This window comes from Silene latifolia, chromosome 8 (genome assembly GCF_048544455.1).
Source record: "Silene latifolia isolate original U9 population chromosome 8, ASM4854445v1, whole genome shotgun sequence".
Lineage (NCBI taxonomy): Eukaryota > Viridiplantae > Streptophyta > Magnoliopsida > Caryophyllales > Caryophyllaceae > Silene > Silene latifolia.
In genome coordinates, this window is record NC_133533.1 from 60,973,814 (window position 1) to 61,045,902 (window position 72,089).

Below are 72,089 nucleotides of genomic sequence, written 5' to 3' on the forward strand. Positions count from 1 at the left end.
TCGCATGAAATCGATTGCTAATGTTTCTGCCATTAGAATGATCATGTATGCCAACAGACGCACATGCCATGGTGTGACGTATGCTGAGAGCATAATAAGTCAATAAAAGGGATAATTTCTAAGATATGGCTTGTGAAAGCCCTAAAGTGCATTCTTGAGATTCTTGAGAAGAATTAAGGATTCGTTCAAATGTTTGGATAATAAACTAAGTAATGTGTTGAAGGGTTGCACAGACTTTAGTTTCCAAACCGTAAGGGATTTGTTGAAATCCTAGGGTGTCTTGTTGACTAAGGAGTAAGAGATTAGAAAAGTATTTTAGTATCGCGCATTGCAAATTCTACAAAAGGAATCTAAGGAAATTGTGATAAAAAAATCAACGTAGGGATTAAGGGTGAATCCCTCTACAAATGACTATGTCACAAGTTATGCGATAACAATGGGAGCATCTTTCAAGTTAAAGAACCCAAGCCTAGTAAGAAGTCTAGAGATATATTTAGATAAATTCATGTCATTGGAGATGACATTGAATAGAAGGAACTAGCGATTGAAAAAGTTGGAATACATGAATATCGGGTATATCCACTTGCCAAGCTTTTAATTGCATCTAAACTAGTGTTAATAATACACTAGAGATTATGGGATATGAAGTAGTAATAGTGTATTAATTATTCATATGTGATAATCGCATTTATCGTTTGAGTTTCATGAAACTCACCCGCTACCTTGTCGTATCCGAATGGGTTGTAGAGACAAATTGAACCCCCATTAAAGTGAACTGGATTGACATGGTATTCGCCCCTAGTTACTTATATGAGGTGACATCTCGAAGTGACTAGAGTGTGATGCGATTGATGGCAAGTTCAAGTGCCATAGAGTCATTTGGGATGCCTAGTCGATCACATAGGCAGACTGTATGGGACACTCTGTCGGGCAGTGACCGCTTATAGAGTTCTGGTAATTTATAAAGTCTGGTCGTGGCAAGAGCTACTATAGTATTCTTATGAGTCAATTCTTTTGACTAGAGACTATTCGCCCAAGTTGGCACAACTTCTGATTAGCTTTGATTTATACTCTACGATTTCGTAAATGAGGTCAAACTGGGTATATTTTGGGTTATGATGGACTGTGGCTAAACGAAGGGAATAGGGCGATAGGAATTGTCCACCCCTTATCAGGGTTGTTTGAAATCTCAAGGCCACTCGAGGAGTAGTTAACTGGAAATGCATGGCCACACTCGGAAGGTATCTCTGATAGATAATTCCGGTCAGACAGTTAATCTCCAGATCGAGAAAACCACTCAAGATATGATCAAATGTAAGTACGACCTGCAAGACACCTTGCATTGAGTGGGAGATTGTAATAGGACAAGAGAAATGGTGACGCACACTTGTCTCGGACAAGTGAGAGATTGTTGGGAAATGTGTCCTCAACAATAGTGCGATCACATGATTTAATATCATAATTAAATCTCATATTACGAATACGTAAGGGATGATTCAATTTTATAGTCAACTGATCAACATTAATCGGTAACGATTGGCTTGCTATAGTTTGACGTTACTGTCGTGGGACGGTGGTGGTCAGTTGATCCCTTAAGGTCACACCTAAAGAATGATGCCCTAATCTGTAAAGTTAATTAATGGTATGTCGATATAAGTTGATTAATTCCTTAAATATGAACAATTTATATTTATGAGAGGAAATATGTATCTTATTGTAATGTGATTAAATAAGATTCAATTTAGTGAATTAATATGTTAATTTACTAAATTATGTTGAGGTTTTATAAATATTTCGAGGTAGAGGTAATTAGTTATTTACATTTACAAGAGGTTGTAAATTTAACTAACTAACTATTATGGGACCCATTATATGTTGATATAATGATAAAATATTACTCAATAAGTTGAGTGAACATATGTTTATTAATTTGTCTCATAATTTTTGTATGATCAAATTAATATTTAATTATGTAAGATAATTAATCATAAGATTTATAAGCATTTGTGGGACAAATATTATAAGACAAAAATGGACCCATATAGGTACATGAGTACCGTCTAATATGTGAAGATGGTGGATTTTTTGGTTTTATCATTTAGTTGTTGGAAAGATACTCCAACAACTTATGATAATACTTTTCTAAAAGCCTACTACCTACATATAATTAGAGTATTGCATGTGAGATAAGATAAGACCATAAAATGCTCTACAAGATGTATGTTTGACGTGTGATGCATTTTATAAGGACATTTATGTTCTTCTCATTTTCTCATATAAAATCTCACATGAAAAAAGGAAAACCTCTCTCTTATTCATATTCTTCTTCACCAAAAACTCAAGTAGTTTTGATTCAAATTATTCTAACGTATTACTAATATAATTAGTGTAATATATGAGTATTAGTAATCAATTTTAAGGTAAACTACTAAATAAATATCTAGCAAATATTATTTAGTGGGGATAAGGGATAATCTTGGGTGCAATCAAGAGGAGTGGCTTCTATACTTGAAGTCTTTGGAGGATCATCCTAATACTCATCATAGCTCAAGAACAAGTGAAGGTAGGAGACCTTACTTGTGCCCATAAATCCGAAATTTACAATGTAAGGGACATTGTTTTCTCATAAATCTTTTATTTTGTTATGCATGCACTAGATCTAAAGAACAAATAATTAACAAGTTAATTAGTTCATTATTAGAGGAGTCTAATAATAGGTATATGAACCTAACATGAAGGGTGTTGATTCATCAGTTATGGCATTCACAGCTTGGAATCCTCACATTTTATTATCATCTTCCTCAATGGTTTGGGAGGCTATTCCCTTTTTCATGACAGCTTTGATCGGGGAAGCAGGAATTGTGATTGTTTTCACGTTGAAGGAGACCCTGATCTTCTGGTGGAGAGTCAAGGTAACTGCTTTGACGGCGTGAATCTAGGGACGTCCCAGGAGCATATTGAAGGAGGCGTCGATGTTGACCACCTGAAAACTGGTTTGTCTTTCCAGCGGTCCGGTTGTGACGGTCAGAGTGATGAGCCCCCCGACCTTGCGACGAGTGCCGTCGTAGGCGCGTACTCCTTGGTTTGTTGTGTTGGGGTTGGTGTCCTTAACAGTTAGTGCAAGGACTTATAAACCTCTAAAAGGATCAAAGGGCATACTTTTGGTATTATTATCAGTTGATCCACGTTTATCAATAACGGTTGGCTTGCTAGATAAGTTTGACGTTATTGTCATACAGATGGCGGTGATCAACTGGTCCCTAAAAGTCACACCTATAGGATACGTTCGAGAGATGTGACGGTATGAAAATACAGTCATGTAGATGCCAAATTTGACTAACCAGTTAGTCCGAGTTATTTGACTAGTAATTAGTCAAAATATGATGTTGAGATATTATATTTAATACGGATTAAATATTATGGGCTAAAGCGAATTAACTTCGATTCGTAAAATTAAATATAAGCGTTTTATATTTAATTAATGTATATTGAATAAATTATACAATATCGTCTTTGTCGGACATGTATTAATAATTCAACTAATCCGTCTTATTAGTTGATGTTTTAATAGCCGATAACCGATGACGATTTATAAAAACCGCGTCATATACATTTAGCTATTTTCGAGCCAGTCCACGAGGTAAAATTAAGAGGAAGTGGAAGCCCACTTCCCCATGCTAACCCTCGGTCCGGCCGAACTGAACAAAAGGAGAGACTCCTATCCTTTTGACCTTAGACAATTCATTTTACAGAAAACTAGGGTTTTGGAGACATTTTCTCTCTGAAACCTAGATCTCACATCTTGAAAACCTCACAACAAGTTCTCCCAATATTGCAAGGCAATCGGAGAACACCATCTAGCACAAGGGCATATCTCGGACAAGTCTTGGGTGCAACAATTAGGAGGGAATCTCGTTTGATTTCTGTTCTTTACGACGCACTATAAAGGACCCGAGGTTAATTCTTGTTCCTTATCGTTTCTCTATTGTATTTATGTTTTATGACGATAATCGCATACTAAATTTACGTTATAGTCCTAAATTTAGAGGGTCTTATACGGATATTACCCCACAAGTGGTATCAGAGCGAGGCCACGTAAATTTTTCTATGTGTTTTTCATAAAACGTTTTTTTGAAACGGTTGTGTTTGTCTCGAAATCCGTGCCTTGTATACACGGATGTTGCGTTTTTGTTAAAACCGTGCGGCTGTTTTACACGGCTGTCTAGGGTTGTTTTTCGATTTGTTTTTATGCATATTGTTGTTTTATACAGAGATTATAACAATATGTCATGTTTTGTCAATCGTCAAATTTGTTTTGATGCGTTTTTGATCGAAATTGCAATTGATTTTGTTTCGTCAAAACTGTTTCACGAGGGTTTGAAATTTTCAGAAAGTTTTGTACTCGATCGAACAAGTTTTTAATCGATCGAGTGGTTTTTCTGTCTTGTTTTTGCTCGATCGAGTCCCCTGTTGTACTCGATCGACCCCTTCAAAACCCCACCGCTCGATCGAGTTGTCCTCGTACTCGATCGAACAGATTTGCTGATAAAGGTACTCGATCGACCACCAGTTTAGTCGATCGAGCACTTTCTGATTGGCCCTCCACTCGATCGACTTGCAGTTCAGTCGATCGAGTCCCTTTCGTTCCTCGATCGAGCACCTGTGTCCCTGGATCGAGGGATTTTTGTTTTGACAGCTTTGAAAATTTATTCTTTTTGCTTTAAATTTTCTTTTGGCTACAAAATGTACATTATACGGATATTGTACACTCGCTATGATTGTGAAACGGTTCACACACGTACCATTAAGTTATTTTAAAGCGTATTTAAAGTAACGGACTGTATTAGATTAAAATTAAATGATGGAAGCGGTTTTATCACATGAATTTTAATCATTAAAAGGTGGTTTGGATAAATTTAACATAATTACGGAATTATGTCACGAATGAATTTGTTTTTAGTTGATGCATTTTATTTATCGTTTTTGTTGAATGCCTTGAATGCCTTTTATTACGTATTTATTTATTTTTGCAAACGGTTGTAACTTAGTGTGGCCTTAGTAGAACGTGTTACCGTAATGATGGAACACGGTCTTGGTTGTATTTTGAGATCTCGTATTTCCGTTTTGGATTTTTCACTTGTAATTACAGTTTTTAATTAGAATGTAATTAGGTTTATATTTTGTAATTTTAATTGTAATTTTTGAGAAGACCAAAGACGGAGACCAGATGCTCACTCCCGCTACCTGGATCAAGATGGAACAACAAAACAAGCTTCTTGGGTCCAACGGTGGATTCCAAAGTTGTATTTTGTTCTTTTTATTAGGATAGGCCACACTAGGAAATTTTATTTACGTATTGCATTCATTTATTTATTTTCATGTAACGATAGATTGCATCATATTCCGCCTAAAAACCAAACCACCTAATTATTGCATGAAAACTGACACATATAGAGGTCACGAGTTAGTTTTCATTGACATTCTCATGTCACACGTTTTTTTTAAGCCATCACCCAAATTGATTCATTCACGCAGACGCTAGTTATTCGTTCACTTAAAATGAATTATAATTAGGTTGATGGGATCTTCCTCGTATAAACAAAAATTGAGAACGGTCTTTATAGGTCAAACTCCAATGAGTCCCTTCTTCGTCGGTAGGCATAATATGACCCCTTCTACGTCGGGTAAGTTGGAACCGATTGACCTATTTTATCTCAACACTATGGTCACTCGTGCGATCCTGTGGACTGTGGTGGACTATAGATAGGATTTACCGAAATCTATCGACCAAGAGTTCTTACGGAAGAATTAGCTAAACAGTTGGCTTATCAGTTTACAGAAATTGAGTCTTGGGATCACTTGTATCATTCTTGAGGGAGATCAATTATGCAAGTGCGAGAGTCTACATGTTTAAAATGAATTTTAAAATAGACCTAAATCACCTCGATGAGTTGCTTATTTCGTTTTGTTTTTCTTCCTTTTTCAGTGTAGAACACGAACATTTAAACTGCTAATAACAAATGGCTGGTTCTACTGATAACCCAATGCCAAGTGTCACATTGGACCGTGAGTCCTGGCTTCGGATCTTCATGGATCAGATGAATCAGTCTACTCGACTGAAGAATGATGGATCAAACTTCACGGATGGGAGGCGGCATTACGGAATGCTTGCCATTGGCGATGGGAAGCTCAAATATCTCCGATTGAGCCCATCCCACCAAACCCGGCCCCACGGGCTGAAATTAACGAAATCGACAAGTATAACGATTTCGCCATGGAAGCAGGTGCGGTAAAGAACGTACTTATTTTTGCAATGGAATCCAATTTGCAGAAACGCTTCATAGCTCAAAGTGCAAACAAGATTTTCACTACACTCACTAGGGAATTCTCAAAAGCACCGAGAATCGTGACCTATGAGCTTACCACTCGCTTCTTTGATGCGAGACTCGAAGGGCCAACCAGTTAGCCCACACATTCTCGGATGATTGAGAATGTTGAGAAGTCAGAGACCTTTGATTGTAAGATCAGCGAGAACATTGTTATTGACCGCATACTTCACTCACTCCACGATGGTTATTCGCAATTTAGAGCGAATTACTATATGAATGATTTGAAGAAAACTCCCCATGAGCTGCACTCCCTCCTCGTACAGACCGAGAAGGACATGAAGTTCAGTGGGAGCATGAAACAGGATGTTCTCGTTGTGTCAAACAAGGGCAAGGGTAAGGGCAAAGTTCAGCCAGCCTAGCGAGGCAAACCGAAGTTTAAGAAGTCGGGATCAGGTAAGAGTGGGCCTGGTGAGGCAAGTAACTCATCAGGCACGACAAAGAGCAAGACCGAAAACATGGAATGCCATCATTGCCACAAGACTAGGCATTGGAGGCATACATGTCCTGTTTATCATGAGGACATAAAAGCAGGTCGCGTTAAACCTGTTGGTATGTCTTCTCCTTCTACTTTTATTCATATGATTGAGATTAACCACGCAAGTTACGGAACTTGGGTACTTGATACTGGTTGTGGTTCTCATCTGTGTAATCATGTGCAGGGCCTCCGAAATCTCAAGCCTCTCGTAAAGGGTGAGGTTGACCTGCGTGTTGGGAATGGAGCAAGAGTAGCTGCCATCTCCAAGGGGACATATGTGATCCAGCTTCCTAGCGGATTTGAGTTGTCATTATATGACTGTTATTATGTTCCTAGTCTTTCGAAAAACATTATTTCAGTTTCTGCACTTGATAAACTTGGTTTTTCATTTGTAATAGAAAATAATTCTTGCATTTCTCATTACACGATATGATTTACTGAAAAGCGCTCCATGAACGGAATTTATGTTTTAGATCAGACCACCGAAATATTACACGTAACGAATAAAAGGTTAAAGGTTGGTGACAAAGATCAAACGTATCTATGGCACTTCCGTATGGGACACATTAATGAGAAACGCGTAAAACAGCTCATTAAACATGGAGCTATCTCGGCCTTTGATTTTCAATCATTTGGCACGTGTGAATCATGTCTCATCGGAAAGATGACTCGGATTTCCTTCAAAGGTGTTGGAATGCGCGCTGCTGACCTATTAGGACTCATACACACGGATGTATGTGGACCTATGTCAATCACCGCACGAGAAGGCTATAGGTATTTCATCACTTTCACGGACGATTTAAGTAGATATGGATATGTCTACTTAATGAAGCACAAAAAGTGAATCCTTTGATAAATTCAAGGAATACCGTAATAGGTACAGAACCTATTGGGTAGAAAGATTAAAACACTGCGTTCGGATCGTGGTGGCGAGTATCTTTCTCACGAGTTTGATCAACACCTAAAGGACTGTGGGATTGCCCTACAGTTAACTCCACCTGGAACACCTCAATTGAATGGTGTGTCCGAACGGAGAAATCGAACACTACTTGATATGGTTCGATCCATGATGAGTCACACGGTTTTACCTGATTCATTATGGGGTTATGCTCTTTTGTCAGCCGCTCTAATACTTAACCGAAGTCCGTCTAAAGCTGTTGACAAGACTCCATATGAACTATGAAAGGGAACGGTCCCTAACTTGTCCTTTATACGGGTTTGGGGCTGCGAGGCTTATGTCAAGTGGAGACACGAGGATAAGCTCGGCCCGCGATCGGTCAAGACATACTTTATAGGTTATCCTAAAGGAACACTTGGTCATTACTTCTATTCGCCAACCGAACAACGCGTTTTTGTTGCGGCTAGTGCGACATTCTTAGAGAAGGAATTTCTCGAGAATACAAAGAGTGATAGAACCTTCGACCTGTCGGAGATTCCAAAACCAAACACCGAGCAACCATTGGAGGAACCTGTTCCTTCAATCCCTACTGCGTGAATATTCCCGAGGAACCTAGGAGGTCGGGAAGAGTCTCTATTCCTCCGCATGGATACATTGGTATGGTCGAGGAACATGACATAGATGACGTTCTACTCTTAACGAGTAGTGAACCCGCAACCTATAAAGGTGCCATGACTAGTTTCGACTCAAAGCTATGGCTTGAGGCCATGCAATCTGAGATGGACTCCATGTATGAGAACAACGTGTGGGATCTTGTTGACTTACCTGCTAAGGTTCGTCCCCTTCAATGCAAATGGCTTTACAAGATAAAGCATTCTGTGGAAGGTCAACAAGATATCTATAAAGCACGACTAGTTGCTAAAGGTTTCACCCAAGTGCCAGGTTTGCACTACGATGAAATTTTCGCACCCGTAGTCATGCTGCGTTCCATTCGGATTATCTTAGCGATCGCCGCTTTTCATGACTATGAAATTTGGCAAATGGATGTTAAAACCGCCTTCTTAAACGGTTTTTTGGAGGAAGAGTTGTACATGGTGCAACCCGAAGGTTTCATCGATCCACAATATCCTAAGAAAGTATGCAAACTTAAGCGTTCCATTTATGGACTTAAGCAAGCATCTCGGAGTTGGAATCATCGCTTCGACCAAGTGATTAAAGAAAATGGATTTACTCGATCTGTCGAGGAACCATGTCTATATATCAAGTCGAGTGGGAGCAAGATTGTCTTCCTAATATTGTATGTTGACGACATACTCCTGATTGGGAATGACATACCTCTCTTAACTTCGGTGAAAGTATGGTTGAAAAACCATTTCCAGATGAAAGATCCGGGAGAGGCACAAAGAATTCTAGGCATCCGTATCTATCGAGATAGATCACGACGGATGCTATCTCTCGATCAGAGTCTTACATAGACAAAGTCCTAGAGAGATTAAGCATGACTAACTCCAAGAAGGGGTTCCTTCCCATGGCTCCAGGGGTGCATTTGAGCAAGTCTCAGGCACCAGAGACACCGGAAGAGAAAGAGCGCATGACACGGATTCCTTATGCTTCGGCTATAGGATCAATCATGTATGCCATGATATGCACACGTCCGGACGTGGCATATGCATTGAGTATGACAAGTCGATTCCAACAAAGCATCCAGGTGAATCACACTTTGGTTAGTGTCAAGAACATTCTTAAGTACCTACGGAGGACTAAAGATTGGGCATTGACTTATGGAGGCGATCAAAAGCTATGCGCAACCTCTGCAGATGCTAGCTTCCAAACGGATCGAGATGACTCGAAATCTCGATCTGGATTCGTTTTTTACTCTTAATGGCGCTGTGATCAAAGGAAGAGTTCGAAACAAATCTGATTTTTCTACGACCGAGTCCGAGTACTATGCCGCGTCTGAAGCTACAAAGGAAGCAATATGGATGCGTCAATTCTTACATGGGCTCTCTGTAGTGCCTAGTTCGAATGACCCGATCACCATCTATTGCGACAATAGTGGTGCCATCTTCCAAGCTAAGGAGCCAAAGTCTAGCAACAAGTCTAGACATGTACAACGGAAAGCTCATCTAATCCGGGATTACGTGGAGCAAAAGGAAGTAGTGATAGAAAAGATTGCTACTAATGATAACATAGCAGATCCTCTCACTAAAGCATTACGACAAGATAAGCATGAAGGGCACGTAAATTCCATGGGAATCAAACGTGTTCCTGAGTTGTAGTACTTTTATGGATTAGATTCATTCTCTTTTGTACTCTATACGACATCATCGTTTTGATATTTATATATATTTTGTTTTTCATGTGGAATTGTACGACAATTTTGAACACCACAAAGTGAACTGAACAAACATCATATCTTTTTAGTCCTTAATTGCCCACATGAGCTGATAACTCTGGCAATTATTTTGTGACGTTGGTTGATGGTGGGTTCAACGAGCCATAAGTCAACCGGTTGACTGACCAATCACAGAGGCGATTTATACGGATATTTCGTAGGACACTTGTGACATCGACGTGGAGTCCTAAATGTTTTATAACATTCGGTGCCCGGTCGTGGATAGGACCTCCATGGTGATCCTAAGAGTCGATTCTTTTGACTATCGACTGTCTCTTGAGACTACGGCAGATTTTGGGTGACTTTGGTTTCTTTCTCACGGTCATCCGTAACAGGGGCCAAGTAGATTTTTTCTTGGTCATTTCATGTTGTGCTTAGATCGGAAGGAGTCGAGTTGAAGGAAATATTCAGCCTTTATCGGTACTCGATATTTCTCGGGGCCACTCGAGGAGTCAGAATCGAAATGCATGGCCATGCTCGGATACGGATTCGTTTTATCAGTTAAGTTACTCTCTAGTCGGGGAAACCACTCTAGATACAGATCGATTGTAAAATACGACCTTTGTGGATCCAGATCTGCAAATTGTTTTACATTGAGTGGGAGAAATTTTAAATGAATATGAGAATCGGTTATCGCACATACACTTGTACGGACAAGTGGGAGTTTGTTGGAGCTTGTGTCCTCCAGTTAGTGCGGATAACGTCATTGCACATACACTTGTACGGACAAGTGGGAGCTTGTTGGGGTTGGTGTCCTTAACAGTTAGTGCAAGGACTTATAAACCTCTAAAAGGATCAAAGGGCATACTTTTGGTATTATTATCAGTTGATCCACGTTTATCAATAACGGTTGGCTTGCTAGATAAGTTTGACGTTATTGTCATACAGATGGCGGTGATCAACTGGTCCCTAAAAGTCACACCTATAGGATACGTTCGAGAGATGTGACGGTATGAAAATACAGTCATGTAGATGCCAAATTTGACTAACCAGTTAGTCCGAGTTATTTGACTAGTAATTAGTCAAAATATGATGTTGAGATATTATATTTAATACGGATTAAATATTATGGGCTAAAGCGAATTAACCAATTAATTCGTAAAATTAAATATAAGCGTTTTATATTTAATTAATGTATATTGAATAAATTATACAATATCGTCTTTGTCGGACATGTATTAATAATTCAACTAATCCGTCTTATTAGTTGATGTTTTAATAGCCGATAACCGATGACGATTTATAAAAACCGCGTCATATACATTTAGCTATTTTCGAGCCAGTCCACGAGGTAAAATTAAGAGGAAGTGGAAGCCCACTTCCCCATGCTAACCCTCGGTCCGGCCGAACTGAACAAAAGGAGAGACTCCTATCCTTTTGACCTAGACAATTCATTTTACAGAAAAACTAGGGTTTTGGAGACATTTTCTCTCTGAAACCTAGATCTCACATCTTGAAAACCTCACAACAAGTTCTCCCAATATTGCAAGGCAATCGGAGAACACCATCTAGCACAAGGGCATATCTCGGACAAGTCTTGGGTGCAACAATTAGGAGGGAATCTCGTTTGATTTCTGTTCTTTACGCCGCACTATAAAGGACCCGAGGTTAATTCTTGTTCCTTATCGTTTCTCTATTGTATTTATGTTTTATGACGATAATCGCATACTAAATTTACGTTATAGTCCTAAATTTAGAGGGTCTTATACGGATATTACCCCACATGTTGGGACCAAATCAGTTTCCTTGATACCCAGTTTATGAGCAGTCTTGACGGGAATGACATTCACCGCGGATCCGTCATCTACAAGGACCATGGGCACATTCTTCTTGAGGCATTGTACGGTGATGTACAGGGCAAGGTTATGATTGGCTCTGAAGGGAGGGATATCTTCGTCAGAAAAGACGACTGGGTTGTTCAAATCAGGGGCGTCCCTTGTCATATGTGCCACTATTTCTTCAGGGGAAGAGGTGGAGGGCACGGTTAGTTTTTCCAAGGCCTGTAGCAAAGCATGTCGATGCTCAAAGGACGTTGCGATCAGTTGCTAGATCGAGATCTTGGCTTTTGCCTTCTGAAGCTGTTTGAGGATTGAATTCTCAGGAGCCCTCGGTTGAGTGTCTACTTCCGAGACGACTTGGTCATTCGTCGTTGGAACGACCGTTGGATTGTTCGGGTTCTGATAGGGGCGTCTGGACCGGGTAAGGTGGCCGATCTCTTTCACCCGTTTCTCTTTCTCTAGGACAAGGTAGACATCTTCAACGTCGTCTCTCCAGATGCCGTTGATTTCAGGATCTCGAAGGCACCTTGGAGGGGTATTTCTTGGTGGGTAGTTTTGGTGAGGGATATTTTTGTAAGGGTAATTTTTGTGGGGGTAGTTTTTGTGCGGTTGATTATTGTGAGGTGCATGCCAGAATGGTCGTGGGAGCAATCCGTCCTGGTGTGGGTAGTTTTGGGCGATCGGGGGACTTTCCCTCAGGCGTGGCGGCGGAGGATTGAAGATAAGTCGACGGTAGGCATCATCAAGTCGGGTGATCCTTTCGGAGAGACTGGCTATGGCTTCCTCGACCTGTTGGAACATGGTGAGCATAGTGGCAGCACTGAACACAAATACCCCGTCCGAGGGATTTTTCTCCAAGGCATTCACCTCGTCATCAACGGGCAGGATGAGGTGTGAGCAGTCCAGAGTTGGCTCATCGTTGGAGATAGCGTGGATTCCGAGAGGATTTGTTTTGTTGTTTGGCTTAGTCGATGAGGGTAAAGTCAAATCTCCTTTCTCAATCATGTCTTGGATAATGTGTTTGAGTTTGAAGCAGGTTTGAGTATCATGCCCCTTCCCTTGATGATACTGACAGTAGGCATTGGAGTTCCAGAACCAGGATTTCTTAGCATCGGTCGGATCCGGGGTGGGTCCGATTGGTTGTAACTTTCCCTGGTCCATGAGCCTCTTCAGAGCACTTGCGAAAGTTGACCCTATATTAGTGAACACTCTCTGGGGGCGCTCAGCTCTCTTAGTAGATGGTTCAACGAGGTTGCCTCATCGATCTTGTTTGTTTGGCCATAAGGGCGAGATCCGGTCGAGGTGGATCCTTGGTAGCCCCTGCCAGTAGTCTTGGCCAAGACACCCTTCCGGAGGTCATCTTCAATGCGTGTCCCCAGAATTTGCAGATCCTGGAAGGTCTTGATATTTTGATACCTTAGTAAGTGGGCATACACTGGGCGGAGATTGTTGACGAACTTTTTCACCAAAGTTGATTCACTCAGTTTACTGACCAATTGAGTACTCACCCTCCTCCAACGGGTTAAGAACTCGGTGAACCCTTCCTTATCGTTCTGGGTTAGAACCTCAAGAGTACGGGTATTGGCTGGGATTTCAACATTGTCGGCGTATCGTTTGGCGAATTCAACTGCGACCTCATCCCAAGTAGTAAGGTTTTTCGGATCAAGGGAGTACTACCACTGGCGAGGGATCGGTTCCAAAGAGGACGGAAAGATCCGGGTGAAAAGTTCCTGTTTGACCCCTTTAATGGTCATTTAGTCTTTGAAGGCACGGATATGATTTAGCGGGTCCTCCACTCCTTTAAACTTAGGCACATCAGTTAGGGTAAAGTTGTCAGGTAATTGATCCCCAACAGGTTCGAACCTTCGGTTGTTCTCAAGATGGATATTGTTACCCCGGGCTAGGAGCTGTTCTTCCAAGAGCTTTAGCCTCTTCTCAGTTTCAGTCAGAGGTGGAGCATTATGTTCTCCAATTTATTTGTTTTCCAGGGCGTCGATACGGGTCTCGACGCGATCCAGGGTGATCTTAAGAGCGGTGCGCAGGTTGGCTAGCTGATCGGTCGTGACATATCTGTTGTTATCATTGTTGTTGTTGTTGACAGACGAAGTTGAAGACAGGGTCATGGCTCTGAGGTAGAAAAACGGCTCACATTACAACTTAATCCGACACAGTTCAAAGATTGAACGCAGACAACACAAAGGACGAGACAAAGATTAGACTCAACAAGATGAGGGTGACCGTGTATGGTTCCTCGGTGCTGACTCGATTTATGACGTGACGGTGTTGACCGAACTTTTGACACGAGTCCAACATAACAGCGCTATGCCATTGGACGGGTCTCGTGGTGAGACGACTCATAAGTAAAGACCCATAAGTACGTTTGCTTCGACTCGATAGACACAAGGCGGAATTAGAGTGGTGGATTGAAGTTTTCGAAAAATAGAAATTTTCAAAAAGATTCATTCGTCGCTTTATGGACGGCTTCCAAAGATAGAGATCTCCGCAAGTCGGTCAGTTGAAAGGGTTGTCTTAAACTTATTTGCAAAAGACGGTTCGAGTTTGAATCGGCTCGGAAAACAGTGTATTGTTTCCCAAGACGGTTTTGAAATTCAAAATTGTATGTTTTGAAAATCGGGTTTGAAATGTTTGGAGAGGTCTCGGGGACGGTGCATGGTCCTCGGGATCTCGAAAGTGTCTCGAGAAAAGGGTGTGTGCTTTTCTCGGGTTTTGAAAGAGCCATTGTTGGCGCGAAACGGGTTAAAGTCCATGTCTAGACGCGGCGATTATAACGGTGTAAAAAGGTGATTTGAAATGGTTGTAAAAACCCAAGTTTGAAAATCGTCATTACGACGGCCTAGAAAGGCGTGTTGAAATGGTTATAAAAAACTGGGTTTGAAAATCGTCATTACGACGGCCTAGAAAGGCGTGCAACGATCGGCAAAAGACCGAGGTTTTAAACGGCCATTATAACGGCACAAAAGGGTGTTTTTTGAAAGTTTTGAAAATGACACGGAAGGACTTATGATCAAGTAGCACATAAGCACTCACAGTTCATTATATTATGCATTATGCTGACACGGGTTTTGGCTTAAGAGGGTGGGTTACACACCAAGCAATCAAACCCCAATTTGCGAGAGGGATACCAATCCAAACAAAATGTGTAAGGAGGGTGCCCTAGCCTCGTGCTCGAAAGTGATGAAAGCTTTTTGACGAAACAGAAATGTGTAACGTCAATGGTATGCTTGACTCAATCGGGATTCGAAACGCGGGGATGAGAAAACTCACGCCGACGAGACGAGCCAATTGGTCGAAAAGAGTTAGGTTGTGGGCCCGGACAAGGAACCCGACCGTGACCGTAATATCAATTAATGCATTCCAACCAAGACCTCGTTCGAGTCTCACCATCTAGGGATCACAAAGACGTAAGTGTCCTAGTTCTCCTCAGCGGAGTCGCCAAATCTGTGGACATGGGCCACACCCCGGTCTGTGAACTTCGGGCACCTACCGGTCCGTAGTCACGGGCCACCTGCACGCCAAGCCAATCTGTGGACATGCAGCGGTCTTTGGAAAGCCACGCTCGGCGGCGTAAAAATGTATTCGACCGGATCGTTTTTTATCGGTCGGTTTCATCTCGGTAAGGGTCTCGAAACGATTAGAGATGTTCGGAGTTGCCACCAAGCATTAGTGGGATGCTTGGAACCCGTTCGAATTCCACTTTATACCTCGGTCAAATCGAAGCACAAAGCAGCGTTTGACATAGGTACTAAAGATAAGGAAATTGTCCCTCTTTAGCATCCTATCTCTAGAATGACTCTCGTACGCCCTGGATAAGGTCGTCCACTATCCAAAGTTTCTGAGTAAGAGGTAAACGTACCTATTGGGAAGCCCTTTAATCAGACACCCAATCTCGCCCGCGGTAGCGGCCTCTACTGATCGATCTTGGTTGGTTGAATGCAAAAGTTGATAAAACGGTTTAAATGCATGAATGCGCATCCAATAATTTAAACCTAACATGTGAGAGCTTTCTAAGTCGGTTGATTTAATCCAAGTATCAAGTATAAGATGTCAAGTTGGATTAATGATTGATTTGCATGCAAGACGGAAATTAAACATCCATTTACCGTATTAGGTTTAGGGTGCATAACGTGATCCATTTGTCTTAGTAAAGCATTTTGCAAATATGATTTTGAATAAACAAATAGTCATCTAATCTGTCCTATATCCGGGCTAACCGGAGTCGGGATCGTCCGAGACTGATGCTGGAAAGGGAACAGGCCCTGTACCAGACGGCTAAATGAGGCGCGAGCCAACCGGCGGTGTAAAGGGGCCTCCCATGGTTCTGAAAATGAGAAAGAAAAGGCATGCTTGAGGCGCGGGTCAGCCTACGGTTATATGCCGTGTTCTGACCTTTTGAAAACGTTATAAAACATGTTGAGAAATGGGTATTTGAACACGATTTCGTTTGAAATGGTCGTTTAGACCGCATTGGTTGATTTGAAGAACTAGACTCGAATAATAATCATGATTTTGATAATATTCGGTGTCGGGTTCGACTTGACAAGCTTGACATGAATAGTTTTGAAAATTATTATGAACTAATTGTTTTAAGTTCATTTGAATATAATTAGTCGATACTCATCATCGTACCCGGGTTAAATCCGCCATGGTATGTAGAACCAAGGATGACTTTGTGTTGGTGACTAATATGTTTATTTTGAAAATGTAAAGAAATGATGAAAGGCTTTAAAATACCTCCCAAAAATGAAATAAAAGGCTTTAAAATACCTTTTAAATGTTATTAACCAAGTATTATCACCGAAACACGGATTTAACCGTCATGGTATGAGGAACCAAGGATGAAAAATGTTTTATGGTTAAAACACATGAAATGAAATAAAAAAGGGTTTGAAAATATTTAAAATGGTAAAAACCGATTACAAATATGAAAACGAATTAAAGGGGAAAGACGAGAACAAACACGGTTGATCTCTGACCTGGACACCCCATTTAGGCACGGGCAAGCCGGCGAACGAAGGGGCTTCTGTCTCAGGCCAAAAATCAGTTTTGGCTCGTTTATCCCATGTTTTGGTTCATGTTATGCACGTTTTAGCATGTTATAGTCATGAAACAAATGAAAACATGATAAAAAAAGGATTTTTACACCCTCATACTTACATGTTTGGTTATGGCGAGTGACCGACGTAAGTGTAACAACTCGTTTGGTCGGAAAAAACTCGGTTTAAAACCGTTTTGGTAAGTAAAAAGAGTGTTTTAAGATTAGTGACGGTGTAGTGGTCGAAGTGGTCGGTCAAGTGATTTAATGCACGATGACGGTAGCAAACAATGTGTAAGGCTTGTATTTACGATCGGTAGGTCATAAATACGCGTCGGATTGTGACTTAAGAAGTCGAGTCGAGAATTTTAAGGGAGAAAAGAGGGGGCGGACACTCGCGTAAATCTCAAATAGGGGGCATTTGAGGGGTATTTATAGGGAAATGAGTGGTTGTGTGAGTTTTGAGCGATGTGGCTACCTGGGCTGCTCAAAGAGGCGCGACCCACGTCACGGGTCTTCGAGGTGTGTTGTCGCTTTCACACAAACGCAATCATGATTTGTTCTATCCTAGATTTTGTAGTCATATGTTTGGTACTTGACCAAACATAAATCTGGGAAAACTTAAGGTAGAAGGTTTGAAATGTTTTGTTTTTGGTGGTTGACTCGGTTTGTCTCGTTGTTGGAGTCGGGATTTGAATTTTTGAGTCGGTTTTTTGGTTCGGTGTCTGTTTTGACTCTAGTTAGTGTCATTGCGACCCCGTCGTCGTGCATTAAACACTCCAAGTATTTTCGAAATGTTTTGAAATGTCTTATTTTCGAAATCGTTTTAAGTTTTCCGAAGTGAAGTTGTACACAAACTGTCGATCAAACGCCGCGATTCCAAAACATGTTATAGTCCGATAATCATCGGGTATTTGTTGGAGTCTCAGCAGATCTGGGTATCTACAATCTTACAGGACGGCGAGGTGTCTGGTAAGTTTCGAACTTGTCATTTCCTATTTACCTTTCCTATTCGTTTGTCGTTTCATTTCTCATTTTTTTTTATGCTAAAGATAGCTCTTGCTTTGAATTGATACAGGAGGTCGGGAACATGAGGTCCTTTTCCGGTTACACGACGATGATGGATGCCTTCGAGTGACTGTCGGAAAAGGAGAAGGCCATCATCGAGCTGGGAGCCTTCGGGGCTTTGGTGGGAGCTTGGAGGGCGATTAGGGAAAGGAAGATTCGAGCTAACCTTAGCCTGATTCGAGCTTTCCTTGATCGGTACTGGGACACGACCTCGACTTTCCATATGCCTTTTGGAGAGGTCGGGGTCACTTTGGAGGATTACGGCATGATCTCGGGCCTGCCGTGTGGAGAGGAGACTTTGGTTAGGCCGTTGACGGGCATAAGAGTAGACTCGACCGAGGCGAGGAGGCTGACCGGCTTGAACCTAGCGGCGGGGGCTGCCAGCGTTCCCGGGTTGGTGCCGAGTTCTTACGTCAGGGACTACTTTGCAGGTAGGACCCCGGCGACGGTGACGATGGATGGGAGGAAGGTGCCTCCTCCTCCTTGTACTGCTGAGCAGAGGGCTCGTCTTTGGCTGTGGTGGTTCTTGTCTTTGATTTACCTCGGAGACAAGGGCGAGAGGATGTCGATGAAGTTTCTTCCTTTTCTTGCTGACCTGAGTAGTCTAGGTCGTTGGGACTGGGTTACTCCTGGCTTTGTGGTCCTCACTCGTTACATGAGGGCCATGGTACATCCAGAGCTGATGGAAAAGGGGACTTCTCCTGCCACTGTTGGTCCTGGGCTATTGTTGGAGGTATGAACCTTGCTATTGAATTATAAAAGATCATTAATGTAGAAAATAATCAGTGTTCCGTCTGCAGCCGTGGGTTTACTCCTACTTTCCCAGCTTCGCGCCCAAGAGGACGGAGCCAGAGCCGAGGGCGTACCCTATCGTGAGGTACTGGGTGGTGTGCCGTAGGAAGAGCCAGCGCTCTTCTTACGATGTTTGTCGGAGGGGCGTGAATGCCCTGAATTTGGACAGCGTAAGTGCCTTTGATCCTTACTTGCTACTTTTCCTTTTCTGTCTTTTATTTAGAAGGGATCATAGGAATGACCCCCTCCCGCTTAGAGCCGATCATAGGAATGACCCCTCTTTCCTTATTTTAGTGGGTGCCTAGACATTGGGAGGACTACCCTGAGACACTAGCTTTCGTGGCCGACGTCCTTCGTCCTAGGAGCTCGAGTCGGTTGTTGCTGAGGACGCCCATGGGACCTGTGTGGTACTTGGGCGAGTGTTTGACTCGGTAGTGCTCTCGTGACACCTTCACGGTTCCCATAGATCTTCCACAGATGATCTTTAGGGAGCCTTATGACGCTGAGAGAGAGGCTGACGCGAGTGGTGACGCCCTCCTTCTTCCTGGCGAGAAGTACTCTGAGTTCGTTCACCGGAGGTTGGCGTACTGGCCGATCGTGGTAAGCATTTTACCTTTTTCTTGTTTTTGAATTAACTTGACAAATGACAAATGATCGTCAAATAAAGAGCCATTTGAACCTTGTAGGAGATCGAGATGGCAGGCGTCGAGCCCCCAGCTTACCCAAAGACACTCGAGTACACTAACGCGGCGGGCATGACGACGACCTCGGAAATTCGCGACTTCGGCGAGGATGTGACGGACGCTGGCTTGGAGGAGTGGCAGCACCTGATGAGGAGGGTAAGCCCCTAGCTCCGGCTGTCTTTATTATTTTATTGCATAGGAATGCATTTGTTCCTTTTGAACCTTCTTTGTATTTGAATGCAAGTGGCACCGTCTCGGCACGTGGCGCTATGGAGGATGGCCAACCGGCTGCGGGCTACGGCCATCGAGGCACTCGTAGGTGGCCGGGGACGACAGGTATGAACCTCTCATTCCCTTTCTTATTTTATTTCAAATTTCGTTGCAGCGAAATGTTATTTCACTTTATTGAAATGATTGAAATGAGGCATTTCTCCATTTGTATGCAGAGAGAGCGCGACTTGGAGTGCGAGCTGGCGCAGTCCCGGGAGGAGACAGCTCGTCTGTTGAGGGAGCTTGAGGTCAGGGACGCCGAGATCGCCGCACTCGAGGCGACCGTAGCTGAGTTGAGTGGCGACAAGGAATAGTTGCCCTTTTTTTTGTATTGTATATATCTTGTACATTTGGGACTTCTTGGACCTTGTTTCGGGCGTGAACCCTCGGTCTGATGTATATACTGTCTTTTGGTTGTGTATATAATGGCCTGAGTGCCTTTGCTGCTGGGTGTTTGCTGTTCCTGCAGGTTAGCTTAAAAACAGGTTTGGTAGGTGACGGTTTGTGCCGTCATGCTGCCGAAATTTACATAGAATTTACACGTAAAACATATAGCATATAGGTGGCCTAATTTGGCGCAAAATGTAAAAAAGTAAAAAAGTGCCCGAAAATGAGCAAAAATGACAAAAATGTCCGAAAAATGACGAAAATGCCTAGAAATAGGCAAAAAAAAGCCCAGAAATGAGCAAAATGACCGGACGGTAGGGAGGGCTACCCCCTAAAAAATTTAAAAGAAATGTCTAAGTGTGAAATCTAGTGAAAAAGAGGAGTGAAATGATTCCCCTAAAAAAAGAAAAGAAATAAAAATGAGTAAGTGTGCTCGTGTGGCGAAAATATCGACTTTGCCTCGAAAAGCGAACCCGAAAAGAATTAGGAAACATAAAACTTGGTAATTTTGACGAAATTACCAAACTAATATCCTATAGGAATAGGAAATCATAGCTTAAAGGAAAATAAGAAAGATCCATGGCTGAGAACACGGAAAACGATCTGGGGAAGAGGAGCAGCAGATGCTGCGTCATTTCTCCAGTTTGTCAGTCCTGTACAGAATTTAGGAAACAGCGAATAGTATAAATAGAGACTTCGGGTGAGCTTTTATTCACACAATTCCTTCTTCTTTCTTCCGTCTATCACATAAAAATTCACATATCCTCCCAAAAAATTTCCAAAATCATGGATGCCTTTGAAAAGCGTCTGAAGGAATGGACGAATGAGTTTTCAAATATTGAAAAACACGATATGTGTGCTTTCAATTTAGGATCGATCTTGAGTCTCAAATTAATGAAAATGGTGAAACCCTTCATGGATGCGTGTCTTGAGTATTAGGATCCAAATTTTTCACGTATTCGTCTTTCCGAGAGGCGAAATTTGTCCTTTCCTTGAAGAAATAGCTGTTGTTGGAGGATGGGACCCAGAAAATGTACCGGCTATACCTCATAGCTCTCAAGGTGGACCGTCTCGTGACCTCAAAAAGTGTCCACATGTTTGACTTTATCGATCGATTTATAAATAAGGAGGACCCTACTATTTCCTATGTTGCGAGGCGCAGAGCCTTCGGGTTTTGTCTACTTCATTGTTATGTCCTTCGAGGGCATGTTGATAAGGAGATGAGAGGGGATCCTCGTTTTCTGAGCCTAGTGGAACAAATAAAGCTGCGTAAGAGCCCAGCATGCCTTTGCTTAGGGGAGACCATTCTTGGTTTGGATAATAGAAAGGCCAATCGCAAGCTTCCTTATTTAGGAAGTCCTGTCATCCTGCAGGTAAGAACCTATTTTTCTTTTGACCATTCTTGCTTCTTTTTTTTACTGTTTTTTTTTTTTTGCTCTTTTTTTTCGGTCGATAAGTGGGTATTAATTCCCGTCCTCTTTTTGCAGGTTTGGTTGATGGAACGGCTGCGGTTGATTGAGCCCCCAGTTAATGTGCTAGGATATCATGCTCGGTCAACTGCAATGAGAACTAGGCTATACAGGGTGGACTTCACTCGGGTTTGCAACAACTGGGAAATAAGTTGAAGAGCAAAGGTGGTCCCTTGATCTGGTGGATTATGCCATGGTGGCATCTCAGGTCAGTTACTGGAGTTTCAACTTTGGACCCGACACAGTCAGTTCGTGTCCCTGGCCTGGAATTTATGGTTTGCATTTTTCTGGAGAGATTGATGAGGCAAGTGGGCCTTAAATAGAAAATTCCAAAGTTAGGTACCGTTCCTCAAACTGCCTTGGCACATACTTCAGAGTCTTAGCGAGAGTGGGTAATCCGATGGGCTCAGAGGAACATGTGGTTTGTATTTGGCATATTATTATTTATTTATGGAACACTGAATAAAAGATTAGTTAGTTAAGAAACTGTTATGATTTTCTTTTATTATTCTTGTCGATCAAATTTCAAAAGCAAATGCAAATGTCCTTTTATTTACATTTTAAAATAATGGGTTGTATCCTGTGAAGGATTGCCTACGTATTTATTAGAAAAATGAAATCAAACCCTATGCGTAGTTCGAGTAAAAATGTAAAAGAATAATTTTTCGAAGCAAGAGCTTGTAATGAACTTTAGAAAAATAAACATGTGCTTTACTTACTCCTAAAGGAAGTACAATTCAATTTATTTGATGATATGAGGATGTCGAAATGTCAAGATACAAGAGCATAGTGACATGAGCTTTAGCTGTCCAGGGGCCACTTTATTTCGTGCTGCATGAGCGGCACGTAGGTTACGCGAGGCGCGTTTTTTTATCCTATTTATAAGGGTAGTACCGTTTCAATTGGTCTAGGTTGGTGGGATTAGAAAATTCATTCCCATCTAGGTCTATAATCTTAACCACCCCCCCGAGAGTATGGATTTAACTAAGAAAGGTCCGGCCCAGTTAAGTTTAAACTTTCCTCGTGGATTGACAGGTAGGAGAGCTCTGACTGATTTGAGCACCAAATCTCCTTCTTTGATGTTCCTGGGCCTAACCCGTTTATTAAAGGCTTGTTTGATACGTGCCTGATATGTCTGCACATTATGCAACGCTCGCAACCTTTGTTCATCCAAGAGAATGAGCTCCTCATATCTATCCCTATTCCATTCAGCCTCTGGGATTTGACTTTCGAGTAAAATGTGTAGGGATGGAATTTCTAATTCAACTGGTTGCACAGCTTCCATGCCATAAGTTAGAAAGAAAAGAGGGGCCCCAGTGGGCATCCTAACTGATGTGTGGTAACCCCATAGTGCAAAAGGTATTTTGCTAGGCCAATCTCGATAATTGTCAATCATTTTCTTGAGGATCATGACAACATTTTTGTTAGCTGCCTCCACCGCGCCGTTAGTCTGAGGTCTATAAGGCGAGGAATGGTGGTGCTTGATTTTGTATTTGGCTAGCAATTATGCAGCTTCGGCCTAGAAATGTGACCCTTTGTCACTGATTATCTCATGCGGGCAACCATATCGACAGATGATATTGGTTTGTATGAACTTGGCAACATGTTTAGCTGTAAGAGCAGTGTAGGATGCTGCTTCGACCCATTTAGTAAAATAGTCGATAGCTACCAAAATGAAATAGTGAACTCATGTTCCAGCTTGAGTGATCTTCCCAATGATGTCGATTCCCCAAGAAGAAAATGGCCAAGGATATGTCATAGTGTAAAGCATTGAGGGAGGGACATGTTGCACATTCCCGAAGATCTGGCAATTATGGCAATGTCTGACGTATTTAATACAATCTGACTCCATTGTCGTCCAATAATATCCTAGACGCGTTATTTCTTTGTCATCATATTTTTACTCATGTGAGGACCGCATTCTTCATCGTGAACTTCTTCCATCACTTTCTGTGCTTGTGAATGATCAAGGCAACGCAAGATGACACCAAAATGTGTTCTTTAGCTTTTTGACAGTCATCGTCCCATATGGTATGATCTGTTTTCTTTAGCTTTTTTAAAATAGGTTCGCAGATCATAGTGAGCTTTGATATGAATCGGCTTAGATACTGTACTTTGCCTAGAAATCCTCTAACCTCCTTCTCTATTTGGGGTTATGGCATTTCGATTAAAGCTTTGATCTTGGATGGATCAATTTATATCCCCCTCTGGCTGACGACATATCCCAGAAGTTTTCCTGCCGTTACACCGAATGCACATTTCTGAGGATTGAACCTCATGTTGTACTTTCGCGGGCTTAGGAAGAATTTGCGAAGATTATCGATGTGCCCCTTCCTATCTTTGGATTTGACAATCATATCATCGACGTACACCTCTACTTCCTTATGCATCATGTCATGTAGCAAAGTGGTCGTGGTGCATTGGTACGTACCTCCAGCATTGATTAGCCCGAATGGCATAGTTGTATAACAATATGTGCCCCATTGAGTGACGAAGGTTGTCTTATGCATATCTTCTATGGCCATTTTCATCTGATTATACCCTGCATACCCGTCTATGGAGGATAACAACGCGTGATCTGCTGTATTATCTACCAATATGTCGATGTGTGGTAGAGGGAAGTCGTCCTTGGGACTCGCTTTGTTCAAGTCTCTGAAATCAACACAAACCCGGATTCGCCCATCCTTCTTGGGTACGGGGACTATGTTAGCCAACCAGTCTGAATACTCAGAAACTTTGATGAACCCGGCTTTGAATTGCTTATCGACTTCTTCTTTGATCTTAAGAGCCCACTCAGTCTTCATCCGACGAAGCTTCTGTTTCACAGGTTTGAAACCTGGTTTGATTGGAATGTGATATTCTGCAATATCCTGTCAATCCCTGACATGTCCTTGTAAGACCAAGTGAAAACGTCTTTGTAATCGTTTAGGATGTCGATGAAATTTGCCCTTTTAGTCGGGTTTAAGGTCGTCCTTATCCTAAGTTCTTGGGGTTCTAGTTCGGTTCCTGCGTTGATGGGTTTGGTGTTCACTATAACTGGTGCCCCTTCCCCCTCTTGTAGTATCTCTTTAATTATATAGGGAGGTAATTCGACTGAGTCTGGGTTAGGATCATCCTCATTATCATCGCAAATAGAATTGCATTCAGAAAAACACAAAGAGTAAGCAGAATCTGATTTATTCATATTAAATTTTGAAAAGAGCTGAAACAAAAAAGCCATCTATTCAGTAGTCAGTGGCGGTAAAGGGACAGATGCTGGGACATTTCCCAAGCTGTTGTTACTATGCGATGCTATGCTATGCTAGGAGAAACAATGGGATGGGGAGTAACGACAGAAGAAGACTCTCTAGCGACTTCTTTAGACTTAGGCTCTGATTCCGACTCTGACTCCGACTCTGACTCGAATTCGTTGTCTTCGGGTTCTCCTTAGAACATCTCTCCTTCTCCAGTAGTGACTTTGAAGAGCTTTCCTTGGTTGTTTGTCCATTTGATCGACTTTCTCCATCCTTTCTGCTGATTTGAGCTGGTGACGGTAATTAGCGTTGTTGGGTTAAAATGGTCATCTTGAAGTATCATGGTAATGATCTCAACATCATGGTAATGATCTCAACCTGCGCTGCTCTGACAAATCGATCTTCTCCAAATAGAAGGCTAACGGCTTGTTCGTCTAAACAAGGTGTTTGACGAGATTTCACAGTAGGAACCGTTTCTGAAGGGATGAAGTAGCAATCGTGGAAGACCTCGATTCCAGCTATTCGTGTTCCCTTATAATGCCAAGGTTCGGGAAACCCGTGAAAGTATTCCTGACTCCTCTCTCTGACGAAGTATCCATTTAGGGTAGGGAGATAGGATCGCATCTGGATTCCTTTGTCTTTACGGTTTTGGAATTGAGTAAGCATTTCTAAGGCTTCTGCTTTCGTGGGCTTGTATCCCAAACCTAATGGTATCCTTTGAGAATTTCCTTCTTTGTAGCTTGGTGGGGTTTAATGGCATTCCTGGGAAATATCCCTGGGACTTGAGTATGTGGTTGACCACTAAATTGGAGTATGGGTTGAAGTATAGAGGCGCCAGTTCGCTCTCTACAACATTTATCCTCTGAAATCCCCAAAGCTCGTATACTGGGTATGTGACTACTTGGTTGTTTGACATTTTCTCTATCACAGCCTTGATAGGTGACGAAGTGATCGTCACTACTTTGCCATCTAGAGGAATCTTGATCTTCTGGTGCAAGGTGGATGTTACCGCTTGGGAAGCGTGAATCCAAGGCCTTCCCAGAAGTATATTGAAGGATGCTTCGATGTCCACTATTTGAAAATTAACCTTTCGCTCGATTGGCCTTGTGGCTATAGTGAGTTTAATTAGCCCTACTACTTTACGTCGTGTTCCATCGTACGCTCGAACACCTTGGTTGGTAGGAGTCCAATCTGATTCTTTCATGCCCAACTTGTGTGCCGTCTTTGGTGGTATGACGTTGACTGCGGAGCTATCATCCACCAAAGTCATTGGTACGTTGTTCTTTAGGCATGTGACTGTAATATATAGAGCGAGGTTATGACTGGTGCCGAAAGGAGGCAAATCCTCATCTGAAAAAGTAACTGGGTTATTTAGCTTAACTGAGTCTTGGAAGACTAGGTTGACTACGTCATCAGGCATAGAGTTGTGCGCTACGTTCAGTTTAGCCAATGCTTGCAGTAAAGCTTGACGATGGGGAAATAAACTCGCAACCAATTGCCAGACTGAAAGATCAGCCTTTGTCTTCTGTAGTTGTTTTAGTAAATGGTCAGCAGATGTATCTTCGCCATCATTTGGTGTGATGACATTGGTGTTAGTAACTGGACCATTAACAGTAGGACCGTTTTGAGAGACATTTTGATATGGACGTCCTGAGCGAGTAAGGTGGTCTATATCTTGATCTTCGCTAGCCTTGACTATATCATCACTAGCCTTGACTAGATAGTGTTCTGTGAGGTATTCGTCTTCATTGTCATTAGCCCATATTCCGTTGACGATACTGAGCTCTCTCAACCTGATGATTACAGCTTCCAGACTGGTTATTTGCTCGACTAGGTTGTCAACTACTGTGATTACCTCTTGCATTGTAGACTCTTGAGATAGAATTGGGGCTAGTGGCACGTTTCCCCTAGGTGTGGTGTTTGGATTGCGTAGGGACATCACTACAGCTTCCAGTTCTGAAACCTGCCTACTCACACTTTTTGCCCATGCGATAAAATCGGCAATGGTAGGAGAAATGGTAGAATAACTCCTCTCATCTTCTAGTGCATAAATCTCATCCTCGACTGGAGAAATGAAGTGTGAACAATCCAAGGTGGATTCTTCATCTGTGATCATCAGAACTCCAAGAGGATTATGAGTATTGTTAGGCTTGCTTGCAGGAGGTATGGGTAGACGACCATCTTCAAATCATATCCTGGATGACATGTTTCAATTTGAAGCATTTCTCCGTATTGTGTCCCTTGCTTCTATGATATTCGCAGTATGCATTCTCATCCCAGAATCTAGACTTCTTTTCTGGGTCAGGTGTAGGTTCTATGGGTTGGAGCTTACCTTGTTTCATGAGCCTTTTAAGAGCAGTGGAGTATGATTCACCAACATAGGTAAATTTTCTCTATGGGTTATTCTTCTTAACAGATGATTCGACAAGGTTGACCTCATCGATCTTGCTAGTGGAGCCATAAGAACGACTCGTTGAACCCTGATATCCGCGACCTACCGTTTTGGACAAGAGACCCTTTCGGATGTCGTCTTCAATTCTCGTTCCTAGCACAGTCAAGTCTTTGAAAGACTTTATGTTTTGGTACCTCAAATGGTTTGCATAAATGGGTCTCAAATTATTCACGAACTTTTCCACAAGAGTGGCTTCATCTGGGCGTTCAACAAGTTGTGTGCTAGTCTTTCTCCACCTACTTAGGAAGTCGGTGAAACCTTCTTTCTCATTTTGAGTAAGAACCTCTAGAGTGCGCATATTGACTTGGATTTCAGCATTATCCGTGTATTGTTTAGTGAACTCAATTGCGGCATCGTCCTAAGTAGCAATTTTCTTGTGCTCCAAAGAGTAAAACCATTGCTTAGGAATAGTGTCGAGAGATGAAAAAAAGATCCTTAGGAACATCTCTGGTTTAATGCCTTTGATAGACATGTAATCTTTGAAGGCACAAATGTGGTTCAAAGGGTTTTCATGCCCCTTGAACTTTGGGATGTCATTCATGTTGAAGTTGGTTGGTAGTTGAGCATTTACCGCCTCATACTTGCGATAATTCTCCCTATAGATGTCATCTCCCTTAAGGTACATTAGTTGCTCCTCCAAGTATTGGAGTCGCTTTTCAGCTTCAGTAGGACCTAGTGAAGGGTTGACTTCTGGTTGTCCAACAAAAGGTGAGAGGTTATCATGCACGCTCATGTCAGGAACATCATTCTCTGTAGGAGGAAGTCTAGTTTCTACAGCAACAATTCGGCCTTCAATAGCATTGAGGCGAGCATAAGCTTGGTCTTGGCTTGTTTGGAGACGGACGAGCGTAGCTAGGATTAGATCATTACCATTTTCGGGTTGTCCATTAACGCTTGCGTGACTAGTTCCAGGCATCTTGGAGACTGGGGATAAAAGATCGACGATGAATCAAAACACGATCGACCATTTTAGCACACTTACTCAAAAAAAGAGACTTAACTCGTGAAGTGGGCGTGTGCCACTGTGTCAAGTGAGGTTTGAAAATGACAGAATTTGAAATGTTTGTCCTAGGCAACTGTTGTGTAGTTGTAGGAGTGCTGACTTGAAGTGAGGTTTTAAAATGGGTATTGAGGCCCGAATTTTGACTGGACATTTGGACAGAGTTTCGACTCATATTGCGCTATTTTAGGCCACTTTTGAAAATATTTACATTTTTGATGTGACTCATATTTGAGCACATTTAGTCCTCGAATTAGCTTCATTCCTATGCTTTATAGTGCATAATTGGGTCATTTACTATCTTTAGTTTCCCATTTTGCATATTGTTTGAGGTTTTGCTTCCTTGGTAGGAGAGGAGTGAAAACCTTGCATTTACATGGCAAAATGGAGCTAAATTGATCGCATCTAATGACCAAGCATCAAAGGGAAGATGATACTAGAAGGCCTATGTAGATAATAAAGTAGATTGGGCAATGATGAAAGGATCCTTGCATCCCCAACAAGATCCCCGCGGATTGTTGAGGATTGAAGAAAAGAGAAGTGTCTGACCCAGGATCCTAGCGAAGCAATCCGGGCGTCTCCCTGCACAATAATCCGAGCGTCCCAAGCTTAAGACGCTCGTCTTGAAGCCCTATGATCCGAGCGTCTCCCCTAATGATCCACTCGGATCTCCTGACAGAAACTACCGTGCCAGCTTCCAAGCCGCTCGGGACGAGCATATCTATGCGGGACAAGCAAAACGGAGATGCGCATCTCCTTGGAGAGGAGCACTTCCTTAACTTTTCTTAAGGGTCTTAATAGTCATTTAAGCCATTAGTAACCCTAATCTTTGTACCTAATCTTTAGTATAAATACCCCTTTGTACTACCTAGAATAGCAAGAAATCTTAATACTCTCTTAATCAGGTTGTAATCAATTAGTAATCTCATCTTAATATTGTAATCAACTCTTAATCAAGTCTTAATACAAATCTCGTTTCTTAATCTTTCCTTAATTTCTCTATTATTCATCATTTATTTTGGGTAATTAGAAGATTATTTGTGTTTATTTGGAGGATTGACAACCTTCCATCAATCATCAAGTACTTCTATTATTCTTTGCTTTATTATTTGGAATCTTCATAGGTATAATTCTCTCTTAATCCTGTTAATTATTGTTAATCATTTTCATTTGTTCATCATGTTTTGCCTTGCTAGTATGATTGACAACCTTGTTAGCATGTTAAACTTGATAATGAGTGAGTAGTTTCCTTAGCTAGGGTTAATGGGGAATTAGGGGAAACCAACATGGGGATTAATTCATGCTTAATCTAATATGTTTTCATAATTAATTTGCTTGCTTGTTGTGATTCCAACTTATGCACATGTTATGTTTGATGAAATGCAAGCCTATGACTCCTTGCATTTTTTACCCATCACTTATCTTTTCAATGAGATTTATAAGACATAAACCAACTCGAGTCTCATTAGACCATGCATATAGTTGGATAGGAAGGACTAAGTCGACTTGTAGGTGTTGTACAATCTAATCGATTCGGCTCCGGGACCCAAACCTTCTTAGGGATTGTAAGATTGATGTGACCATAATTAGCGCATATTTAGCCCCCGAATTAGCCTTGTTCCCATGCTTTTTAGTGCCTATTTGGGTCATTTCTTATCTTTAGTTCTTTGTTTTGCATATTCTTTGAGATTTTGATCCTTTAGTAGGAAAGGAGTAAGAATCTTGCATTTTCATGGCAAAACGAGGCTAAATTGATTGTATTCAATGACCAAGCATCAAGAAGAGACAAGACTAGAAGGCCTTTGTACATATCATAGTAGAAGAACAATGTTGAGAAAGGATCCTTGCATCCCCAAGGAAATCCCCAAGGAATTTATGAAGAAAAGGGAAGAAAAGAAGAAGAATTGACGCCGACCAAAGAATCCGAACGGATTGCGACATAATCCGTCCGTCCAGCCTCAACAATCCGAGCGTCCCTCCTTGGAATCCGCTCGGATTCCCCCTCAACAATCCGAGCGTCCCTCTCCTGAATCCGCTCGGATTGCACCGCCCAAATCCGGCCGTCCCGACCCTAATCCGCACGGATTTCAGTACAGCACGGATTTCATTCTTCAAGCTACGAAAAGAGAAGCCCTTCTCTCAGAAAATACCGGGTCCTCCTTGCTCAACTTAAAAAGTGTAATTACTAGTTTAGCCCTTAGTTAACCCTAATGCATCCTCCCTAATTTTCACTATAAATACCCCATTAGTCTAATTAGAGGAGCATGTTCTTCTTATCAATATTTAGAGTAGTTAATATCAATCAAATCTCTCTTCAATATTGTAATCAAGTATTAATCAAATTTTAATCCAAGTTTTAGTTCTTTAATCTCTCTCTTGTTCTTCCTTTATTTTGGGTAATTGAAGATTATTTGGGTTATTATTGGGAGATTGACAACCTCTCAATCTAGGATTCAAGTACTTCTATTATTCTTGCTTTATTATTGGAATCATTAGTAGGTATAATCTCTTAATCCCTTTTTAATTATTGTTAATTACTTTCATTTATTCATCATGTTTCATATTGTTGGTATGATTGACAACCTTGCTAGCATGATCAACATGATAATGAGTGAGTAGTCTCTTAGCTAGGGTTAATGGGTGATTAGGGGAAACCAACATGGGGAATGATTCATGCTTAAATCAATATGCTTTCATATCTTATTTGCTTGCTTGTTTTGATCTTAATACATGCACATGTTATATTTGATGAAATGCTAAGCCTATGAATCCTTGCATTTACTATCATCTTCTATCCTTTCAACAAGACTTGTAAGAAATAACCCAACTCGAGTCTTGTTAGACCATGCATGTGTTGAGTAGGAAAGATTAAGTCGACTTGTAGGTGTTGTACAATCTAATCGATTCGGCTCCGGGACCCAAACTTTCCTAGGATTGTAAGATATAACCCAACTCAATCCATCACAACAATAATTGCTTGCTTATAATTTGAGAACATGTTTGTATGATCATATCCCATGATTCCCCTATGAACCCATGACACCCTAGTGCCTTTAATCAATTGTTTACACCCCTTATTTTATTCATCTTGCTAGTTTATTTTCATTGTTATTTTAGTTTAGTGACCTTCTACACCAACTCAATTTGTGACACCCCTAGACACTACTAGTTACAATAGAATTCTCATTTCAATACCCGTCCCTTGGGATCCGACCTTTACTTGCCTCTTTACTAATTGTAGAGTTGTTTGTGAAGTATAAATTGTGTTTTGTATCGACCATTGACCAACGACCACATATACTTAATTGTGAACACGAAATGGCCTCGATCAAAGATATACACTAACTCGATCCCATCACAACAATAAGTGTTTGCATCTAGTAGAGAACATATTTGTATGATCAACTCCCATGAATCCCCTATGAACCCATGATACCCTAGTGCTTTTAATCAATTGTTTACACCTTCACTTTATCTACCTTGCTTTGTTTTTATTGTTGATTAGTTTTAATTGATCTCATATCTCAACCCCAAATTGTGACACCCTAAGACACGACCATTTACAATTGAAAATCCTACATCAATACCCATCCCTTGGGATCCGACCTTCACTTGCCTCTTTACTAAGAGTAGTTTGTAAAGTTATAAATATTGTTTTGGTTGAGTAACTTTTGACGACAAGTTTTACAATAACACCAATTTTGAAAAGGATTTTATTTTACAAAATTTCGTCATGGTTCTGTTTACAAAAATGGTGATCACGTATATGATACAAATATTCATATAGGCATTATAACGGTATGCTGAGTGTATTTAAAGGGTTTTGGCTTTAAAAGGTGGGTTGCCATACCAAGCAATCAAACCCTGGTCTGTGGAGAGGTCCATGCCAAACATGAGTAAGGTCGGTTCCTAGTCCATTTCCTCAAGTAGTGAAAGCCCTTGATACAAACAAGAATATGTATCACGGTATGGTTGACGTCAATCGCTATCTATCCTTAGGCCCAGATAAGAATTTGGACCGTCCAGACGGGACGATTGGTCGAATGGGTTGGGTTGAACCTAGGAAGGCCGAATAAAACGACCTAAGAAGGTCGAGTAATGAAAACCGACAACTGTCTCATATAAACTATTCCCTAACCTCGTTCAAGTTTCACCCTGGGTAACACGTAAGTGTATCATCCCCAGCGGAGTCGCCAAACTGTGGACATGAGCCACCCGCGCGTTGTGTGAATGTTTAAGGCGGCGGCACTTCTCCCACGGAACCTTGGATAGCCAAAGCACGTCATGGGACGTTACCGATTTGTGAGGCATTAAAACCGGTGAAAGGTTGATTAAGCCTGAATTTGTGGAGTCGCCACCAATTTTTATGAGAAATTGGAATCGTTCGAATACCTCGTGTCATGTCAAGACACAAAGTAGTGACATGAACACTAAGAACTCGTTACCCTTAGCATTCTATGTTTAGAATGACTCTCGTGGATGCCAATGAACACAGATGTTCACAGAGATCTGGAGTAAGGGGTGAGGGTACGTTGATGGACAAGAGTTGGTCGTCACACATCCAATCAAACACAATTATATTCTCAACAAAAAACTAGTTAGTGGTTAAGTCGAGGTCGATCAATGGGACGGTGTGCTTTGGGTTCTAAGTCTATCTATCTCAATTTATGCTAGTGTCACAATTTGTTTGGGTTTGTAGTTGTGTTCTAGATTAATGCAAGCAATAAAGTGAAACAAGCAATAAAAGGAAGGATATAAACAAATGATTAAAAGTGCTAGGATATCATGGGTTCATAGGGGATTCATGGGAGTTGATCATACAAACATGTTCTCTACTAGATGCAAGCACTTATTATTGTGATGGGATCGAGTTAGTGTATATCTTAAAATCTCTAAGATGGTTTGGGTCCCGGAGCCGAATCGATTAGATTGTACAACACCTACAAGTCGACTTAGTCCTTCTTATTCAACTATATGCATGGTCTAATGAGACTCAAGTTGGTTTATATCTTACAAGTCTCATTGAAAAGTTAAGTGATGGGTAAAAAAATACAAGGATTCATAGGGTCATATTTCATCAAACATAACATGTGCATAAGTTGAAATCACAACAAGCAAGCAAATTAATTATGTGAACATATTAGATTAAGCATGAATCAATCCCCATGTTGGTTTCCCTAATTACCCATTAATCCTAGCTAAGAGACTACTCACTCATTATCAAGTTTAACATGCTAACAAGGTTGTCAATCATATTAACAAGGCAAAACATGATGAACAAGTAAGAAAGATTAACAATAATTAAAACAAGGATTAAGAGAATTATACCTATGGAGATTCCAAAATAATAATGCAAAGAATAATAGAAGTACTTGATGATTGATGGAAGGTTGTCAATCTCCTAATAAACCCAAATGATCTTCTAATTACCCAATAATAAACTTGAATTACTCAATAATAAACTTGAACAATAATTAAAGAAAGATTAATGTGTAATTTTGTGGAAAGATTAAAGGATAATCTATTCTAATCTACGTCTAATCTAATCTAAGGAAAGTCTATTTAATCTAAGAAAAGCTTGATGGTTTGATTATTACAAATGGAGTATATATAGTGGTACATCATTAGGTTAAGCAAGGGTAGATTAGTAAATAACAATGCTAAGTGTTGAGTTGAGGAAGTGCTCCTCTCCAAGGAGATGCGCATATTGTGCTGAAGGTGTCACGGTCTGTTCGTGCCAGGGAGGGAGACGCTCGGATTCTGGGCAGGGGAGACAAGCGGCTCAATCGTCGGGACGCTCGGATTGCTTGAGGGGGCGACGAGCGTCTTGAAGTTAGGACGCTCGTATTTTCCTTCAGAATGCTTTGCTTCTTCCTTTCACGTACTTCTTATTCTTGTATTGCTGATCTTAGTTCTTGCCTCTCCTTCCATACTCTTTCACCCAATATCATCAATGACCTTCCAAATAAGCACGAGAGACGGGAATTTCTGCCTAATTGTCTTCTTTCCTACAAAACAAACATAATGTAATAGGAAAGGGAAATAGAAGGCATTTGACGGATAAAATGGCTATGGAACGCTTTAGTAATATTCAAAATAGGCTCAATTAAGGGAACAAATGTGCGCAAATATAAGTCACATCATACGTATTAGGAAGTCCTTTTATTGAACCCCTAATCTCGCCCGCCTCGATAGCGGCCTCTACTAATGATTAGGGAAATCGTTCATATTTGATATGTCATCGATTATATGCATGCAATGTAACATCCACAGATTAATCCTAGCATGTGAATTAAACTATGTCGGTGAGCAAATAATTTAGCAACCATTAATGTCGAATCGGGATTTAGGATTGATTACATGTGAATACAAGTAAATAAATTATACATAAACAATGGTAAATAAATAACGATAATAAAAATTACAATGAATTATAATGGTTAATCGATTTACGTCAAAAGTACATTTAAGACGGAATTTTGAAAATGAAAAAGGGAGGAAAATAAAAGGTTAGAAATTAAAGTAATAAGAGAGGTCAGATTAAGGGTGATATTACGATTATTAGTTAATTAAACACGTAATTAAAGACTACGTCAAAGCGAGAAAAGAAGTTCAGGGACAGAAATCATCTCAGAACAGACGCAGCAAGTGTTGCGTCCCTTGGAAGAGGCGCAGCTATTCCTGCGTCTGTTCTTGAGTTGAGCTCTGGCTGTGAAGTTAGAACCACGGTCTGTTAATATTTGTTGGCATATTTACGATTGATTATTGATGTTTAGACTCAAGTTGAAGTGATTGAGCAGGTTAATTACATCGGGAACCGTCATAAAAACAATAAAAGCGGATTAAAATGAACTACAACGAGTTAGAACGAATTAGATTTATTACGATGTAGGAATTACAAAAGGAACAAACTTGAAAATCGAATAAAACCTGACAAACTGAAATCAAACAAGGAAACAAGTACCAAAGAACGAATCCCAGAAACTTGATATGCACAAATCGAATTTCTAAAATCCGGGTTTGATTTAATGACGAAAACACGCAAATATCGAATTATAAGGGATTTACGTCGAAATAAAACATTATAATTGAAAAGGAAATATTAAAAACATGGTTTATAAACTGAAAAATGAAAAAAAATAAGAAAAAGTAAAGAAAAGAACGAAACAGAGGAAACCCGAGGAAGAAGAAGAAGAGCAGGAGCAGCGGCAGCCTCTGGAAGAGGTGAAGCAGATGCTGCGATCCTTCGAAGAGGCGCAGCTGCTGCTGCGTTTCTTCTCGACGTCTGGTTTCCACTGTTGCGTAAAAACAGTTCTACAAAATGGTTTTTTTAAATCGGTTTTAAATATACTTTTGACGTAAACCTTACATTAATTGGTACAAAAAATAAAATACAATAAAAAGATGGGATTTACACCCTCAGACTTACATGATTGACGAAACGAGATTGACTAAGTTAACGTTAGTGATTGCTCGACTCGAATGTATATAGAAAGTGCCCTCGTTAGAGGATTTTAGATTAATTGATTGATGTGTAGTGGTCAAATTGGTCGGTCATGCAACGTGACTGGACTTAGAATAATCTAAGCTTACGTGGTCGATTGATCAAGCACGTAGGCGTCGAAAGCTTAGATCAAGGTCTAGAATGCAAAAAGAGAAGAGAAGGGCGGACACTCGCGTGAAAAATATGGAGACCGATGGTCTCTATTTATACCAAAAAATGTGAAGAGTTTTGGAATGACACAAACTTTGGAAAGAAATCACGGAAATATTTCGTAAACAGCAAAAACAGGCTGGAGAAGAGGCGCAACAGCTACTACGGTCTTTCCAAGAGGCGCAGCACCTGCTGCGTCATTTCCCCAGAGGTTTTTTCCTGCGGAAGAAAGATTTTCGTGTTTCTATTATGGAATTGCGGTGGATCTCTACTTCCTTATTCCGTAAAATATGATATATGGGATATATTTTGCCAAAAGATATAAAATTTAATTTAGGAATAAATATCTGGAACATACTAGAACATTCCGACTCGACATTTTAAACGGTTTCTTAGAAAATGAAGCGGTTTTTGACCCGGACTCCAAATGAACTCTAATTACTGTCAAAATGACCGTATCGGTGCGTAGATGATGACCAAGGGAGACACAAGTGTTTGAGCTATGACTTGACGATAAATTTACGGACTGTCATAAATTGTTCCGCTTACCAAACATGCGGCCCAATCATCACTGGGTGGTTGGAGGAAAGTGTATAAATGAGGTATCTACACTTGTCAAAACCCTTAACTTCATAGGTGTCTCATGTACCCCCAAACTTTGGAGTGGCGTTCCTTGTTGTGAAACGATAGGTCTTTTCTTAGATATGTTGTCGTTGCGTTTGGGAAGTATGGGTTGAACTTCGAGGACGAAGTTCCTTTTTAGGGGGGAAGACTGTAATATCGGCCCTATTTAAGGACCCTTTGACCGACCGTTTGACCACAGAAGATCATAGGAGGGGATAGGCGAGAGGATAAAGGATCTATGTAATCGTTTACTTGACCTAGTAGAGGCTACTCGGCTAAGTGGTGGTAACACTCGACCGAGTAGGGCTTACTCGGCCGAGTATGAGAGTACTCAACCGAGTATAGCCGCTGTTGACGCGGTACTATAAAACTAAAGTTCGTAAGTCTTAATTCATTTTCGATGGTTCCCTTTCTCTCTAACCCTAATATATATCTCTCTCACCTATCACCCACCTATCACCCACCTCTCCATACACTCTCATCTAGCCTAGACACTAACCATGGAAGGGGATTGTTTTATATGTGGAGTATTCAAGTAAGGATATCATCTTTGTCGACTTCGATCCGCGTCTCAAGGTAAGTCGTCGTTTCGTTGTCTTTCAGTAGGTTTTTGGGGTAGTCTTGTAATAGGATGTGGTTATCGTTTGTAGGATTCGTCTCTTGAGTCTTGCCTGGCTAGTTGTTGGACGCATTTTCATGGATTAGCGATAAGGTAGGGTTTCCCTACTCGGTTTACTGTTTAATTGTTATAAGATTATGTGGTAATTGTTGTGCGATTGATTATCTGCTGATCGTTGTTGGTTTGTTGAAGTTGGTGTGATTGTTGTGATGGTTGTTGGTGATGTTCGCGAGGTGCATCCTCACCTGAGTGGAGTCACTTGCGAAAGTGGCTTCATGCTCTAGTTTCGCCCTCTGTAGAACCCGCCACAGAAGGGGATGTGCACATTAATGAACAGGGTTATCGCTCGTTGATGAGTAGGGCTTAGGTAGGCAAGACTGCGGTCTTCTACTGGCGGTGAGGATTATCTGTTGCGATGGGTAATCTGGCAGGGCTACACACTTTAGTGTGTAGTCAGCTACGTGTTGTGATTGGGAGTTAGAGGTGGATGATGATCAACTGCTTGTCTTTTTGTACTTATCTTATTTTGTTATACAGTAAACTGACCCTGTGTTGTGTTTTCAAAACTGTGGTGATCCATTCGGGGATGGTGAGCAGTTAGTTTAACAGGTACAATTGCTCTTGTTGCTTGTGGGCTTGGAATGTAATCGAGTCACCACGCTACCGGAATAGTGGTCTTTGACAATCAGGCTTAGTAGTCTTTATAGTTATCCCTGTTGTATCTTGTCACATGGTTCTTCGTTGTAAAGACTTAAAGTTATTTAATAAATATTCTTTAATTGTTTATTTGATTTACTACCTCGGGCAACCGAGATGGTAACACCTTCATACACTGGGGTGGTACTTGGTAAGGCACCTTGGTGTACGGGGGTGTTTTAGAAACATCAAGGGACGTTTTTAGACCCCCTCGAGGCATTAGACAGGGAGATCCACTATCGTCGTATATATTTATTATATGCGCTGGTTTTTTAGCAAGATCTCTACAAAATAATAGTGATCTTATCTCTAGTGATATTGGTATTAGAATTAGATCCGGGGTAGAGAAAATCCATTTTCTCACTTTTGCAGATGATACTATATTTTCGCTAAAGCTTCTAATCAGAGTTGTAGAACCACTAATTCTATTTTAGATAACTTTTGCACGATATCAGGACAATTTGTTAATTTTTGCAAATCCACTTTTCAATGTACTATAAATATTGAGCGGTCTCTTCGGGAATCCTTTAAGAGGTATTCTCCGTATGAACGAGGAAGCTCATTTGGGTAAGTATTTAGGATGTCCTAAAATTGATAGCAAAGTAATTAAAAATACTTTCGACAGTATTGATGTGTGCCTTTTATATGCATTTATTCACATGTTTGGCACACATTTTTATTTACTTATATGACTATTTTATTCTATTTCCACCCGTATTTGCTACTTTGGGTGTATTTCATGTCTCTTGCAGGATTGAAACCCACTTATGCATTTAGGAGCCAAATCCGTTCGGTAAAGGAACAAGAGGGAAGCTTGGAAGAGTTTAGACAAGCTTAGGAGAGCAAGAAATGGAGTTTTATACATGATGTCTATAGACTTGCCCCTCTCTGTCGATAGACAGAGTGCAATATGTCGATAGACACGCTCAATCGACACAGGAGATCGTTTTTGGAGAACTTTCAGTTTAGTCGATAGACACCTCTGCATTGTCAATCGACATCTATACACAATGTCGATCGACACTCTGCTTATGTCGATCGACTAAGTGGACGGATAGACGTGTTTTGCTCTTTTTATTTCTTTTATTTGGACCTAGTATAAAAGATCTTGTAATCTTTTAATTAGGTTACATCTTTTAACACTTATTTTTATGCAAGCAGACAGTTAGAAACATTACTACATAGAAACTTTCTCAGCTTTTTAGATCTAGATTGATTTCTCTTCTCTATGTGGCTCGTACTCGGATTTATTTTGGTAATTAATTTAATCTCCTTTTTCGTTCTTCTTATTTAGTTTTAATTATTTCTCTTGCGTTCAATTTAGTTCGAGTTTATGTTTATTTCTCTTCCGAACAATCTAATTATGAATCCTTTTTATTTATCATCTACTTTAATTATTGTTATTGATTTTAACATGAGTAGCTAAATTCCATGCTAGGATTTAGGGGATCCATGAAAAGTTAAGGGTTGTCAATTAGGTGATTAGGTTAATCAATTTTATTAGTCTTTATTGTTAATTACAACATTAAATATACAAATAGTTAATTAAAGGCCACAATTGGTTATTTGATTTGGTAAATCCTGACCTAAGATCGAAAGCCTGGTAAGGATTAGACCTGTTGTAAACATTAGAGTGCCCTAGTAAGTTGCGAGAGCCCGCTGGAAGCATTTTAGGGCGAATAGTGATCCGAAAGGACTTTTTCACTGCCTTTTAGACCGGTAATTGAGACTGACCTATGACCTCTCCTTAGACCCGCGGCAATTCATGGATAACCGACAATCCTAGCCATTTTTCCTTATATTTTTATACTCGATTTCTACACTTTGCTGTTTTACTTTCAGTTACATTAGCTTAGTAATCAAACAAAATCAACCCCAAACTTGTTACTTAGACAGATTAGATTTAGCAAATAGAACAAATTGTCTCCCTGTGGATACGATCCCGACTTTCCCTAGTTGCGTTAGTTAGAGTATAGTTGGTTACATTTGATAGGGTTGCGACAGTCACATCAAATTTTGGGTGTGAGCTAGCAATTGTGTAATCAAAGTTTCCTGCTTTTGTGAAGCTATTATCTGTTGTTGTAACATGGCTTTAATATCCGACATATCGGTATTCGCAGCTTGTTGAGGAGGTTGCATCTGTTGTTGAAACTGTTGATGCGGATTAGTAAACTATTGCCCTCCTTGGTTTTGCCTTTGATAATTGTTTTGCTGAGAAGTGCGATTCTGAGGAATCACATATGAAAGACCCTGTAGCTGTTGTGGTGGTGGGGTAGGATTAAGGACATTGTGGCTTCGGTACGAGAAATTTGGATGCTCCCTAGTCCTCTCATTATAGAAGTTAGAGTACGGTGTACCTTGCTTGAAAGATTGAAAAGCATGTACCTGTTCTAATGTACTCATACATTCAACTGCACTATGCCCCGCGATACCACATCGTTCACAAGGTGTATCTTGTTGGACTAAGGCATTAACTGTCTTATGGTTTCCCAAAGATTAAGATGTCTTCAATTCGGCAATTTGGGCAGTCAACGCCTCTAACTGAGCTGCAACGGCACCATCTGAATTTCCCCCTCTTGTGTTACCTCTTGGGATTACCATACTCAGCCGTGTGGGTAGCTATCTCATCAATCAATTTCCAAGCGGTGGCATCAGTAGTGTTGTTTTGAAACCTCCCATTCGCAGAAGAATCAAACAAAGCTCTATGATCGTCATACAACCCATTATAAGACTGATTGCATAGAAACCAGATCGGGAAACCATGATGGGGAACAGAGCGGACTAGTCTCTTGAAGCGAACCCATGCCTCATTGAGGTCTTCAGTGGGGCTCTGTTTAAAACTCGTGATTTGGCCTCTAAGAGCGTTTGTCTTCTGTGGTGGAAAATACCTCTTGTAGAATGCAAGAGCGAGTGTATTCCAATCAGTAATAGCATTTGCTTCCATGTCCAAATCACGCAACCACTCTGCGGCACCATCTCGCAGAGAAAAAGGGAATAAAACTTGTTTTACTTGGTCTTGTGTTACCCCGGCAGTCAAAGGGATTGAGCAACAGTATGTCACGAACTTCTCCATGTGTTTGGCAGGGTCCTCAATAGCTGCTCCTCCAAACATGTTTCGTTCTACCAGGTTAATATAGGACGGACGGATCTCAAAGGTACCATCATCGGTGGTTGGCAACTTGAATCCCTTAGGAATGGATGCAAGGGTGGGCTCTGAATGACTTGCTAATGTAGCCATGATCGTAGTAGGGGCAAAAGTAGATGTATCTTCCTCTAAAGACTGATTTCCTGCAACGAAAGCGGCGTAGGCAGCGTCAAGCGTACTCAAGTCTTCGGCTTGATGAATTTCTCTCCAAAAGTTTCGTCTAGCTCGGAAAGTCTTTTCTAGTTCAGAGTCGAATGGTACGAGCTCGGACCTGTGAGACATGGGCATAAACAAACACTAAAGAAAAGAATAAGAGCGGCCTCAAGGAACTAAAGTTCCCTGAGACAAGACAAACTAAAATAAACAAATAGAAATTGTTGCCTCCCCGACAACGGCGCCAAAATTTGATGTGGCTGTCGCAACCCTATCAAATGTAACCAACTATACTCTAACTAACGCAGCTAGGGAAAGTCAGGATCGTATCCACAGGGAGACAATTTATTCTATTTGCTAAATCTAATCTGTCTAAGTAACAAGTTTGTGGTTGATTTTGTTTGATTACTAAGCTAATGTAACTGAAAGTAAAACAACAAAGTGTAGAAATCGAGTATAAAAATATAAGGAAAAATGGCTAGGATTGTCGGTTCACCATGAATTGTCGCGGATCTAAGGAGAGGTCATAGGTCAGTCTCAATTACCGGTCTAAAAGGCAGTGAAAAGGTCCTTTCGGATCACTATTCGCCCTAAAATGCTTCCAGCGGGCTCTCACAACTTACTAGGGCACTCTAATGTTTACAACAGGTCTAATCCTTACCAGGCTTTCGATCTTAGGTCAGGATTTACTAAATCAAATAACCAATTGTGGCCTTTGTGAAAAAAAATGACAAAGAAAAAAAAAAGAAATGAAGTTGAAAACGAAAAAAAATTGAGAGCGTGACATTCTTTCTACTCCTGTGTTGATTATATTCATTATTTGAGGAGTATTGTTGATATTGTGAGTGAGTTTATGCCGCACTTGGCATTATGCTTAATTTTTGATGTTGGATTAGAAGTGGAATATCCTTACTTTTGGTTGTGTTCGGTGCTAGCTTGGCTTTTACCTCCACATATCCAAATCATTTTGCCCCTTCTTACCCACTTACCTCACCTCACATTCATATATAAGTCCTCGGCATGTGTTTTGGACCTCGTTTGGTTGGAGTGTATGTGTACGGTTACTAGAGATATCTATCATGCTACGTTGCATGCATGCTTTTGTAGGTCGAAGTTAGGTGAGTGACTATTTTCCTTCTCTCTTAAAAAATTTGTACTTACCTTGTGCTTATAATGAGAGATGAGTGACCCGTGAGAGTCCGACATAAATGGTCTTGCAAGGTCGACGGTTTGGTAGTTTTTGGTGGAGAACTCTAGAAACGGTTTTCCAAAGCTAAATTTTGACGGATAGAGAATAGAAGGCAATAAAGCTGCTTTAGGATATTCTATAAGTGATCATAATGGTAATGTCATTTTGTTAGGAGTAAAAAAGTGCGGATCCAATAATATTCTTGTTGCCGAAACTCTCGCTTTAAAAGGAGGCATTTTAGCAGCTAAATAGTTAGGAATCTCAAAGTTAATTGTGGAGGGTGATAATTTATGTGTTATTAACTCAATTTGTAGTACTTGGCAAATTTCTTGGGAAATTTCTAGTATTATTAAAGATATGAAATTAGACCAACATTCTTTTGATGAAGTGATAATTAAACATTACTTTCGTGGAACCAACAAGGTTACTGACTTCATAGCTTCTATTAGACATTCATGTCCAACTCTTTCGAGGTGATTTGAAAGCCGGTGTCTTCAACTTACCTCTCTCATTCGAAAGGATGAGATAGGTTGGTCTTATCCCATAGTATCATTCTAGTTTTCTTACCTTATAAAAAAAAAAAAAGAAAAAACTCTCATTGACTATTGACTATTGACTATTGACTATTAGTTTAGTTTATTACTGTACAAGTCAACAAAGTACGGAATATTCAAATTTGGGCCAAGTCGAATAATCCGAGTGAGATTAATAAGACCAATTGACGGTCATCTCATTTCATTTCATTTCATTTCATTTCGTTTCTCTCCCAACTCCACCGCTGTAACTTGTAAGCAAAAAGAGGGAAAAAATGAAGGCGGCGGTAAGGGGAAAGTACGAGTATGAGTCAGACGCCGTCGCCTCATCGGCCGTATCAACTCTGGCCATACCTGCCGGAGATTTCAAACTCAAAGCTTCAATGACTGACGCTACTTTTATCAAAGGTCCTTCTTTTAATGGCCTTTCTCTCTCCCTTGAAAAACCCGGTTCCTTCATCCTTGACTATGACGTCCCTAAACAGGTATCCACTACTACGCTTTCCGTCCCGATTATTTGTTTACCTTTTTTATTATTCCGATAAGTAAATAATTAAGACCAGGTCATGCTCATCTAATTTTGCTCCATTTTTATGTCAATTCTTCTTTGTTTTTATGTGTGGTGATTAATATAATTGCGATATCATTGCAATTTGTGAGATTTGCACTGAATTGTAGGGTAGATTCCTGTATAGTGTATTCCTGCTTCTGTGTTGTTTTGGTATCTGCGGCATATGATTCGCACATTTAGGTTTTTTTGTTGTTGTGTGCACCTGCACATGTTGTCCAATATTGTTATTAGGTTGTAATTGACTTTTTAAATACTCCCTTCAATCCAAACCAAATATTACACTTGCTTTTGGTAGTGTTTGAGACAGTACTTTGACTGTATTTTTCTTCATGTCTACATGTCTTTTTTCTTGTTTTACCAAAAAAACATTTTATGAAAGTTCGTAACGAATCTATGTATATTTCGTCTTTCAAAGTTTTATACTTTTGCCGGTATTCTTGGTCAAAGTTTGTGACGTTTGACTCCCAAAAGTGAATGTGTAACCTTTGATTTGGATAGAACAGAGCAGTATACAAATTTTACTCGAGACAATTGTCAATGAGAAATAGATATTAAGCAACACATGGTATTTGAGGCATTAGTTAGTGCCATAAGCCCATAAGTATATTTTTGGATCGGTTTCACGCTTACAACGGTCTTAATAGAGACCTAGTGTTTTAAATAATACTCTGTATATGCCTATATGTTCATCTCAATCAATAAAAATAACATTATGGTACCTAACATTGTAATTAGCCCAAAGGTTAACCTACATTTATCTTTTGTTTGTTAACAAGTACCTGCCGGCGTTTTTCGTAAAAAAAGTCGATTGATTTAACGGGAAACATTGAAGTTTTTTTTTTTTTGTTAAGAAATTATGATTGCAATTAAAATTTATAACTACAAATCTACAATTGCTAGCCACTAACCCTAAGACTGTACGCGCAGTCTTTCCTCCCACCATCTTCCCAATGTACTACTATTCATCACTCTTTTCCAGCCACTAAAATCAACCACCTCTTCAACCCGTAGCCACTAAACTTGAAAATCATGGCTAATATAGGGCATGGTGGGTGATTAAGGGGATGAGAGGCTAAGGTATGGATATAAAATGACTAGGGTGGAGGAGGAGTGGAGAGAGAATAGGTGGCAGTGGTAGTGTGGTGGGGAGAAAAGGAGGTGGATAGGGTTGGGGAAGTGGGTGAGTTATTTTACTGAATAATTACTTTAAAGTAAGGGATTAAGGAGGAGAGTAGGAGCCTACCCACTTTTTCCGGTAGTCAAACCCACATTAAAAAATTTTAACAGATAAATTGATTTGGGATGTAACAAGCAAAATCTAATTTTAGTTACTTTTGGTCAAAAAATATTGTTTGGTACCTCCTTGCAAAATGGTGTAATCTTCAGAGAGAAAACCATAAACTTGATGATAAAATGTGTCAATTATTACAAAAATTAGACCTTTGAGTACTACTCCCTCAATTCCACTTTTATTGTCCTACTTTTCATTCTGGGAAGATTTAAAGAATAGGGATAAAATTACTACTCTACCCCTTTAATTTGGAAGAGTCGGGACTATATCATTTTGATAGAGGGAGTGGTAGTTAAAAGATTAGGGGGTAATAGTGGTATTCCACCCATTTTAGCATACAAATTTTAGAAAGATGACAATTAATTTGGAATAAATTTTGGAGAACAGAGGACAATAAAAGTGATATGGAGCGAGTATATTTTTCCATGATTTTAGAATTGCTAACTTCTTGTTTTTTCCAGAGTTATAGTTATGTATCTCTGCTTGTATGACCCTTTTCATAGTTAGGACTCCTAGGCGTATATGATTAAATTTGGAGAGAAAGGGGAGGGGGGTAATTCTTCTTCCCTCCACCATTGGATTTGGAGGGAAATTGTATCCGAACAACATTACTCAATTCCCCCTCCTTTCCTTTCCCTTATCTCCCTCCCCTTCTTTTCCCTCCTACTTTACTATCCAAACAAGCCCGCCTCTCACTAGAGGCGCAATTAAAAAGAGATGCAAAAACCGGAACTACTAATCAACTCACATCAAATTGAATCCCTCCAAATCCGCCACCTCCATTTTCTAACCAAACAAGGGATTTTATTTCCCGTACTTCCGCTCCCCTTTCTTTTCCTCCAAACCCCCCAATCCAATTAAGACCTCAAACTTAATTGTCCGTCCCCGAATATACTTTCACTCTTCCACACTTTTTTTGTTAGCATTGTATGCAAATAAATATGAATTTAAAGGTTATAAAGGCAGAAATACAGGAATTATTAGTATCCTAACAATCACTACAATCCACTGCCAAAACTCAAAATGTATAACTTGATGATGGATTCTTGTCAATATCTACTGTCTTAATACCCTCTTCAAGATGTTCATCGCGGCGTTATATGGCTAGGTTTTCTTAGTTCGTTGCAACCAAAGCTTAGGAAGAATAGTCTTTTGGTGAAATGGTGTTTGTGAGATTATGGAGTGAGTTTTTCAACTATAGTGTTATGACCTTATAAACATATCTATAAACCTGAATAAGTCTTGTGTCTCACATAATAACTTAGCAGTTGATCTTGCTTATAATTTTTGAGTTTTTTTTTTTATTGGTGAGTTATAAAGAAACTGTCTGAAGTAGATAATTGTTCAGCCTGTATTTAACATTTCATGTGCTGGAAAGTTGAGTAGAAATGTTGTCTTCATTTTGAGAGTTTAGGTTTGAACTCGTAATATGTCATTTACTCCAATAATCAATCAACTGTATTTTCGAAATGATAAATATACTTTGACAGTTAAAGTTTAATGTGCTAATTTGCTGGAATTTTAAATGGCATTTGTTACTTCATGTTATGTGTAGGATTTTAGGTTTCAGTTCATGAATTCAATTAGGATTCTAGAGACGCCGTTGAACATGACCTACATTCACAACAGAGGTGCTAACCGGACTGTATTAGATGGAACGTTGGTGTTGGGTTCAAGTAACAAGGTTTCTGCTAATCATATGATGGGGTCTAAGAATGGGAAGTTCAAGTACACCTATGTGCACCAAGGGTTAACTACTTTTGAACCATCTTATGATTTGGGTAAGAATTCGTGGGATTTTGCTTTATCGAGGAGGGTTTATGGAGATGATCTTCTCAAGGCTTCGTATCAGACCGCCAATAATAATCTCGGGCTGGAGTGGTCTAGGAACTCCAAGACAACTGGATGTTTTAAGGTACTATACTGCAGGTTTAGCTTTTATCTTCATTTTTTCATATAGATTTACTTTTGAGTGTGTGCGACTAGAATGCTATGTATGGTAATAATGTTATCATATGAATCATATCCATTCAGGCAACCATGCCGGTAAGTATTATTCCACTAATCTGTAGCCATAGTTTTGCTATTTGATGCTGATTATCATTAATTAATTCAGACGTTGATTTCATTCTGGTCACCTTACTATCTAAGAATCGGTTATATTGAATTGAAATTCTATATGCATCAAACGGGTTGATGGACTTCTGCAAATTGCATTAAGTCGTCACTTTCAGTTGGCAGGAAAGTGATTGACAAAATTAATTGTGTACGTTGAAGAGTCTTATACTCTTATCATTGAAAGTTCTTGATTTTCTCTTCAGTAATACCTGCCTATGGGTGTAAGGTTTTACGGGCAAAATTTTCAGGCTAGGATTATTGGCTTGGGAAGTCATTGGAGCGAAATGAGTTTGGGGCTTTGGGCTCGCATCAATACAAACCAAATAAAACCTTTATTCGTCGTCCCACCAACCTCTACCTATATCCACTTTAGATAGAATGGTTTTGGTGCGAGTAAGTCTCTTCAGAGACCGTTTGACTCTAGATTATTGTGTGACATAGCATATAGTACACTAGAAACCAACAAAAAAAAAAAGGTAAAATAAATAGTAACTATCCATATCATGTGAGAGATCTCGCATACAGATTATTGAGAAATGGTCTCACTTGAGAATTAGTATATCCCTTTTAATAGTCACTTCTGAGTTACTGTGATCCTTTTTTTAAATCTATCTTTCAAGCTTATGATTGGGAAACGTAGAATTGTGATTAATTGGCAGTATGTTCCGTTCGTTATCTGCAGATCTCAGCAATCTTCAATTTGGCCGAGGAAGTGAAGATGCCGAAACTGATGGCTGAGAGCACCTGGAATATTGACATATGACATCTCTCATCAATTATTTGGTGCAAAACTAGTTATAAATTTATAATACTGTCTTAGCTGACCATTAACGATTTTTGTAGTGCGGTTGATCCCAGAAATCAAGTTTCTAAGCGTGGGGTTTATTTGCCCTAAAACCTTTTTTAATGCGTCTTAGTTTATTATAGTTATGGAGGATTATAGAAGTGCAAATTTGGCCTTGAAAAATGACGGACGGCTAAGATTCATGTTCCTCTGAGCTCTGCTCCTACCAATTTAGGTCTTGGATTTTAGATTTGGCTTGCAATCTTTTGCTGATGATCCAACGATTACAATTTACACAACATGTGAAATGGCTTTGCAATTTATTCAAATCTTATCTTTATTAATTCAGAAGACAATACTCAATCCAGGGCGTGCCACGTCATTAATTCAGTTTTTTTTTTTTTTTTTTTTTTTTTGGAAATTCACAAGTATTTATGGTGGGGCCATAGTGTACGAATATATTTATTTCTTCGTAATTCCTAAATTATACAAACATGCGACAAATTCCATCTTAGAACAAATACTATGAAATAATACTATGAAATAATTTTATACATTCCGAATAAATGAAATTAATGGCATATAAGCGGAATGAATTACAAATCGGAATAAATGAAACTAATTACAAATAAATGAATTACATAATTTTTTTAAAAAAATTAAATAATAATAAAATAACATAATTACGAGAAAGAATTACGTTAATACCAACCCAAATACATACCAGTGCAATTTTGCACGGATTTAAAACTAATTCTGTCTAAAATAACTTTCAATAAGTATTACTTCCATCTATTTTAGTAGAATGTACTCTTTTCCTCCTTTAGGAAAATGAGGAGTAGCCTTTCATGCGAAAGCTGTCGAATAGTTGCGTTCATTGACTGTTCATACCATGCCATTGCACCTCTTGTGGCTGTAAGGGAATCCTAAGTGACTTTGATAGTAGACTCTTGAACATACATTTTGTATGTGGTGTATTTCTGATATATTTTTAAATATTGTGAAAAATAAAAAATCGTTTTGGATTTGGATTTGGATTTTAAGTCTTTTGAGTCCATGTAGGTAGTGAATTTGTACGAGCTTCCTAGCTTAGGAAGCTAAAAGTCGCCGTGTTGCATGACGCCTTTGTCATATAGTCGATATTCCTAATAACAACTTGAGGCATTCCCAATCCTCTACTTTCATAGTTGCCTTACCTAATGACGACTTTGCCTTAAAGCCGCCAGGCACAATGGTGTCTCTTGTCGATTCTTTTTTTCCTCCTAATTGTACACGTTTTATGCTCAACTCCAAAACCCGACGCTCATGCATCACCCTTTACTCACTCTCTCTCTCTCTCTCTCTCTCTCTCTCTCTCTCTCTCTCTCTCTCACCACCTCCACTCACCTCACTCTCTTGAACTTGCGGCGAACACCTTGGCGACGACGACCTCCAATGAGTGCCCACCTCTGCCAACTACAAAACAAAATTAATTTGGTGTATATTTAAACTTTCTCCCTTTACTCTTTCACAACCAATTAAACTTAGGGGGCAGGTTTTAGATAGTAATTCTCATTACGGTTTATACTTATACGCTTTGTATAGTATGTACCACTAATGTAGAATTACAAATGTTATGTACCATCCATTGTTAAAATATAACTAATCGTCGTACACTATACTCTATCTGATCTACAACAAACTACCCATTTGATTTTTCACGGTCTACAAGACGACACTTTGACAACGTTTTTCTTCATTTATATATTACTTTTTTGTGCCGAAATTATAGTTTTTTGAAACCTCTTTCTATAACACACGTAAATATGTCAATTTTATATATAAATTTTTAAAATTTAACTAAATATAATCAAGGTCTATATTTAACAAGTTTGACTTTAAATAGTCTTGTAGTAATTTGGTGTGGATAGGAGGGAGTATGAAATATTGTTTCTTGCTAAAAAAAAACATCACTTGAATCCATGTAAGATAGTTTCATTTATAAATGCTTGATTATCCAAAGTACAATGTGAATCTTATTCAATAATGTGGATTTGTAACAAAGGTATTATCAAATTTGAGGAGCTGGAGGCACGACAATGCCATTTTCCGAGACATAAACCCAAACACGATTACAACAATAATCATGAACCACATAAGTATCTCGAGGAATGACAAGGGTTGTTAATCTTGGACTCTGGTGTTGAATGATGTTCTTTGCTTCTCTGCCTTATTTACCCACTAATTCAGGCCACTTCATCTTTATTGCAGTCACATTCATACATAAGTTCAAATTTAGATTTATATATTTCATTCATTCATTTTTATTCCTCAAGTATACAAAAGTAAATATAGAATTTCATATCTGTGAAATCTTGATTACATAGTTCCATTTGTTTTTTTTTGGGTGAAAGGTTAGTAATTTCCATTAAGCACAAAACAAACAATTTTACACACTACCAGTCTACCATATAGGGTATAATTTCATGAAATTTAAATTAGTCAATCAATAATTAATTGACTTAATCCAAGCTTCATCACTACTCTTCTTAGTACAATTAAGCCAACACATAGAACGAATTTTAAGCATGCTACCAATCTGTTTAAGTACTAACTCCGGTTGATCTAGCACCCCTTCAAGCCTAGCTTTGTTCCTCTGATGCCAAATAGCATAATATAAGGCTTGAATCCAAGCAATGTCAACTTTCTTCTTCACTTTTGCCCAAGGTTTGGATTGAATCCATAATAACAAATTGAGAGCAGGCATTCTGATATTCAGTTTACAACTCAATATATGTACCAATTTCTGAGTATACTGGCAGTGAACAAACAAGTGACTATGTGATTCAGTACCAGCACCACAGATGCAACAATCAGAATCAGAAGCAACTCCAAACTATACCAGCTTATCTTTAAGCAGTAATGCATCCCGAGTAATCAACCAATTAATGAAAATATGCTTAGGGATGCACCAAGAATTCCAAACAACCTTATCCCAAGACACAACAGGCTGAGTTTGTCTAATCCAACAGTAGCCACTGGTAGTTGTATACCCTGCAGGATTAGGCAACCACTGACCAAAACTAGAGAAGGCTCCAGCAAATTTGTCTCTTACTCTACAAACCAATTTCCAGCTCCATGAAATATCAGCTTTAGGTATATAGATTGACCAAGGCACACCTTTCATATAAACGTGGTGCACCCACTTAACCCACAAACTATCAGGATTATTATAAACCCAACAGGACAACTTGCAAATTGAAGCAAGATTCCAGGCATAGCTATCCCTTATACCCAGACCACCTTCATTTTTTGGCACACAAACCTTTGCCCAACTCACCAGGGGGACCTAAGATATTCAATGGATCCATCCCACGGGTAATTTCTACACAAAGCATCAATTCTCTTAAAAAATGGTAGCCCAATAAGTATATAAAGATGTCAGTACTGAGTTTACCAAAGTAAGTCTGCTAGAATAAGAAAGCTTCTTAGCAGCAAACCCCCTAATTCTCTCAGTGACTTTCTCAATCAAACCATAACAATGCTTAATACTCAATCTGCCAGCGGAAATGGGTACACCCAAATACTTGAAAGGCAAAGTCCCTTCACTGAAACCAGACGCTTGCAAAATATCAGTCTTGATAGAAGCATGAACACCATTAAAATAGATATTAGATTTCATCTTGTTCATTTGCAGGACAGTAGCAGCAGAGAAGGTGGCAAATGACCTGAGTAAGAGCATTATAAAAGTAATATCTCCTTTACTAAACAACAATAGGTCATCAGCAAACATAAGGTGGGTAAGTCTCAGCTGATTGCATAAGGGATGAAATTTAAAGGGCATGGTAGTAGTGACATGAGTAAGAATCCTACTCAAGTATTCCATAGTAATTGTAAATAGCAAAGGAGAAATAGGGTCTCCTTGTCTCAGCCCTTTTGCTCCCTTGAAATAACCAAAATTCTCCCCATTTAAAACCAAAGAATAAGAAGCAGTCCTCACACAAGTCATGATTAAAGCAATAATTTTTCCAGGAAACTGTAAAGCTCTCAGCATCTGCTCCAAAAATGGCCATTGAACTGAATCATAAGCCTTTTTCAGATCAATTTTCATCATACACCTAAGGAAAATTGTTTTCCTGTTGTAAAGTCTAACCAGATCTTCACATATGAGGATGTTCTCTACAATGCTTCTCCCTTTGATAAAGCCTCCCTGAGCCTTATTTATGAGATCAGGGAGCACAGCAGAAACCCTGGTGCACAAAATCTTAGAGATGGCCTTATATAACATATTACAACAAGATATAGGCCTAAATTGAGTAACATTTTGGGAAATGTCCACTTTAGGAATCAAACTAATGAAGGTATAATTAACCTGCTGCAGCAGTTTTCCAGTGTGAAAAAAATCCAGAATGGCCTGGCAAACATCCTCTCCAACAATATGCCATGAATCTTTAAAGAAAGCACTTGAGAAACCATCAGGTCCAGGGGCCTTGTGGTTAGGAATGGAAAAAATAGCCTCCTTTATTTCTACCTTGGTAACAGGGGCATGTAAAATCTCACAATGAGCAGGAGTACACACTGGTCCAAGTTGAACCACAAAATGACTCACAGGATTAGTAGCAGCTGCTGTCCTAAGCAGTTCCTCATAATAGCAAAGAAAAGCATTCTGAATTTGAGTACTATCAGTATGAGTAACACCATGATGATCATCAATAAGAAAAACCTTGTTTTTAGCACTTCTCCCTTTCAACAGACTATGGAAATATCTTGTATTATTACCACTCTGATTAACCCAAGTGGCTTTAGTCTTTTGGATGTAAAAGCTATGACAGGCAGCCTGCAAATCTCTGTATACAGCAACAGCCTCCTTTTCCTTACTGATCAAAGAAGCATCAGTAGGATCCATCTTTAACTGATCCTGTATAGCATCTAAAATTTTCCAAGCATGAGCAGCACTATTCTCAATATCTGCAAAAAGTTGCTGATTAAGGGCTTTAGGTGGCCTCTTAAGGGACTTGAGCTTCATAACCACTCTAAACATTTTAGTACCAGACCAATAAGCTTTCCAATGAGTTTGCACGCAAGAAATGAAATCAGGGACCTGGCTCCACATATTATAATATTTAAAACTCCTCCTTCCTTTCATATGAGAATTAGCATCTTGGACCACACATGGAGAGTGATCAAAAATACCTTCATTATAGAAATGAGCATAAGAAGTCCCTCTAGCTTGAATCCATTCAACATTAACAAGGACTCTATCTAATTTAGAGTAAACCCTGGTCTGAGGATCTTGTTTATTATTCCAGGTATAGTAAGATCCAGCTACAGGACTATCAAAAAGCTGGCAATGATCAAGACAGTCCTGAAATCAAAAATTTCTTTCTCAGTTGTGTGACCACTAAGTCTCTCTACAGGGCTTAATACACAGTTGAAGTCTCCACAAAGCATCCAAGGCCCCTGAATAGTGGTAGAGATACCATTCAAAGTAGCCCAAAGATCCTTCCTTTCACCAGTGTCATTAAAAGTATAGACCATAGTGCAGTAAAAATGAAACTGAGTACTAACTTCAATAATTTCCATATGAATAAGTTGTGCAGTATAGTGCAGAAACTGAACATGAAAGACAGTGGGATTCCACAGCACCCAAATTCTACCTCTAGGATGGTATGAAGTGTTAATAGACAAGGACCAACCATCACACATATTTAATCTTACTGAATTTTGCCTTTGTCCAAGGAGACCAAATAAACCCACCCCATGAGAATGTAGAAACCATTTGATTTGTTTTTGCTTAGTTGGGTTATTCAGTCCCCTAATGTTCCAAAATCCAAGGCTATGCATTACTCTCAGAAGGGAGTAACACACTACCACTTGTACCAACCCCAACCCTAGGTGAAATATTAGGCAAAGCAGTGCCAATACCCAGCTTAGGTATAGCATTGTTGAGGGCATCCTGGAAAGTGTATTGGCTAAGGGCGGTTTGAGATTTTCCTGCTCTGATTATCTCTTGCCTAGTAAAGGTAATTGGAGGCCTAGCAGGAGTGTTAACCTGGCTATAGGTGCCATTTTTGGACCAAGTGACCTGAAGTTTGTGCTGGACCTCCTCGAGAGTAGTCGCAGTAGGAGTATCAGGCACCAACACCACAGGGGGAACTGGTTGAGATGGCTGGACTTTCTGAGGCACAGGGTGAGACTTCTTAGGGACTCACTTCTGAGAGGGAGGAGGAGGTTGGGTAGGGCCCTTAGTCTTGGGTTTTCTACACTTTGACCCCTCATGGCCAACTCCTCCACATTCAGTGCAGACAATGGGTCTCCACTCACACTCAACTCTTATTTTCACTATTTGACTCTCTTCATCTAGGAATTTAACCCAGTCAGCAATTTTAGCACCAAAGAGAACCTCAAGAAAAACACGGGCAAACCCTAGACGAGTCTTTTCCATTGTGGGTACATCACTATGGATATATTTAGGTAAGCATTTACCCCAAAACTTTAGTGGTAAATCCATTAACCTAACCGAAACAAGTACAGTTTTGACATTATCTTTGGTAAATTCCACTTTCTCATTCCAACTCCTTACAATTAGAGGTTTGTTATCAAAAAGATAATGACCCTGTTTTAAGACAGCATCCTTACACTGCTAATTCTGAAAACGAACCAAGAAAATACCATTGGGGAGAAAGGATACCTTATCAATGGAGAAATTTGCCCAAATATGCCTGACAAAACCATCAACAACTTCCACTAGAGGGTTGGCTCCCAGAACAAAACAGTAAACAACAGATTTCCAATAATTCAGATCCTCAACAACATCTTCTGCTGTAAACTGCAAGAACTTCGTAGGATCCTCAGGAATAGTTGCCAAGTTTTGTTTTTTCTTCCCCTGAACTATCCATTCTTCAGCATTCTCCTCAACCTCAATAGTCTCAAGGTTAAAGGGAGCAATGCCAACAACTTCATTCACATTCTTTTCTTTGAGAACCTCCGAAGGTGAAGGTCAAGTCTTTTTAGTAATAGGTTGAGTAGAAGACGATAAAGTCGACATTTTTTTGGTATTTTGAGTGATTTTAATGGCGGAGGAAGGTTTAGACGAAGAAGCTCTCGTCATTATTGTGAAAGACGGCGGAAGATTACCTAAAATTCAGAGCTCTCTCTAGATTCTCTCTCGTCATTATAATTCCATTTGGTTATTAAAAAATCTTTCAAAAAAGTTAGATTTGTAATAAAAAATAACAATATACGACAATAATAAAGCACGATCAAACGTTGCTTAAGAGAACAAGTTAAAGCATATGGAATGAAAAAAAAAAATGAACGGCATGAAATATATATTCAAATATAATTGTTGCAGGATAAGTGATCCAAAAAAGAATATTGCAAATTTGTTTGCTTCCTTTATGAAGTGCTTTCAAAGTACATATAAATAAGGGTTTTTTGGTAACTGCAACCACGTATAATTTAGATTTACCAACTGCTACCAAAGTAAAATTTCTTTAAAAACTGTTACCAATATTGTTGGTTCGATTTGAAACTAACTACCAAATGACCACGAACCTCATATTTGCGCATGAAAAGATAATAATACCCCTATTTTACACTCCCTCCCTCATATCATCCATTTACCCAATCACACCCCCTCTTTAACCTAATCTTTAAATTTCCCTCATCATTCAACCTAAACTAAATTACTTCCCAATTAAATAGGGGATTGTGAAAATCATCTCATCCTTTAAACTTCTTCCCTAAATCGAATCTCAGATTAGGGTTTTACATCTAATCTAAATTCTCAATGTGTTCCAATTTCAGGTACGTTTTTACTCTTCCCTCAAATTCCTCCCTTTTTTGTAGTTAGTCGTTTTAGTTTCATTGTTTGTTGGATTCACCATTGCCCCCATTCGACTGCTACAAACTCAGGAAATGAAAAATGAAGAGTCCTAATTTGAAAAATTACAATGGTTATATCAAATTGTTTGTTGGATTCACCATTGCCCCCATTCGACTGCTACAAACCCAGGAAATGAAAAATAAAGAATCCTAATTTGAAAAATTACAATGGTTATATCAAATAGATGAAGGAAAAAAAGAAGAGATAGAATAATTACCCGAAGTCGTAAAAAAAAAGTTGAAATAAGAAATGAGAATCAATTGATGGAATGGAGAGAGATATTGAGAATTAAAATTGGTGAAACTCAAAATTAATTGAGGTGTTGATGAATGAATGAGTTAGAAACATATAAAGGAGGGAGTAAAGGCATTAAAGGAAAAAAAAAATACAACTTAAGATGACAATTTGAAATGGATGGCTGAGATCTTCTCTTTTTGCTTCCTAACCTAATATGGTAGTTAGTTTTAAAGCGAACCAGCAATATTGGTATCAGTTTTTAAAGAAATTTTACTTTGGTAGCAGTTTGTAAAATCTGAATTATACGTGGTAGCAGTTATAAAAAAACTCTATAAATAATGTGCAAAATGTTTATGTTCTAACGTGTGCAATTACTTTAGAAAAAGGTGAAATAATATACATAAATAAATTATTTAAATAAAGAAAAATGGCTCAATTATTTTCATTAAGCAAGCCTAAAATACATTTCAAAGCTTGGTTCAATACCATCAAACCGTTAAATTAGTTGATAATTGAAAACATTCCTTTAAAGTAGTGTTTGAAAATGAGGAATTGATTTCATTTTCATGTTTTCAATTGTACAAATCAAAAAGTTTGAATAACTCACTTCCAAATCTAACTTAAAAAATTGATTTGGGTATTACGTAGAATGATTCGACTAAAAATTTTAATTTTTCAATGGTGTTTAGAAACATAGGGAATTTGGTAGAATTGGGCGGGGCAGGTATAGAGCGAGGGCACTGAATGTGTTTTTATAAAAAAAATATTAGAAACAAAAATTTTAACGAAGAATATTTATGATTGAAAAAGAATCATAAATAAAATTATTGCTACGAAATTTGCATCACTAAAAATACGTAATCAGATAGTGATAGAATTCAAATCACTAGTATATGATATGAATTTGAGAGAACAATATTTTAACCAGGTTGAAATTTGATAAAGATTTAAGTCTAATTCCAATTCCAAAGTCAAAGCCTCAAAGGTTTTCAATTACGGAATTCAGGTCTAATTTTAGGCTCCCAAAATACAATTAAAGTTTGAGAAATACATTATTCATTATCAAATTCATACAACACCGGAGTACTATGTACTCCTTTTTTTTTTTTTTTTTTTTTGTTCCTCCTATTTTAGAAGGTTTTTTCACATATTTAGAAAAGTCAGAAGAATAGCGAAACAGAGTTTAGTGGGTGATAACTGAAATGACACAAGTGGTATATAAAGATGCCAAAATCTCATCTCAGACGATTGGTATCCGTTTGAAATGAAGACAAATAAAATGTGAATATTTTCTAATAAAAAGTTACCATTAGTTTCTTTGTTAGAAAGTAACAATCTTAGTTATAACATTTTAACATCAAATGTTTATTTTTTATTACAAAATAATGACATTTTTTCTCATCTTAAGTTAAAACTGTCAAGACATGTTCAAGATGATCATACACCATTGCATGATCTTTCACATCTCCCGTTCAAATATTTGACTATTACTTTATGATCAATTGAAAAAATCAAGACCCATAATAGAGGAATAGAAATCATGTTGTTAAGATAACAACTATGTAAAACAATATGACTAACCAAAATGTATGAAAATGAAAAGTTAAGTTATTACGCAAACAACATTTGCCAATCACACATCCAGAGCCGACAACGTTAAAAATGTGTAGATACCCAGTATCTGCTGAGACTCCAACAAACACCCGATGATTATCGGACTACAACATGTTTTGGAATCGCGGCGTTTGATCGATAGTTTGTGTACAACTTTATGTTGGAAAACTTAAAACGAATTCGAAAATAAAACATTTCAAAACTTTTCAAAAGTACTTGGAGTGTTTAATGCACGACGACGGGGTCGCAATGACACTAACTAGAGTCAAAACCGACACTGGACCAAAAACCAACTCAAAAATTCAAATCCCGACTCCAACAACGAGTCAAACCGAGTCAACCACAAAAAACAAACCATTTCAAACCTTCTATACTAAGATTTCCCGGATTCATGAATGGTCAAGTACCAAACATGTGACTACAAATCTTAGGATAGAACAAATCATGATTGCACTTGTGTGAAAGTGACAGGACAACTCGAAGACCCGCGACGTGGCTCGCGCCTCTTTGAGCAGCCCAGGTGGCCACGTCGCTCAAAACTCACACAACCAATCATTTTCCTATAAATACCCCTCAAATGCCCCCATTTGAGAACTTACACGAGTGTCCGCCTCCTCTTTTCTCCCTTTAAATTCTAGACTCGACTTCTTAAGTCACAATCCGACGTGTATTTACGACCTACCGATCGTAAATACAAGCCTTACACATTCTTTGGTACCGTCATCGTGCATTAAATCACTTGACCAACCATTTCGACCACTACACCGTCACTAATCTTAATATAACACTCTTTTTACTTAACAAAACGGTTTTAAACCGAGTCTTCGACCAAACGAGTTGTTACACTTACGTAGATTTCTCGCCATAACCAAACATGTAAGTATGAGGGTGGAAAAATCCTTCTTTTATCATGTCTTTGCTTGTTTTATGACCATAACATGCTAAAACATGTATAGCACGATCCAAAACATAGGATAGACGAGCCAAAACCGAGTTTTGGCCTGAGGCAGAAGCCCCTTGTTCTGCACAGAGGCCCGCGTCTCAATGGGGTGCCCAGGTCAGAACTCAACCGTTTTTGTTTTCGTCCTTCCTCATTAATCTATTTTCATATTTATAATCGGTTTTTATCATTTCGAATGTTTTCAAACCCTTTTATTTATTTTTTACAAATTTTAACCATAAAACATTTTTCACCCATGGTTCTTAATACCATGACGGTTTAATCCGTGTTCCGATGATAATATTTGGTTAATAACATTTAAAAGGTATTTTAAAGCCTTTTATTTCATTTCTTTACATTTTGAGAGGTATTTTAAAGTCTTTCATCATTTCTTTACATTTCCAAAATAAATGTATTAGTCACCAACACAAAGTCATCCTTAGTTCCACATACCATGCCGGATTTTAAGCCGGTTACGATGATGAGTATCGACTAATTATATTCAAATGAACTTAAAACAATTAGTTCATAATTATTTTCAAAACTATTCATGTCAAGCTTGCCAAGTAAAACCCGACACCGAATATCATCAAAATAATGATGATTATTCAAGTCTCGTTCCTCAAATTAACAAATACAGTCTAAAATACCCTTTCTAACCAAAACGGGTTGAAATACCCATTTTTCAACACGTTTTATAAACGTTTTTCAAATGGTTAGAACGCGTCTTAAACCGTTGACTGACCCGCGCCTAAACAGGCCATTTCTTTCCTTTTTTCAAAACCAGAGGAGACCCCCTTGCATCGCCAACAGGCTCGCGCCTCATATGGCTGCCTGGTGCCGGGTCTGTTCCCCTTCCAGCATTAGTCTAGGACTATCCCGACTCCGGTTAACCCGGATATAGGCGGATCAGACAACTAATCATATTTGCATAACACCTTACTAAGACAAATGGATCACATTATGGACCATAAACCTAATATGGTAAATGGATGTTTAATTTCCGTCTTGCATGCAAATCAACCATTAATCCAAATCGACATCTTATACTTGATACTTGGATTAAATCAACCGACTTAGAAATCTCTCACATGTTAGGTTTAAATTATTGGATGCGCATTCATGCATTTAAACCGTTTTATCAACTTTTGCATTCAACCAACCAAGATCGATCAGTAGAGGCCGCTGCCGCGTGCGGGATTGGGTGTCTGATTAAAGGGCTTCCCAATACGTACCTTCACCTCTTACTCAGAAACTTTGGATAGTGGCCGACCTTATCCAGGGCGTACGAGAGTCATTCTAGAGATAGGATGCTAAAGAGGGATGATTCCTTATCTTTAGTACCTATGTCAAACATTGCTTTGTGCTTCGTTTGACCGAGGTATAAAGTGGTTTGAAACGAGTTCCAAGCATCCCACAAATGCTTGGTGGCGACTCCGAACATCTCTAATCGTTTCGAGACCCTTACCGAGACAAAACCGACCGATCTAAAACGATCCGATCGAAAGCATTTTTACGCCGCCGAGCGTGGCTTTCAAAAGACCGTTGTACGTCCACAGATCGACCGGGCTTGCAGGTGGGCCGATGTCCACAGATTGGTGACTCCGCTGGGGATAACTAGGACACTTACGTATTTGTGATCCCTAGATGGTGAGACTCGAACGAGGTCTTGGTTGGAGTGCATTATTTAATATTACGGTCACGGCCGGGTTCCTTGTCCGGACCCACAACCTAACCCTCTTCGACCAATTGGCTCGGTTCGTCGGCGTGAGTTTTCTCATCCCCACGTTTCGAATCCCGATTGAGTCAAGCATACCATTGACGTTACACATTTCTGTTTCGTCAAAGAGCTTTCATCACTTTCGAGCACGAGCCTAGGGCACCCTCCTTACACATTTTGTTTGGATTGGTATCCCTCTTGCAAATCGGGGTTTGATTGGTTGGTGTGTAACCCACCCTTTTAAGCCAAAATCCGTGTCAGCATTATGCATAATATAATGAAACTGTGAGTGCTTATGTGCTACTTGATCATAAGTCCTTCCGTGTCATTTTCAAACTTTTAAAAATACCCTTTTGCGCCGTTAGAATGGCCATTTCAAACCTCGGTCTTTCGCCAACCGTTGCACGCCTTTCTAGGCCGTCGTAATGACGATTTTCAAATCCGGTTTAAATAACCACTTCAACACGCCTTTCTGGGCCGTCGTAATGACGATTTTTCAAACCCGGTTTTTATAACCATTTCAAATCACCTTTTTAGGCCGTCATAATGACGATTTTCAAACTCGGTTTTCTATAACCATTTCAAATCACCTTTTTACGCCGTTATAATCGCCGCGACTAGACACGGATTTTAACTCGTTTTCGCGCCGACAATGGCTCTTTCAAAACCCGAGAAAAGCACACACTCTTTTCTCGAGACACTTTCGAGATCTTGAGGACCATGCATCGTCCCCGAGACCTCTTCAAACATTTCAAACTCGATTTTCAAAACATACAATTTTGAATTTCAAAAAAATCGTCTTGGATGACAGTACATTGTTTTCCGAGCCGATTCAAACTCAAAACCGTCTTTTGCAAAACTCAAGACAACCCTTTCAACTGACCGACTTGCGGGGATCTCTATCTTCGGAAGCCGTCCATAAAGCGACAAATGAATCTTTTTGGAAATTTCTATTTTCGAAAACTTCAGTCCACCGTTCCAATTCCGCCTCGTGTCTATCGAGTCGAAGCAAACGTACTTATGGGTCTTTACTTATGAGTCGTCTCATCACGAGACTCGTCCAATGGCGCCACGCCACTACATTGGACGCGTGTCAAAAGTTTGGTCAACACCGTCACGTCATAAATCGAGTCAGCATCGAGGTACCACACACGATCATCCTCGTCTTGTTGAGTCTGATCCTTGTCTCGCCCTTTGTGTTGTCTGCGTTCAGTGTTTGAGCCGTGTCGGATCGAGTTGTAATGTGAGCCGTTTTTCTGCCTCAGAGCCATGGCCCCGTCTTCAACTTCGTCCAACAACAACAATGATAACAACAGAGATGTCACGACTGCTGAGCTAGCCAGCCTGCTCACCGCTCTTAAGGTCACCCTGGACCGTGTCGAGACCCGCATCGACACCCTGGAAAACAAGGAAGCTGGAGAACACAACACTCCGCCTTTGACTGAAACTGAGAAAAGGTTCAAGCTCCTGGAAGAACAACTCCTAGCCCGGGGTAACAATATACATCTTCAGAACAACCTAAGGTTCGAACATGTTGGGGATCAATTACCTGACAACTTTACCCTGACTGATGTGCCCAAGTTCAAAGGAGTGGAGGACCCACTCAATCATATCCGTGCCTTCACAGACTACATGGCCATAAAAGGGGTCAAGTAGGAACTTTTCATCCGGATCTTTCCGTCCTCTCTGGAACCGATCCCTCGCCAATGGTACTACTCCCTTGATCCGAATAACCTTACTACTTAGGATAAGGTCGCAGTTGAATGTGCCAAGCAATATGCCGACAATGTTGAAATCCAAGCCAATACCCGTACTCTTGAGGTCCTAACCCAGAACGACAAGGAGGGATTCACTGAGTACTTAACCCGTTGGAGGAGGGTAAGTACTCAGCTGGTCAGCAAGCCGAGTGAATCAACCTTGGTGGAAAAGTTTGTCAACAATCTCCACCCAGTGTATGCCAATCTACTGAGGTACCAAAACATTAAGACCTTCCAGGATCTTCAAATCCTCGGGACACGCATTGAAGATGACCTCCGAAAGGGTGTCCTAGCCAAGACCACTGGCAGAGGCTACCAAGGATCCACCTCAACCAGATCTCGCCCTTATGGTCAAACGAACAAGATTGATGAGGTCAACCTCCTTGAACCAACCGCCAAGAGAGCTGAGCGCCCCCATAGAGTGTTCACTAATATAGGGTCAACTTATGCAAGTGACCTGAAGAGGCTCATGGACCAGGGAAAGTTACAACCAATCGGACCCACCCCGGATCCGACCGATGCTAAGAAATCCCGCTTCTGGAACCCCAATGCCTACTATCAGTACCATCAAGGGAAAGGGCATGACACATAAACCTGCTTCAAACTCAAACACATCATCCAAGACATGATTGAAAAAGGGGATTTGCCTTTACCCCCGCCGACTAAGCCGAACAACAAAACTAACCCTTTGGGAATCCACGCTATCTCCAACGATGAGCCAACTCTGGAGTGCTCACACCTCATCCTGCCAGTTGATGATGAGGTGAATGCCTTGGAAAAAGATCCCTCGGACGGGGTATTTGTGTTCAGTGCCGCCACTATGCTCACCATGTTCCAACAGGTTGAGGAAGCCATAGCCAGTCTCTCCGAAAGGATCACCCGACTTGACGATGCCTACCGTCGACTTATCTTCAATCCTCCACCACCACGCCCGAGGGAGAGTTCCCCGAGCGCCGAAAACTACCCTCACCAGGATGGATTGCTCCCGCAACCATTCTGGCATGCACCTCACGATAATCACCCCCAGAATAATCAGCCTCACAATAACTACCCTCACAAGAATCACCCCCACAAAAATGTCCCACATAAAAACTACCCACCGAGGAATACCCCTCCAAGGTACCCCCGGAATTCGGAAATTAATGGCATCTGGAGGGATGATGTTGAGGATGTCTATATTGTCCCAGGGAAGTAGGCGAAGGAGATCGGTCACCTTACCCAGTCCGAACGCCCCTATCAGAACCCGAACAATCTAACGGTCGTTCCAACAATGAATGACCAAGTCATCCCGGACATGGGCACTCAACCAAAGGCTCCCGAGCATTCGATCCTCAAGCAGCTCTAGAAAGCAAAAGCCGAAATCTCAATTTGGCAACTAATCGCGACATCCTTTGAGCATCGACAGGCTTTGCTACAGGCCTTGGGAAAATTAACTGTGCCCTCCACCTCTTCCCCTGAAGAAATAGTGGCACACATGACAAGGGACGCCCCTGACTTGAACAACCCGATCGTCTTCTATGATGAGGATATCCCTCCCTTCGGAGCCAATTATAATCTTGCCCTGTACATTACCGTACAATGTCTCAAGAAGAATGTGCCCATGGTCCTTGTGGATGACGGGTCCGCAGTGAATGTCATTCCCCTCAAGACGGCTCATAAATTGGGTATTAAGGAAGCTGACTTGGTCCCGACAAATCAAGGAGTACGCGCCTACGACGACACTCGTCGCAAGGTCGCAGGGCTTATCACTCTAACTATCGCAACCGGACCACTGGAAAGGCAAACCAGTTTTGGTGGTCGACATCGACGCCTCCTTCAATATTCTCCTGGGACGTCCCTGGATTCACGCCGTCAAGGCAGTTAACTCAACTCTCCACCAGAAAATCAGGGTCCCCTTCAACGGGAAAACGATCACGATTCCGGCTTTCCCGATAAAGCCGTCATGAGAAAGGGAATAGCCTCCCAAGCCATTGAGGAGGATGATAATGAAATGTGGGGATTCCAAGCCGTGAACGCCATAACTGATGAATCAACACCCTTTGATTGTGACCCATTTGCCAACCTCACGGTCAACCGGATCATGATGCGCCAGGGTTACTTCCCGGGTTTACCCCTCAATCCACTGAAGAGCACTTTACCTCCCTTGAAACAGGCTAAGGTCCTCAACATCCCCTTCGGACTGGGCTATGAACCTACCGATGAAGATATCCAAGAGATGAACCTCCTAGTTCGAAAACGCAAGAAGCACGGGGTTATCCTCCATCCCTATCATCTGACTCTCAATGGATATTTTGTCCCTGAGGGAGAGTCCGAGCTCTACCATGGCTTTCCGGACCCAACCGCCTTAATCTCCGACACTGACCCGGAGAAAGCTGTACAAGGTTGGAGGAAGACCGTCAAGTGGATCGATCGCCGAGGCCATATTCTCAAGATCACAACTGGAGAAGGCCCTATGTTCAAAGAGGGAAGTGAAGAAGAAGAATCTGAATCTGAATCTGATTCGGAGTCAGAGTCTGTCATAGCTCCTAACACTCCTGATGTCCCAGTCAAGGTTCCCTTCCCGCTGTTTTATCACAAAGTCGTGGATGATTCAGAGGCTGAGTCTACTAGGGTCACCCCCACTCCCATGAAAGGTGACAACCTGGAGCCTGTTCCAGGGCCCACCTCCTCTGCTGTGTCGCCTCTGATTGACCATGAGATGTCTGTCCTCTCCGGCCTTTTCGCTCGTGTCAACTTAATGAACGCTAAGTTTGCTTATGACTCGTCTCAATTTAACTGCAATGCAATTCTGAATGACTATGAGGAACTTGACTTGAGTGACTACCCACCTCACTTAGCCAAAGAACTTGACAAACGGGAAACCAGAACCCCTGTCATTGAGGAGACCGAACCTATTAACGTAGGAACCGACAACACACCTCAAGAACTTAGGATAGGGACAACCCTGGACCCCTCGGAAAGACAACCTTTCATTGACCTCCTCTACGAATACAAGGACGTATTCGCCTGGTCCTACAAAGATATGCCTGGGACTGACAGAGAAATTGCGGAGCACTGGATACCCATTAAGCCCGGAGCTAAACCTGTGAAGCAAAAGCTGCGTCGAATGCGTCCTGAATGGGCCCTGAAAATCAAAGAAGAAGTGGATAAACAGTTTAGGGCTGGTTTCATCAAAGTGTCTGAATACTCTGACTGGGTGGCCAACATTGTGCCTGTACCGAAGAAAGACGGAAGAATTCAGGTTTGCGCCGACTTCAAGGAGCTGAACAAGGCGAGTCCAAAGGACGACTTCCTTTTGCCACATGTTGACATTCTGGTGGACAATACTGCCGAGCACGCCCTCCTATCATTCATGGATGGGTATGCTGGGTACAACCAGATTAAAATGGCTGAGGAAGACATGCACAAGACTGCACTCACTACGTAGTGGGGTACATATTGCTACACGGTCATGCCTTTCGGTCTCATCAACGCCGGAGCAACCTATCAAAGAACCGCTACCACTCTCATATATGATATGATGCACAAGGAGGTAGAGGTATATGTCGATGACATGATCTTCAAGTCAAGAGAACGGGATGACCACATCGGTTCCCTTCGGAAATTCTTCGCTCGTCTGCGGAAATATAATATGGGACTAAATCCTCAGAAGTGTGCATTCGGGGTCACCTCCGCAAAAGAGGCATTGAGATTGATCCAACCAAAATCAAAGCCCTTCAACAAATCCCACGGCCTAAGAACGAGAAGGAGATTCGAGGATTTCTCGGTTAGGTCCAATACATCAGCCGCTTCATTGCCAAGCTCACCATGATTTGTGAACTAATATTCAAGAAGCTTCGCGCCTCCGACATCGATTGGGACGACAACGGTTAAAAAGCCTTCGACGATAAAGAAAATCCTATCCAAGCCTCCTGTCCTTATGCCACCTCAACCGGGGATTCCTTTATCCCTATACCTGACTGTTACCGACACAGCCATGGGAGCAATGCTAGCACAAACAGTCGATAGCGAAGAACGAGCCATCTACTACATCAGCAAAAAGTTCATTGAGTACGAGACAAGGTACACCCAACTGGAAAAGACATGCCTTGCCCTAGTTTGGTCAACAAAGAAGCTGCGGCATTACATGCTCAGCTACACGGTCCACATCTACTCCAAGATGGACCCAATCAAATACATCTTCGAGAAACCCGTACTAAACGGAAGGCTGTCTAGGTGGACACTCATGCTGTCCGAGTTTGATATCAAGTTTGTACCCCTCAAGGTTATCAAGGGAAGGGCAGTCGCCGATTTACTGGCAGAAAATTCCGCCATCGAGGATCCAACGACCGACACATGGTCACTTCCTGACGAAGACATCATTTGTGCCGACTCCGACGCATGGGACCTATACTTCGACGATGCATCTAATCTGAGAGGCTTCGGGGTAGGAATCCTTCTAATGTCACCAGAGGGAGAACATGTTCCGATCTCAGTCAAGCTAGATTTCGCCGTCACCAACAATGCCGCTGAATATGAAGCATGCCTCATCGGCCTACAAGCAGCCATCACACTTGGCATCAAGAGACTGAGGGTCCACGGCGATTCCTCGCTCATCATCAATCAGGTGTCCGGATCATGGAAAATCCGAAGTGATAGCTTAGCTCCCTACCGAGCAAAGATCAATCAAGAGGTCGAGTTCTTCGACCAAGTCGACTACTCCTATTTGCCGCGAGAGGAAAATCAATTTGCCGATGCCCTGGCAAAACTTGCCGCGCTCGTCAACATACCTGACGACATGACATCGATGCCGCTATGTGTCGAGAGAAGGAGCGAGCCAGCTCACATTTGTGCCGTCAACAACGACGAGGAAAGCCATGTCGAACCTTGGTACCAAGCCACCCTTAACTACAAAACCAAAAACGAATTACCTCCTAACTCTGACCCAAGAGGACAAAGAGCCATCCGTGTACTTGCATCACAATCCGTGATGAACCAAGATCAATTATACAAAAGAACACCCCATGGAATTCTCCTCCTTCACATTGACCATCACAAAGCCAAAAAGGTCATGGGAGAGGTCCACGACGGAGAATGTGGCCCTCACATGAGCGCAATGATGCTTACCCGAAAAATCATACGGCTAGGTTACTACTGGACCACCATGGAAGCCGATTGCCGTAACTACGTCAAAGATTGCCACAATTGCCAAATCTTCGCCAACATACAGCACATACCACCATCCCTTTTATACACCATGACATCACCCTGGCCTTTCTCGACCTGGGGCATCGACATCATCGGGAAAGTTAACCCGGTAGGCAATAAGGGGCATTGTTTCATTCTCGTCGCCATCGACTATTTCACCAAATGGGTAGAAGCGCAGTCATATGCAGTCTTGACCGCCAAACAAGTGGCCAAGTTCATCCAAAACAACATCATCTACAGATATGGGGTACCCATGAATTCATCAGCGATCAAGGCTCTCACTTCCGGGCGGAAACTCAGGCCTTGCTAGACAAATACAAGATCAAACGACATCGATCATCCCCTTACCGTCCCCAAACTAACGGAGCGGTGGAAGCAGCTAACAAAACTCTTGTCACCATTAAATGCAAGACAACTACCGCGATTGGCCGAGCAAACTCCCATTCGCACTCTGGGGATACCCAACTTCCATTCGAACACCGACAGGTGCCACACCCTTCTACCTAGCATACGGCATGGAGGCGGTTCAACCGGTAGAGTTAAAGGTCCCTTCTCTATGCATCCTACTGGAAATTTAAGTCCCTGGGGCGGTGATACCCGTCGTTGTGAGTACCAAAGATAAAATTTATAATCTCCTATTAAGACTAACCTAGGCTAGTGGTAACAGGGTCGAACCACAAGGAGGCAGTTGTAAACTTTAGTTGATCTATGTTCAGTCTGAGGTAACTATTATGGGGGTTGATTTGAATTGGTCTAAGACTAAGAGCAAACAAAGATAATAAACTAAAAATACGAATTTAACAGATAAAAGAAAGGGTACTAGGGTGGTCAGGTCATTATAGCTTTGGCGGCAAAGAAACTAAGTCGGTCCAATCAAACACGGTAAGGCGGAAAATAAGAGGTCCTCTCGGTCCACTCCTAACATATAGCATCTCTCGATCTCGCTATAGGTCCCTAATGCCACTAATACTAACTTTCGTCCTGAAAAGTGACTAACGGTCTAAACTATACCTATCTTTCGATCTTAGCACAGTTTAGTCGATTTAATTAACGGTCAAATAACTTTCCCTATCTTTCGATCTAATGGGTCAGTCACGAAATAGGTATCTAACTGGTCGCATGCATTCAACTCGTCAAATACAAGATTAAATTCAATTAAAACGAGTAAAACCCTACGAGGTCGGGCGATCGATCGCAATGTCGATCGATCGACCAACACGCGAGACAGATCTCCCTAATTTAATGCCGCCTATGCCATAATTCCCCTACATCCTAGCACTAAAGATTTAGCTACTCATGGTGAAGGTAAAAACAACAAATAAACTGACAACGATTACTGTATTCATGCTTAATGTAAATAACAACAACGAAAATATGATAATTGGCTTTGGGGCACTAACTATCAATTCTATACTAATAATGAAAGCGAAACAATAAACTAAGATTAGGGCAGAATCAATACCGAGAATTCAGAGGAAAGATTAAGAACAAAGGCAGAATTCCAATGCTAAAATCGATATCCCAAACCCTAGTTACTCGGAAATAAACTAAAACTTAAAGTACTGTATTGTGATGTAAAACTTAGATAAAAACTTGATATCAAACTTGATGTTCTCTCACACGTTATATAGCAATCAACGCAACAACTTATTTCCTAAACCTAGACTTCACGGGCTTCAAGATTCACGGTCATCTAATTCTCGTCTGAAATAGAAATCCGGTCGATCGATCGAAAAGGCTGGTCGATCGATCGCTCCTCAAAAAACAAAAGAGCTTCGAACCCGAGCATTGGTCGATCGATCGACAAGGCTGGTCGATCGACTGGCTGAGCTGCTACTTGACTTCTTTTAACTCGTGGACTTGTCTTTTGGGCCTTGGATTGCGCACCAAGCTCGTTCCTTAAGCAATTCCTTTACGTCATTTGCAATGCAGGTCACTCGGGGACGGATTTGGCTTGATTTCCCGTTGAATTCTTCACATTTCTGCAATAAAGTACAAAAACACGAAAGTAGAAGAAAATAGGGAAATATAGGCATATATTGCACATCTGAGCTCTGAAATGCGTGTAGAAAAGAGTGTGAAACATCGTATTTTAGACACGCATCAAATCTCCCCAAACCAAACCTTGCTTGTCCCCAAGCAAGAACTAGACTCGATCTAATGACCTAATGGAACGAGTTCAATCTCAGAGCGAAATGCAACAAGTAAAGCCTAAGCCAATTTAATGCACAACTAACAATCAATCAGGAATGTGAATCATGCAAACGAATTATAAAGTCGTTAAAAATATTGCTGAACCGTTGACTATAGAGACTTATCAAATTGGACTCTCGCGGGTCGCTCAAATCACTCAAGTGAGCACAGGTGATATATATGTAAGATAGGAGGAATTAATTTGTAGAGACTCTCACCTAACTACGACCTATGAAAACATGCCAGCAATAAAATATGAAAGTGATCTCTACGACCGTACATACGCATTCCAACCAAACAGATGACCAATGACACATGCCGAGGTATATATGGGATATGTGAGGTATGGGTAAGAAGAGGCAAAACATTTCATGGTAAAGTGGGGGTACAGGTGATCAAGCTAGTACCAAAACGGAACCAAGTGGCAACATCCAACTTCTCGCTCAATATCAAACGAAACGGTGCTATAACAAGCACAAAACTCACAATCTCCAAACTATCAAATCAATAAAACTCTCCATAAGATATAAATGAAACATGGGGGCAAAAATCGCCAAAAGATAAGGATTAAATTATGCGAATTGACTTTTTCTTTTTCTCTTCGAACTTCAGTCGATCGACTATATTGGGCAGTCGATCGACTGCCTTGAACAGTACAAAACTCTCTTTTTTTTTCGAATCATTTTTTCATCTTTTTCATTTTTCTTTTCTTTTTATTTCTTTCTTTCCTTCTTTTCATCTTCCCAACTTCATCTCAAAAGAGCAATGGCTACCAAAAACGAGTAACAATCCCAAAAACAAGACTACTAGCTTGACAGAGGTAGGCTATATGTAGGATGTAGTAAATGGGACAAAAAAGGATATTTTTGGCAGTGTGGAGCTTATGGGCAAAATGAGAAAAGGAAACCTCTACCACATGTGTCGACAAACCACAGACCGAATGCATACAAGTATTAAGTAGATCAAATTCATATTCATGCAAATTAAGGAAACATGTCTCATAAGGAGTACTACTCACGTTCCTAGATAAACCGGTCATGAATGTCACCAGTTATAGGCTCTAAAACTCAGAAAAATGATGTAGCTTGCCAATAATCTAAGTCAAGTCTAAAGTTCAGCAAATAAATCAACGAAAACTCGTAGATATGCATTTACGATTCTACTAATAACATGTTAATCTAGCCAGGCTTAGGCGAGACAGGTATAAAAGCAAAATCATCATAGAAATACTACCGTTCCGACTCGACCTATATGCTAAAATAAACGTGCATTTTATGGAAATTTTCAAAATTTTTTTTTTCAATTTTGAATTTTCTTATATATATGAGAAATGAAATAAACGATGCAAGGCAAGAAAGTAAACGTGAATGCAAGCAAATATGCGACGCAAAACCCTTCCCCAAACCAAATCGCACAATGTCCCCATTGTGCAAAATCATGTGATGAAGAAAAGAGAAGCGGGAATTTGCGAGAAAGTAAATAAGCAAGACACAAAGGAAAGATATGGAACTCACAAGACTTTAGGCGCAGCAAAGGAAACCTCCCCAAACCAGCGTGAGCTAGGAGGTTTCAAAGAGCAGCATGCTACCAATAAGAGTGCCTGAAAGACAATCAAAACCACGCATAAGACCGAAGGAAACAATTTGGAAGGGTAAAACTGTGCACAATTGAGAAAATGGAAGAAATAAATAATTGTGACGGAAAATAAAGTGGAGTAGAAAACTCCCTTAAGTCCGCAAATCGACCAAACACAGCAGGGGAGAGATCGTGAACAGTGCACAATGGCGAAGTGGTCGATCGACCTATAGGGGTAGTCGATCGACCATGTGAACAGGATCAGAAGCTCCTGGAAAGCGCAACTCAGTCGATCGACCCTGATGGCCAGTCGATCGACTGGAAGTACTGCTGTACTTCTTATTTCTTCGTAATTTCTCAATGAGTAGAGCTAACAAGCCCTAAATACCTGCAAATGCACAATAGTACGCGCCCAAAATTGCGCAAAACCCAGAACGAAGTTTAAAGTACTTGAAAATCCTAAGCAAACAAAATAAAAGCGAAGTTTTCGCGCACACAAAAGCAATAAAAAAGTCTTAACAAAGCAAAAAGAATGAAGTTTATAACGAGCATGATCAACTAATAGTTGATCAAGAAGGACCACGGTATGGCCCATTTCGTCGGCTTCTGGCTACTAGAGGTAGCCTCAATGGTGCTCATCTTATCAGTTGCACCCTTCTTAGCGTCGACAGTCGGAGAACTCAGCTGATCAGCTTCGTCATCTCCCCAATCAAGGACTCCCTCGGAATCGTCGGAGTCCAAATCAGCCCATCTCACCTTGGCTGGCTCATCCTCCACTTCCTCATCAGTCCCATAGCTTAAGCGTCCCAGGCCTCCTCTTTGAATGATCGGCTGCTTTACAGCTGGCGTAACTTGTAGTACTCCCTTCCCCAAACCAGCTCCTGCATTATCTAAAACAACAGATTCTTCCTCCATCTTGCTCCCAATCCGGGGCGGAGGGGTTAACACAGCAGTAGTAATAGGGATAGTCGATTCGGGAAGCACAAAGTACGATCTCTTTTCAGAGACCGTATTACAAGTGACGGGCCACATGGGATCCTTTTTCTTAGCCGGCTGGGCAAAGACAATAGAGTGCTTTCCCACTTTGAAAGTCAAGGTTCCTAGACCGAACTCAATAATCGCACCAAAGCGGTGTGCGAAATGGCCTACCCAAAATGATGGGAATATGGTCATCCTCGGGCATGTCAAGGACAACAAAGTCAACAGGGAAGAAAAACTTCCCTATCTGGACGGGTATGTCCTCTAGGACTCCTATAGGCTCGACCGCAGATCGGTCAGCC

At 40.5% G+C, this 72,089-nt stretch overlaps 1 protein-coding gene and 1 non-coding gene across 2 annotated transcripts; both read left to right on the plus strand.

Annotated features, from left to right (window-relative positions):
* The first annotated feature begins 40,691 nt into the window (after positions 1–40,691).
* LOC141598011 (small nucleolar RNA R71) lies at positions 40,692–40,798 on the plus strand. Its single transcript, XR_012523215.1, has one exon. It is a non-coding gene; the product is annotated as a small nucleolar RNA R71 (small nucleolar RNA).
* Positions 40,799–43,158: 2,360 nt separating this feature from the next.
* Positions 43,159–48,078, plus strand: LOC141596897 (outer envelope pore protein 24, chloroplastic-like). Its single transcript, XM_074417172.1, has 3 exons — positions 43,159–43,440; positions 46,373–46,732; positions 47,618–48,078. Exons 1-3 carry the CDS (start codon positions 43,231–43,233, stop codon positions 47,696–47,698), a joined length of 651 nt encoding a protein of 216 aa, XP_074273273.1. The 5' UTR covers positions 43,159–43,230; the 3' UTR covers positions 47,699–48,078.
* The last annotated feature ends 24,011 nt before the right edge of the window (positions 48,079–72,089 follow it).

Coding starts and splice junctions, on each gene's coding strand:
- LOC141596897 (XM_074417172.1), top strand. CDS start 43,231: ATGAAGGCGGCGGTAAGGGGAAAGTACGAGTATGAGTCAGACGCCGTC. Junction 43,441..46,372: donor ACTATGACGTCCCTAAACAG/GTATCCACTACT, acceptor TGTTATGTGTAG/GATTTTAGGTTTCAGTTCAT. Junction 46,733..47,617: donor AGACAACTGGATGTTTTAAG/GTACTATACTGC, acceptor CGTTATCTGCAG/ATCTCAGCAATCTTCAATTT.